The sequence below is a fragment of the Rutilus rutilus genome, assembly GCF_951802725.1.
Source record: "Rutilus rutilus genome assembly, chromosome: 13".
Lineage (NCBI taxonomy): Eukaryota > Metazoa > Chordata > Actinopteri > Cypriniformes > Leuciscidae > Rutilus > Rutilus rutilus.
The window spans coordinates 29,521,937-29,582,884 of NC_140218.1; the positions used below are offsets into that span (position 1 = coordinate 29,521,937).

The 60,948-nt window shown below is 38.2% G+C and overlaps 3 protein-coding genes and 1 long non-coding RNA gene across 6 annotated transcripts; 3 read left to right on the plus strand and 1 right to left on the minus strand.

Annotated features, from left to right (window-relative positions):
* Window positions 1-140: 140 nt before the first annotated feature.
* Window positions 141-10,931, plus strand: LOC311302883 (aquaporin-4; the record flags this gene model as incomplete). Its single annotated transcript, XM_084429008.1, has 6 exons — window positions 141-155; window positions 793-987; window positions 3,164-3,325; window positions 9,511-9,675; window positions 10,224-10,304; window positions 10,636-10,931. 6 exons carry the CDS (start codon window positions 141-143, stop codon window positions 10,849-10,851), a joined length of 834 nt encoding a protein of 277 aa, XP_084285134.1. The 3' UTR covers window positions 10,852-10,931.
* Window positions 10,932-15,194: 4,263 nt separating this feature from the next.
* mipb (major intrinsic protein of lens fiber b) lies at window positions 15,195-19,042 on the plus strand. The gene is made up of 4 exons (XM_084427132.1): window positions 15,195-16,080; window positions 16,335-16,499; window positions 16,599-16,679; window positions 17,617-19,042. Exons 1-4 carry the CDS (start codon window positions 15,721-15,723, stop codon window positions 17,800-17,802), a joined length of 792 nt encoding a protein of 263 aa, XP_084283258.1. The 5' UTR covers window positions 15,195-15,720; the 3' UTR covers window positions 17,803-19,042.
* Window positions 19,043-22,825: 3,783 nt separating this feature from the next.
* Window positions 22,826-26,246, plus strand: LOC311302481. Of its 3 annotated transcripts, none has more exons than XR_014629573.1 (4): window positions 22,826-22,975; window positions 24,001-24,074; window positions 24,395-24,497; window positions 25,321-25,621. It is a non-coding gene; the product is annotated as an uncharacterized lncRNA (long non-coding RNA). The 3 variants fall into 3 exon arrangements; XR_014629574.1 differs by lacking the exon at window positions 22,826-22,975 and adding an exon at window positions 25,924-26,246 and having other exon boundaries at window positions 23,070-24,074; window positions 25,321-25,417; XR_014629575.1 differs by lacking the exon at window positions 22,826-22,975 and having other exon boundaries at window positions 23,077-24,074; window positions 25,321-25,616.
* A 6,279-nt stretch (window positions 26,247-32,525) lies between these two features.
* Window positions 32,526-60,234, minus strand: rbm38 (RNA binding motif protein 38). Its single transcript, XM_084428391.1, has 4 exons — window positions 59,528-60,234; window positions 52,519-52,642; window positions 42,804-42,858; window positions 32,526-34,411 (listed from the first exon to the last, which is right to left on the minus strand). The coding sequence occupies exons 1-4, from the start codon at window positions 59,735-59,737 to the stop codon at window positions 34,093-34,095; spliced, it is 708 nt and encodes a 235-aa protein (XP_084284517.1). The 5' UTR covers window positions 59,738-60,234; the 3' UTR covers window positions 32,526-34,092.
* Between the last annotated feature and the right edge of the window lie 714 nt (window positions 60,235-60,948).

Sequence of the window (60,948 nt, forward strand, 5' to 3'; positions counted from 1 at the left end):
TCTCCTCCACTGGAATTAATTAGCCTCTTTCTGACAGAAGACACCCTTCCATCGCAGCCCGTGCCCTCAAACACACACACACACACACACACATCAGGACAGACTGACTGACGGACGGATTGTACAAGATCAGACTTGGAATGGCAATAAAAGAGGTAAGGACAAATAAAACACAGTCATTGATTGGTTGCTGGAGATTCAGTTCAATTTGCGTCCAATTTGATGTGGATCCAGTTTGCGTAAAAGATCAGGTTTTAGGGTGAACTTATGATGAAATGCAATCTAAAAAATGTCGGTGATATCTATTGTCTAATTATAAAATCACTACTGTAAAAAGTTGCTGCCTTAAACATCCAAGTTGATTGTACTTAAAAATTTAAGTCATTTCAACTTAAATTACATTAAATGAGTTGAATCTTGTGTTACTTTAAAAAAAGTTAAAGCAATGTAAAAACGTATGTTGTCAACTTATTGATCATATAATTTTTATACTGTGTATACATTTGAATTGATGACTTTTTTTCTTTATTCTTTTTTATTTCTTTATTTTCTGTCTTTATTCAATTGGTGTCTCATTTTATTCAGTAGTTTTCAATAGTGTATGTTTATTTAAAACAGTTTGCTGCCTCTGTGCATGGACGTGTTAATCATGTAAATTACTGTCATCTTATTTTGTAAAAAAATTATAATTTAAATTAAATTAGCTGTTTAAAAAATGATTTACTGGTTACTGATTCATCACAGGTTTAACATCAGTTATTTCCTTTATTTTCGCCGTTTGATTCACACCAGGAGCTGAGGAGCCGTCAGTTTTGGCAGGGAATTCTGGCAGAGCTTCTTGGTTCCCTGATCTTTGTATCTGCTGTGTTGGGCTCTTTAGTGCCGGGGCCGGACGGGGCCTCCCCGGGGCCCATCTACCCCGCACTGGCTGCCGGTATGGCAACTGTGGTTCTGGGATATTGCTTTGGTGAAATCAGTGGGGCTCAGGTAATTAACAGATTTATTTATTTATTTATTAACTCAACTGGAAAATCGTGGTGTTAACAATGGCAGGTCATGTCATTCCCAGAAATCACAAAACCCTATAATAATACCCTATAATAATACCATAAAGTCAGCTTGAAGCAGAAGTTTCGATAGTCTTTTCTTCCCTATTGTGACATATCTTAGTGAAATGGCTTCTGGAACAAGAACAAATGTAGGGCGGGACTTCACTGTAAAAAATGATCGTAATTTTAACGGTAAAAGACTGTAAAAATGCTACAGTGAAAAACTGTTAATTGGTTAACAGAAAGTTTCCGTACTATATACGGTAAATAACTGTGATAGATCTAACGGTACATTTAATGTAATTTTACTGTAACATACCGTTAAATTTACAGTTTTTGAAAGTGAAAAAACAACTCATTGTATAATTTACAGTGAAAAACCGTAAATTGACATTCCCACAATTCCCTGTGACACTTCACATTTGATGTATTTTTGTTGAAATAACTATGTTTGTTTCTTCATAGTTTTCTTCGTTTTTTCTAATCAGTTATGTACATTAGGGGTTTATGTTACATTTAATGTTGTTAAATTAATGTTTATTGCATTTTTAAAATTTCATGTGTTACCATGATGGTGTTTAATGTTTGTGTGAATGACACTGTGCAGCTTCTATATATATTAGTATTAACTTTCTTGTGGAAGAACTGCTTGTGTTTAGCTTTGATTGATCATGTGACTCTCATCACTGCTGTGATTGATGGTTATCAGTGTACAAAACAGATATTAATACTTGAATAGGACGGTAAATTAACATTATATCATATTACTGAAATTTACTGTTATATTTACTGGTTTATACTGTAAAATTGACATGTTGTTCAGAATAGCACGTACATTTTACAGTTTAAACCAGTAAATATAACAGAACTCCAGTGTGTTATATGCTGGTTTAAACTGTAAAATGTACATGTTATTCGGTAAAAGCAATTACTGTTTTGTTGTATATTTTACGGAATTGTTCTGGTAACCCCAGCTGCCAGTTTTTTTCCGTAAAAACTACGGGATTTTTTTTACAGTGTTGATATGGTATGATAAACATGGATATTTGTCTTACACGAACGCATCGCTTCACTTCAGCAGGCCTTTATTAACCCGCCAGAGCCACATGGATTACTTTTATCATCAATAGATGCACTTTTATGGACTTCCAAAAAAATATACCCATTCACTCCTATTATAAAGCTTGGAAGAGCCTGGACATTTTTTAATATAACTCTGATTGTATTCGTCTGAAAGAAGAACGTCATATACACCTAGGTTGGCTTCAGGGTGAGTAAATCATGGGCTAATTTTCATTTTTGGGTGAACTATCTTAGTAAGTGATATTGAAGCCCCAAATTTAGTACACATATTAATAAAACATACCTTACCTTGTACAAACAAGCAGAAAACACACAAGGTTTCACATCGAATGTTTCCTCGTTACAAAGAAAACGCTTAATGTAATACATTAAGACAGTAGGCTAACATTAAAAGACCAAACTTGGCAAGATAGGCCTACCTTGTTAATAGAAAATCGAGGTTTTGTATTTACAACTATGTCTCTATTTGTACAAAATGCTGCACATTTCAGGTAATTCTGGATTTTGCACACACAAGTTGTAAAGTATTAGTTTAAATGTAGTTACGCACATTTGGATGGATAGCTGTGCACACAATTAATAACTAGCTACAGGCCTATTCATTTGTAGTTGTTTGTGTGTGGGTTGTGAAACCGCGAACAGAAAGTCTCAAAATCCAAATGAGATTGACTCCGAAAAGACGTCAATGAATGCACACATCACCTGATCCACACATGCACATCTCCTTTGTTGCATGTGCAAATAATGATACACTAATACAAAATAAAGCATTTGTATTCACAAAAATGTCTCTATTTGTACAAATTGCTACACATTCATTTAATTCTGAATTTTGCGCACGCAATTTGAAAGGCACTTGGTTGTGGATAGTAAAACATATCTGCAACATTTATCAAGTTCATGGATAATTGCATTCATGTGTTAATCATTTTGAGACTAAATTCATCCCATAGTAGGCTTTGGTAAGAGCAAGTAAAATAATCAGTGGGATGGGTGATTTAAGTGTAATAAGAGTGTCCTGTTGTTTTTAGGTCAATCCTGCAGTGACTGTGGCGCTCTTGGCCACGCGTAAGGTGGATGTGTTCAGGGCGCTGGTGTATCTGGTGGCCCAGTGTTTGGGGGGGATCCTCGCCACGGGCCTCATGTACCTGTCGCTGCCCCTGAAGTCCACCGCACAGAACTACATCAACAAGGTGCAGAGGCTTTCACCAAATATAGGACATGTTCAGACCCACATTCTGAACCTGTTGGTCAGACTTTATTGTTAGGCTTTTATTTTTCAACCTGAAATCTCCCACTGATTTTAGGGCTTGTTAACTCTATAAAGCCTACCGTTTCATATTTGATACATGTGTTTCTAAGGCCTCTAGATGATCAACATGATCACAACTTCTTGTACACAAATTTCTATAACTTATGTTGTCTGGTTTATAGTTTGTTCTTTGTGAGAAATTAAAAGGCCTTTTAGTATAATTGTAAAAAGCCCCCTTCAGGTCGTGATACATGTATGTTTTACAGCTGTGAAATGTTATAACTGATTTTAAGTAAACATAACAATACATTTTATATTGTTATTAATATTTCAAGACGAAAACATACTGGAATGAAGCAACTTCAGTTTACTTGATTATTCAAACATCATTCTTTAGAAAACTTATGTTAACTTTTATCAAATATTGATCCATCAGGCTTTTGAGGAATGTTTATTTGTTCATCTCTCGATCATCATTGTATTGCAATATGTTTATACCTCCACAGTAAAAACTACAGAGCTTTGATCATAAAACTAAGAATTTAAATAATTATCTTAAGACATATTATTGAGAGAAAGAGTGGCAACTTATATATATGCAATTTATGTAAATATCTTCTAATCTGTTAAAAAGATCTCATTGATTTACAAGCTATCATAATTTCATCTCTCTTTTTTGTCCATATAAATATCAGCAAATGCGAATTTTGGGCCTCTGAATAATATTAAGGTGTTTTTTCCTCCTCCATATTCTCACTTACCTTAGACCTTAGTCCTGCTCATGCTGTCTTGCATATAAGGCAACGAGAGCTCTCCAATGCGCACGATCAGACGCACAGTCCTCAGCTTCCACCCAGCTGAAGCCGAGTTGCTTCAAGTCATTTTTGAACGTGGACCTCCAGTTGGTCTTGGGTTGTCCCCGTCCAAGCTTGGCATCTAGAGGTTCCCAATACATGGCGCGCCTCGTAATCTGGTGCTGGTCCATTCGCAGAACATGGCCGGCCAATCGTAGTCTCTTTTCGGCGATGATGATGCTCAGTCTGTGCATTTTACTCTGTCAGAGGACTTCCACGTTGGTGATGTGGTCTAGATAGCTAATTCCAAGGATACGTCGTAGACACCGCTGATGAAATACGTCAACCTTACGGGTGACAGCCACTGTGACCTTCCATGTCTCGCTGCCATAGGTGACAGTAGGCAGGACGATGGCAGGACCTTGGTCTTCTTTCTGCAGATCTTCAACCCAACTTTGCTCAATTCCCTGTCCAAAGAGGAGGTCATACGTCCAAGGGATTTCCTCGTCTCTGCTAGCAGTGCACTATCGTCAGCAAAATCCAGGTCGGTCAGGCGTGATTGGTCAGTCCATGGATCCCATAACCGGGTCCGTCCATCGCCTTCGCCATGACAAAATCGACCACGATCAAGAAGAGGAATGGCGATAGAATGCATCCCTGCCGGACGCTGGTCACGATATTAAAGAAGTCGGTGGTCCCAGTTTCGGTCTTGATTGCGCAACTGGAGTTCAAATAAAGGTTCTTGAAAATGGCAATGAATCGTGGCGGGACGCCATACAGGTGAAGAATACGCCACAGCGAATCCCGATGGACACTATCAAAGTCCTTCTTGAAGTTGATACATTTGATGGAAAGGGACCGCTTGAACTTGATGGACTGCTCAATGATATTACGGAGGGTGAATATCTGTTAACTGCACGACCGTCCTCCTAGATATCCAGCCTGGTTGTCACGCCGGCGTCGATCAACAGCCGCCCGCAGGCGTCGCAGCATGACACTGCAAAGGACTTTCCCAGGCACTAAGAGCAAGGTGATGCCTCTCCAGTTCCCACAGTCAGATGGATTCCCCTTCTTCGGCAGCTTAACAATGACGCCCTTTCGCCAATCATTAGGGACAGTCTCGGACTGCCAACAGCTGTTGCACGCCTCGACCAGCTTTTGGGCGATCACTGGCCCGCTGTACTTCAAAAGCTCTGGGGATATCTCGTTCAGTCTGGCAGTTTTACTCCTCTTGAGCGCTTTGATTGCCGCATTGACCTAGTGGTGGTGATATCGCCGATGTTGACCTCGAGTTCGGGCTGCCCTGGCTCACTGTCGAAATCGTAGGTGGATGTTGGTTCTGACTGGTTCAGGGTTTCTTGGTCGATCCAACAGGCATCCTGCTCTTCTTTGCTTAGAAGTAGTTTCCCGTAGGGGTGGGAATCTTTTACCATCTCACGATTCGATTCGATTCCGATTCTTGAGGCCACGATTCGATTCAAAATCGATTTTCGATTCAAAAAGATTTTCGATTCAAAACAATTCGATTTTATTCATAATGATTTGAATCAGGTTTCTGATCATGATCTACTCTCATCTGCTTTGCAATACAGAATGACAAACGGAGACATTAAAGTGTCTTTTTCACATTTATTAAGTTCAATTCTCAGGGAAGTGCCTTTTATCAAAAACATTGAAAAAATATTTTTACTTGGTACTTTTAAAGCAAAGTATTTATGATGACCCATAACAAACTTACTTCCAATACTTCCTATATTAATTGTATTAATAAAACAAATGGAAGTGATTTGGCAAGTCAACTGTAAGGTTACATTTGCCAGCATATGTCCCAACATTGCTGAGAACCAACAGGAAAATAAATGTGTGCCTGTACTAGCAGCAAACTTGTAGTACATTAATACAAACTTCAGCATATTCTGAATCTCTAGCATTTAATAATAGACTTCTAACCAACATCCTCTTGTCATTTCCAATTAGCAATATAATCCTTCAGACAAAAAAAAAAGCATTTTGCTGTAGCAAATTCACAGTTTTCGTTCAAAAATATAGAATTATGTACCAGAAGCTATCATAACGTATAATGCTTGTGGACTTATGCATATTCTGAATAATTAGTAACATACAAAGTCGCTCTTGACTTATACACAACTAAATAATAAAGAGTTATGACTTGAAATGTTTGCTGTATACCACAATCAAAAATAGCAAAGAAAGTGAATGAACATCTGCAGAGAGTAACTTACAGTCAAAATGTAACTTTTTGTGACTGGCATTGCACATATTGCATACAGATCAGATCGGTTTACACAGCATATTGATGTGAAAACTAAACAATATAGAAATTAGCTCTCATACAAAAAATACTAAATAGATCACAATGAAATTGCCAATGTTCCATACGTTAGCTTTTAACGAAGACATTCTCTGGTGCCGTTCGGATTTGGCGCTCAGCCATCATGCGTCTGTTATGTGCGCGTCTCTGTTATGTGCACGCCACAGACTGTCCGCGCACTGCACGTCCGCTTCAGAGTTCCGCCTTTTGCGTTCCTTCAATGATACGGTATTAGAATTTTTTTTTTTTTTTTTTTTTTTTTTTAGAAAATCGATTTTTGACATTTGTGAATCGATTCAGAATCGTCCACGTCCCGAATCGCGATTCATCTAAGAATCGATTTTTTTCCCCACCCCTAGTTTCCCGTGTTTATCCTTGATTGGGATGCTTGAGCTACTTCGAGCTCCAGTCAGCTCATGCACGATGCGATACAGGGTCTTGGTATCGTTCCTATCGGTGGCTTCCTGAGCTTCGATGCCTTTGTTCTCCAGCAATTTCTTCTTATCGGCTCTGCAGCTCCTCTTAACCTCTCGGTCCAATTCAGCGTATCGCCGTGCTGCGATGTTCAGCTGATCTTCCGTGCAGGCCTGCTTGTGTCACTTCTTCGCCTCCTTTCGCTCATCGATGATAGCCCATGTCCGGTCCTGAATCCACTGCTCTTTACGCCTCCCACGCCTTTGGTCGACAATTGCCTGCGCAGCCTCTGTGACCACCTGCTTGAAGCTGCCACATTGATCTTCGATATCATCCAGATCCTGCAACGGCTGGAACCGGTTCTGCGAATGGGAGTATGGGCTGCGGACGTTTCTGCGGCTTGAGCTTCAACTGGAGGGTCCCTCGCAGCAGGAAATGGTCAGATCCAACATCTGCTGCTCGGTACAAACGCACGTCTTGCAACGACGATCTCCATAGCCGGTTGATGCAGATGTAGACGATCTCATTAGAGAAGCGACCTCTAGTTGCCCTCCAGGTCTTCTTGTGAATGGCCTTGTGTTGAAAGATGGTGTTGCCGATGAAGAGGCCATTAAGGCTGCAAAATTGTCATCGGTCTCGTCGGCGGATGAAAAGGGACCAACAATCTACTCGAAGCCTCTGCGATCTCCTCCCAGCAAGGCGTTTAAATCTCCAATTAGTAGCTGAAGATCATGGCTGGGGATGGTGTTGAAAGTGTCTTGCTGCTGCTCGAAAAAGGCATCCTTCTCAACATCCGTTGCGGCTTCAGTACACTTGCACAATGGTGGTGTTAACGTGCGCCGAGTGGAATCGAGCGGTGATGATGCAGTCACTGACGGGCTTCCATCCAATCATGGCCGCAGAAGCCCGCTTGCCGAGGATAAGTCCAACGTCGTGCTCGTGTTTGTCTTCGTGACCCGAGTACATAACCACCTTGCCGTCGCTGACCATGCGGTCACTACCGGTCCAACGCATCTCGTTGATGCCCAAGACGTCCAACTTGTAGTTGTCGAACTCCCGCAATAGCTGGGCCAGTCGTCCAGACCGCAATAGGGTCCGGACGTTCCAAGTGCCTATTCGGGTGATGTTTCTGGCGGAGAAGATCGAATTCCGCATCAGACTCTGGACACCGTTTCCGGTTTGATCCGGTTTGATCGCGTCAGTCATTCTTACGTAATGTTTCTTCTCTCGTTAGCGGTTAAGGATTTTTACGGGGGACAGGTTGCTAGCCCGACGCCCCAACCCATTCAGGAAGCCAGTGCCACCGTTCGCCCAGTGCCAAGAGCCCCCCCCCCCAACAATTATTATTTTTATTTTTCCATATGTTCAATTTAAAAAATGTAACAGATTTTTCTGACTATTGTTTCATAGCCGGTTTTACAGGGTTAATGGTTAGGGTCGGGAAGGAGTTGTGTTCAAACTGTGTTTGTTGGACAAGTATGTTGTTGCAGGACCAAACCTCCTATTTTGAATAGAAATTAAACAATCTCTCAAATAACAACATGAGGAGACCTATATAGTATGTTGACATGAACTTCTAATGTCCTTTCTAAAAGGGCACTTTAACAGATTCATACTACAGGCCTCCCTTACAAAACACAAGTATACATCAAGTTAATTTGATTAAGTATACTTAAGAAAAGTTAATGTTTATTTTTAAGTATACTAATCAATGTACTAGAAGTATACTTTGTAAGCATACTGTTTCAAAACAATTAAAATTAACCCACTTTTTAGTGTATAAAAGAATACTTTTAAGTATACTTTGAGTGTAACGTAGTAAACTTTGAGTACAAAACTAGTTTACAACTACATTGTTTGTTTGTACTGCAACTATACTTCAAGTGAACATAGATATACTTATAGTTTACTAGTTAACTTGTTGCACATTTCTTTAGTATATGAAAAATATAGAAAAAAAATACAATTTGAAATAAATCAATATTTTTAAACAATGTAAGTTTATAAGACAGTATGTAAAATACACTAAAAAAGTTGCTGCCTTATTTTTAAGTCATTTCAACCTACATCACATTAAACTGACTTAAAAATGAGTTGAATCTTGTATAACATAAAAAAGTTGACAATTGCTTAACTTATTTTGATGAGTTAAAGCAATGTAAAAACATGTGTTGTCATAACTTATTGATCATATAATTTTTTACAGTGTATATGAAAAAGTATTTAATAGGCAACTCAATCAAAAGAGTAAATTCCTACAAGCCAAGTATACTTAAAATACTTAATTATACTAAGTATATCTTGATCAAAAGATATAGGCCAAATATACTTAGACATTTCTGTCAGTATAGTACACTTAGATTTAATTTTAAGTACATTTCTGAGAAGTACATAAAAAGTAAACTGAAAGTACATTATTTTTAGTTTAAAAGAAGTATACTAATAGCACACTTGAATAAACTTCTTTTTTGTAAGGGCTGTGTTTAAAGATGTTTTGCACTTACTTTCTAGTCCATAGAGAATCAACATGGCACTCAATGTTACAAAACAAAACTAAAACTTCCATCTTATTTCCTTCTCGTTCAGGTCCCAGTGGACATGAACGCAGGTCAAGCTCTCGTGATGGAGATGCTTGCCACGTTTGTCCTGGGCTTCACCGTATTTTCTGTGGAAGATCAACGCAGGAGAGAAATAAACGAACCTGGAAACTTAGCCATTGGGTTTGCTGTAACCACTGCAATCTTTATTGCTGTAAGAAATTAATACTTTTATTCAGCAAGGATGCATTAAATTGATAAAAAATCACAAATAAAATAAAAAATATCACAGTTTCACACAAAAATACTGTTTTCAAAATTGATAAAAATAATAAATGTTTCTTGAGCATCATATTAGAATGATTTCTGGAGGATCACAGGAATAAATTACATTTTATATTCCAACAGAAAACACTTATTTCAAAATGAAATCTTTTTTCACAATATTGCTGTTTTTACTGTATTTTTGATCAATTAAATGCAGCCTTGATGAGCAGAAGAGACTTCTTTCAAAACATTAGAAATTACCGACCCCAATCTTTTGAACGGTAGTGTACGTACATCCCTTATGACTTAAACATAGTGAACTACCAGTCGAACTACATGAACCTATTGAACCAACTGAATCTATTGTCCATTTGACAGCTATTATAATGATTATTTTTATGAATAATGATCCCATTGTGCTGTCCTCCCTCTGCATGTATTATTGTAAATACACATAATAATTATTATTTTTAAATGCATGTGTGTGGATTTCAGGGGAGGTTTTCTGGTGCCAGCTTGAATCCGGCTCGCTCCCTTGGTCCCGCTATAATACTTGGATATTGGGAACACCACTGGGTAAGTTAAACAGCTATTTCAAGCAGCTCTGTTGACTAGTTAGTACTAATGAATACAAACGGAAATGACACAGTTCCACAATTATCATCTAGAAAACTTTTTCCTACAAAAAAAGTTGCTTTTGGAGCAAGTAGGAAAGTGAATATAGCAATATTTGTCTCCCACATACTTCTATAGACGTGTCCAATGCTGTTGTTCACTTCTGCAGTCCAAACCCTGAAAAATCTCTCAAATTGCATTGCTAGAACACAAATAGGGAGATGAATATAGGTATAGGTTTTTACCACTTTAAAAATAAAAAGGCGATTTATCTGCTTCCTCTTGTGTTCAGGTCTACTGGATCGGGCCAATATTAGGTGCAGTCCTGGCTGGACTATCCCACGAGTTTATTTTCGCCCCCAGTGCGTCCAGACAGAAGCTGGTGGCTTGTTTGACCTGTAAGGACATTGAGATTGTGGAGACGGCCAGCGTGTCTCGATCGTCCCTGTCCACCGTCACACAGAGCGCCATGAGAAACAAGCAAAGCAACAAACTGGAGCACAGCTAAGCTCAGATTCAACTGACCAGATTCAGATTCTGTTTTTTTATATTTCGTCAAAGTCACAAACAACCAATCCCTGGGTGTTATTCGTGAAACATGACCAGAACAAATTTTGTGTCATTTCTTCATAACCATTCTTACCTAAATCGCACCACGCAAGTTATTGAGAACAGATTTAAGAATCATTTACACAGACGTTTGTCCTGCTCGTGTTTCACAAATGAGGACGATCAAGTGGAAATTTACCACATATTTCCTTAAAAACCTGTAAATATTGAATGAAAATATTTTCATAGAATATTCTATTGTGGATCAGAAGCTGTACTGCCTACTGTCTTAAGTAGTCTATGAAAAATGAAAACTGTTTGTACAAAACCCGCAGCTTGAACATTGATAGTTATAAAAGTGCCAAACATTTGCCTATGTGGCTTGAGCTTGCGATTTTGCTTCAATAATATTCAATATGGAAACACTTTATTTTTTTTGCTCCCCAACAGACATTCTACTGACTATCTTTGCAATTACATGCCAACTTATTCTACTAACCCTATCAGTCTACTACTGTCTACTAATGCTCTAATGAGAGTTAGTTGACATGCAGTTACTTATAGTTAGTAGAATGACTAAAGTGGACCATCAAAATAAAGTGTAGACTATAAATACTTTTTGTCAAAATCCACCATTAACCAAATAACGTCAGAATTTCAGTGTGAATTTAATTTTATCGCTATTATGTCAGCGTGTTTGTTGATATTGTGTCATTATATCTTTAGTGGCAATAAATATAATTGTGTTCTCAAGATTTACTTTATCATTTGGAGCATAAGTTGACTTTCAGATTTATGAATAATGGGATTCTTAAACACTTACTGTACTTGATATCAAACTGTAATTTATAAACTATTTAAACTAGAACTATAATACATTTCCTGGCATGACACAAAAAGCATTTGTTTTCTCGCATAGATTTGCTCTGCTACAAATTACTCTGATCCACATTTCATCTTGTACTTGTAGCATAATTTAATAAACGGTAATATTGTTTCTCTGTGTTCTTACAGAAAGCATGTTGAACATTTCCACATTATATACATTTACTCACACTCTCACACACACACACACACACACACACACACACAGAGGTAGTGTGTTGTGTTCCACACTTGCACTTGAGTATACATGCATACATCATACATAGCAGCTATTAATAACACACACATGCACATAAACAATGAAGAACATCCACACAGTGCCAGCCAGCATTTTGTTTTGTTCAGCATGCATGTGTATGAGTGTGTGTGTGTAAGTGAGGGAGTAAAACAGATGAGATCAGCGATCCTAATTCACCATGAGCTCTTCTAACAGAGGGATTTTCCAGGGCTTTATCCGGCTACGAAGCCCCCCCGCCCCTCCAAAACCGATCTGCTCCTCACACAATACAAACCTCTGTATAATCACTTCTGCCCTGAACAAACCAGAACCACCAGCATCATTCAACCATATCTCCATAAACTGCACTGCACTGATGTTTTCAAAGAAAATTATTTTAATAAGTTTATCTATACCATTGTGTTTATAGTTGGTGGCATCACAAAAAGTCCTAATGGATTTTATATACACAGACAAACAGATGGATGGATGAATGGATAGATAGATAGATAGATAGATAGATAGATAGATAGATAGATAGATAGATAGATAGATAGATAGATAGATAGATAGATAGATAGATAGATAGATAGATAGATAGATAGATAGATGGATGGATGGATGGATGGATGGATGGATGGATGGATGGATGGATGGATAGATAGATAGATAGAAAGATGGATGATAGATAGAACAATGGACAGACAGACAGATAGATGGATGGATAGATAGACATATAGATGGATGGAACGATTGATGGATAGATAGATAGATAGATAGATAGATAGATAGATAGATAGATAGATAGATAGATAGACAGATAGAATGATGGAGAGATAGAATGATGGATAGATAGAAAGATGGATGATAGATAGAACAATGGACAGACAGACAGACAGATGGATGGATGGATGGATGGATAGATAGAACGATGGATAGATATAAAGATATATGGATGGATAGATAGAACAATGGGCAGACAGACAGATGGATGGATGGATGGATGGATAGAAATATAGATGGATGGATAGATAGAAATGTAGATGGATGGATGGATGGATGGATAGATAGAAATATAGATGGATGGATAGATAGAAATATAGATGGATGGATGGAACGATTGGTGGATGGATGGATAGAAAGTTGGATGGATGGATAGATAGAAATATAGATGGATGGATGGAACGATCGGTGGATGGATGGATAGAAATATAGATGGATGGATGGAACGATTGGTGGATGGATGGATAGAAATATAGATGGATGGATAGAACGATCGGTGGATGGATGGATAGAAATATAGATGGATGGATGGAACGATTGGTGGATGGATGGATAGAAATATAGATGATGGATGGAACGATTGGTGGATGGATGGATAGAAATATAGATGGATGGATGGAACGATTGGTGGATGGATGGATAGAAATATAGATGGATGGATAGAACGATCGGTGGATGGATGGATAGAAATATAGATGGATGGATGGAACGATTGGTGGATGGATGGATATAAATATAGATGATGGATGGAACGATTGGTGGATGGATGGATAGAAAGTTGGATGGATGGAACGATTGATGGATGGATGGATAGAAATATAGATGGATGGATGGAACGATTGGTGGATGGATGGATAGAAATATAGATGATGGATGGAACGATTGGTGGATGGATGGATAAAAAGTTGGATGGATGGAACGATTGATGGATGGATGGATGGATAGAAAGTTAGATGGATGGATGGATAGATAGAAATATAGATGGATGGATAGAACGATTGGTGGATGGATAGATAGAAATATAGATGGATGGATAGAACGATCGGTGGATGGATGGATAGAAATATAGATGGATGGATGGAACGATTGGTGGATGGATGGATGGATAGATAGAAATATAGATGGATGGATGGAACGATTGGTGGATGGATGGATAGAAAGTTAGATGGATGGATGGATAGATAGAAATATAGATGGATGGATAGAACGATCGGTGGATGGATGGATAGAAATATAGATGGATGGATGGAACGATTGGTGGATGGATGGATAGAAATATAGATGGATGGATGGAACGATTGGTGGATGGATGGATAGAAAGTTAGATGGATGGATGATAGATAGAAATATAGATGATGGATAGAACGATCGGTGGATGGATGGATAGAAATATAGATGGATGGATGGAACGATTGGTGGATGGATGGATGGATAGAAAGTTAGATGGATGGATGGAACGATTGGTGGATGGATGGATAGATGGATGGATAGATATAAATATAGATGATGGATGGAACGATCGGTGGATGGATAGATAGAAAGATCGATGGATGGATGGATAGATAGAACAATGGACGGACAGGCAGACAGACAGATAGATGGACGGATAGATAGATAGATAGATAGATAGATAGATAGATAGATAGATAGATAGATAGATAGATAGATAGATAGATAGATAGATGGATCTACAGGTGTTCTGGGAAAACAATGTTGCTCTTTTGACGTGACCATCAAGATTAAGGTTTAAAGAGTTTTCACTCCTGATCAGCGATCACGAGACTGGAGGTCAGCGACAGATAAAGGGTGTTTTCACATGCTAGCTTCATGCTCTGAGGAACAATGTGTTTCCTGTGCTCAGGGGTTTCAGTGCACGTCTCTGAACACGGCTGGCTCATGTCTCTCCGCACAGGGCCTCTCTTGAGCCGCGCGGATGGAGGCACATTGTGCGTGTGCGGATGCGTGACATTATTACGACGATGTGCCTTGTGTGTGTGTGTGTGTTTTCTGCCTATGTGTGAGTTCAAGTCAGCACTAACTCGCCTGTTAAACCTATGGCAATAAATTAAAGTTAAACCATTAAACCATTTCCTGATGTTAGAGATCTTAGACATGTTATAAGCTTACATCCTTTTAGAAAGGAAATTTCATGATCTCAAAGTGTGCCTCACTAAAATCTTATTGGTGGATCAGCTTTGTACTTTAGAGCCCCACAGAGATACACATCCCCTTGACTTTGAGCCCGATGTTCCTGTCTTAATCTCACTCTGATTGAGTTTAATGGAGAGCGCAGTGAGTGAAGGGTGCTTGATATGGGATGCCCCCTTTAGCTTCTGCCTCCCGGGGGGGATTATGTCGTCACGCCGGGCCCCGGGGCCATTATAAATGCCCCCATGGCCCCTTTGTGGTCCGTCAGACCAGCTCTACTTGGTGTGGGCAGGATATGCTCCGTAACCTCTTCTGTGTCGCTCAACTAGAATTAGCCCTGTAGATTTAGCCTTTAGCATCGATGTTCAGGTCTCTCTGACAAAACCCTCCAAATTTTCATCACGCACACGCACACACAACCACACACACCTCATGTTTCTTTAGCAGTCTGGGTGTTGTGCAGGCGAAGAGAAACAACACCGGCGGAGGCGACCCGTGCGCGGCTACATGTGTGACCGTTTACTCGCGGCTTCCCACACAGCCTTAGCTAACGGCTAGATCTATTAGGGTGGACGTTCATCACTATTTTTGCCATCATTTCCCTTTTTCATTTATTTATTTCCGGCAGCTTCAGCTCAACTAGCTAAAAAGTCACACAGGATTTTACTTTTTGTTTACTTCTTAACAAGGACAATTCCATTTTTTTTTCTTTTTTTTTTAAGACACTTCCAAAGCCAGTTTTGCTAATTCAAAAAAAGCTTGGGTTTTCGTTGTAGTTGGATCTCTTCAGTCACGATGTGGGAGTTCCGCTCTATGATGTTCTGGCGGGCGGTGTTTGCCGAGTTTTTCGGCACCATGTTCTTCGTGTTCTTCGGGATGGGCGCAGCGCTGCGCTGGACCTCGGGGCCGTACCACGTCTTCCACACTGCCCTCTGCTTCGGTTTCGCTGCCGCCACACTCATCCAATCCATCGGACACATCAGCGGAGGACACATCAATCCGGCCGTCACCTTCGCCTACTTAGTGGGCTCTCAGATGTCCCTGTTCAGAGCTTTCTTCTACATTTGTGCCCAGTGCCTGGGGGCCATGGCAGGGTCCGCGGCCCTCTACGGAGTCACACCCAACAACATGAGAGGCACACTGGCAATGAACACGGTAAGAGGGACTCCAAGAACAAGAATTATATTGGATTTATTTTTATTTTTATTTGATTTTAGTCTTGATAGAAAAATCAGATTTTTTTATTTTTTATTTATTATATAATTTTTTATAAATGCACATTTTTATGTGAGTCTAAAAGAGCATTTTTTAAATGATACTTACTGTATATAGCACATACTAACAGGCCCTTACAGAAAGAGTTCAACCTTCATCCATATTTTTCCGTGTACCTGTTTGTGTGTGTACAGCTGCAGCCCGGGATCAGTCTGGGAATGGGAACCACGGTGGAGGTGTTTCTCACCATGCAGTTGGTGATCTGCGTCTTCGCCGTCACTGACGAGAGACGGAACGGGCGCCTGGGTTCTGCCGCTCTGTCCATTGGCTTCTCTGTTACCATGGGCCACCTGATGGGGGTGAGCAAGACTGTATTAGAATAAACTCTTTTTTCTGTTTGAGGTTTTTTTACTGTGCAGTACACTGAAAATGTCCCATGTTATTTGTGTTTGAATCAGATGTACTACACTGGCGCTGGTATGAACCCAGCCAGGTCTTTCGGTCCTGCTGTTCTCATGAGGAATTTCATCAACCACTGGGTAAGAAAAAAACCACGACCCATAAAATACTGAAACTGCCCCTTAATACAGGTCACGAAAATACTTAGAAAGATTAGTTAGAAAGACATAAATAGATAGACAGATATAGACATAGAGACAGACAGATGAACAGATAGATAGATAGATAGATAGATAAAGACAGACAGACAGACAGACAGATAGACAGAAAGATACACCAACAGAAAGACTGATAGAAAGACACAGACAGACAGATAGATATAAAGATACAGACAGAAAGATTGATAGAAAGACAGAGACAGACATACAGATGAATAGATAGACAGATAGACAGAGATAGATAGATAGAGAGAGAGACAGACAGACAGACAGACAGACAGACAGATGAAAACAGAAAGATGGATGGATAGAAAGACATACATACATTCATACATACAGACAGATAGATAGAAAGATAGACAGATAGATAGACAGACAGACAGACAGATAGAAGAATACAGACAGATAGATAGACAGATAGACAGACAGACAGACAGACAGAGACAGATAGATAGATAGAGATAGATCGATAGATAGATAGACATACAGACAGATAGATAGATAGAAGAATACAGACAGATATAGATATAGATAGATAGATAGATAGATAGATAGACATACAGACAGATAGAAGAATACTGACAGATAGATAGATAGATAGATAGATAGATAGACATACAGACAGATGGATAGATAGAAGAATACAGACAGATAGATAGATAGAATACAGACAGATAGATAGATAGACAGACAGATAGAAGAATACAGACAGATAGATAGATAGATAGACAGATAGATAGATAGATAGATAGATAGACATACAGACAGATAGAAGAATACAGATAGATAGAACTATAGAACTATAGATAGATAGACAAGATCATTTAGTGACCTCCTCCTTCCTCTTGTCTTCTGTCAGGTGTACTGGGTGGGGCCCATGATTGGTGGTGCTATGGGGGCCATCCTGTACGACTACATGCTGTTCCCCCGTATGAGGGGCCTCTCTGAGCGGCTAGCCACTCTCAAGGGCAGCCGGCCCCCCGAGGCCGAGAACCAGACGGATGGTCGCGGGGAGCCCATCGAGCTCAAGACACAAACCCTATAAACCTGCTGAAAACCTGGGGACCGAAGTCTGGCTCTACCTCACTGGACCATCTCACCGCCCCGAGCAACAGCCAACACACCTGTTAAAACGATATCGAAATAAAAACCCACTCAGAGGGTCGCATATCTACACTAACGTAGAGTCCTCTGTGTAATATTATAGGTGTGTTGCTAGTATCAGTGCAGGGCAGAGGGCGGAGCTGAGGCAGGGGTTCAGGTGGATGTGGGTGGGGCTTATGGTGTGGGAGGGGCTAGAGCAGTTTATTTAGACATGCTTTTCACTTTTCATCTGACTTCACTTTTCACAATTCATTTTCAATTTTGTTTTCTACAACACCAATAATTTTGGATGTATGCAACTTAACCAGGGTTTCACATTTTTTTCCACAAGTTTTTTTTTTTAATTTCCGTGAGAGTTCATGTGGGTGTGCAAGTGAGTGCAACTGTGTGGGTATTTTTGTGTGTGTGTGTGTGTGTGTGTGTGTGTGAGTGTGAGGCAGAACATGCACAGGTATGTAGGCTACATGTGTTTAGCTTGTGCATGACCAAGTGTTTGTGTGTCTGTCAACTGAGCATTTATTTTGGGTTTTTATCATTACAGCTCGCTCATGTCTGTACAATGCTCATGTTTTTTTTTTTTTTATTATTATTTTTACGGGACTCTATGACACCCCAAACTGTATTGTTTGCAATGATATTCCATTCCTTTTTAACTTTCACACAAACCACCCGTGGACTGAGCTTTTTTTAATGACACCAGTCCTTGCCACCAGTCTTTGCAATTACTTCAAGTTTACAGTGTCTGTTGCCTTTCATTAAATCTTGTTTGAGGATAGCATCCATGACTGGGTAAAAAAAAAAAAAAAAAGCAATATGAATCATATTTGAATGCAAATAAATACATGAAAAAGAAAAGGGTCTTTGAATATATCACATGCATTGCACACATGCAGTGGTTTGCTCATTAATTATGCATGAATGAATATTAACACTAGATGGCGCTGTACAACAGTTTCTTTATGATCTAACCCTAGCTCAAAATATTCAGCTGCGATTAGAGATTTATGATGGTGGGGTTTAATGAGACATAATGACATTTAGAAAAATGATGACTATCTTGCACTACAATTTCTTGTCCAATTAAATGGTATAGGCCTAAATGTCCCTCCCTTATGCTTGCCATCGACTAAAAGTTTATCAAGTGAAAGAAATAACATTATGTCCAAGGTTTAATATTGTAGGCTATAGTAAACAATTATTTATCAAGTGAAAGAAATTACATTATGTCCAATTTGTTTAATATTATATAGTAAACAATTATATACATGTTTAAATTAATGTTTGTGTGTATATAGCCTACTATAACCACTTAATTTTTACAGAGGCCGCGGCCATTTGAAAATATAACGTGTCTGGTTTCCGGTATTATCAGCTTCCAGTTATTTTTAGTTGTAGAAATCATGTAATGCTGTTTGATATTGCAAACTGGTATTTCTTACCATATTATTTTAATGTATTGTCGTTATAACCCCAATGATTTGTAGCGCAAAATTAATTAACCAGAAATCTCGCAAATTCACAGAAAACAGCTTAGGGCAAGCTCACACTGCTGGACTGTAAGATTACCTGAATTGCTTTGGTGCTCTTCTGCTCGCTCAACACAACAAGGTTTCTTATCATAGCAGCGGACATAGGCCTACAACACAACGCTGACGAGGTGCACAAACTAAAAGATATTTGGGGTGCTTCTCATTTCGTATTTGCGCATCCTCGTTCCCTTTACAGGTGTGTTTCCTCGCTCATGACTCCTCGTAGTGCAAACATTTACAGTCGCTGACCTGGTGTCATACTTAAAGGGATGGTTCACCCAAAAATTTTATTCTGTCATACATTTTCTCACCCTCAAGTTGTTCCAAACCTGTATGAGTATGGCGGCAAATCAATGCCAATAATCACCGAGCACACAACTGATGCTAGCGTGCGCGGTGAATGACTTCCGCGAGAGGATAACAGATCTACACGCGAAGAAACGGGAAATCGCGAGCTCATTCAAACCCTGCGCGCGCGCATGACATCATCTCAGCACGCAATACAAGCCCTCGCGCGCGCGCATGATCATTCCCCACGCGCTCGCGCTTTATCTGCTCTGGCCTGCTGCTTTTGCTCTCTCAAGCACTTTTATTTTTGGCAGTCGAGGGGCGGGACTTACTGTTTTAATAACCTCAAATGTCATTGGTTACTTTTCCCCTTTTCCAGAAGTCAGTTGCGATTGGACGCCTGTCCAATGACTCGTAATTCACTTGACTTGAGACATGAGACATCACTTCATTTGTTTTATTTATTGTGGTTTATTAATGTGTAATGTGATTTAATGCATTGTTAATATAGAATAGATTCTTACCAGATACTTTATTAACAGAAAGTCTTATTGCATTGTGTTGTTAAGAGATATTTAGGCTACAGACTAATGATGCATTTCCATGGTTATTAGCATTGCAAATTGACCAATTTTTTAATAAATTTTTAGGTAATATAAGTGGTTAATTATGTTTTCTATTAAATGCAAAAGGGGTTCTGGCTTCTCAAGTTAAGATACAGTACACAGCATGAATTAGCTTACAAATGCCTTTTCAGAATTTGCTACAAAATATAGAGGAACAAAATTAAACCCAGCAAATTATTAAACACAGCAAATTAGATATTAAAATATTATATAGTGATCTTAACCATCTAACTTTTTGTAAGCTAATAACCTAATAAGAGAAAGTATGAGGCAAGTACAGTACACAGTATAAATGATTACACCCCATCTGAACATAACATATCTTTAAAAAATAAAATAAAAAATAAAATATGTCCTAGATAAAGAAAAAATTCTGAATTTGTTGGGTTTCAGAGGGGTGTAATCATTTATGCTGTGTACTGTATCTTAACTTGAGAAGCCAGAATCCCTTTTACATTTAATAGAAAATATAATAAACCACTCAAAATTGACGTAATAGTAATACACAGGATGATAACAACAAGCTTACACAACAACTCTTGAATATTGATATAAACAAGTAATGTATTTTTCATCCAAAGCCCTTGTTATATTTGCAACTATTTAATGGACACGTTTTACATTTCTGAGGTTCTCAGAACCAATATAATTTCGGTTGGGTAAACGTAAATAGTGGTGAATGGGAGTATAGTGATAATGTAGTGGTGATATACAGCAAATACAGGTGAAACTCGAAAAGTTAGAACATTGTGAAAAAGTTCAAAATTAGAAACAAATTCAAAATTAGAATATTGTGAAAAGGTTTTCATAAGCTGTAAGCCATTATCATCAACATTATAACAAATAAAGGCTTGAAAAATCTCACTTTGCATGTAATGAGTCTATATAATATATTAGTTTCACCTTGTAAGTTGAATTACTGAAATAAATGAACTTTTGCACATGAACTTATTCTAATTTTTCGAGTTTCACCTGTATGACTTTACATTCCCATTTTTCTCCAATTTCTTTTAGGTATTTTAATGCCAATAACACAAATCACAGTGTTATAAATATAAAATGTATACAAATTTGGGTCAATTTGCAATGCTAATAACCATGGAAATGCGTCATAGGCTAAATATCTCTTAACAACACAATGCAATAAGTCTTTCTGTTAATAAAGTATCTAGTAAGAATCTATTCTATATTAACAATGCATTAAATCACATTACACATTAATAAACCACAATAAATAAAACAAATGAAGTGATGTCTCATGTCTCAAGTCAAGTGAATTAGGCTACGAGTCATTGGACAGGCGTCCAATCGCAACTGACTTCTGGAAAAGGGGAAAAGTAACCAATGACATTTGAGTTTATTAAAACAGTAAGTCCTCGACTGCCAAAAATAAAAGTGTTCGAGCGAGCAAAAGCAGCAGGCGAGAGCAGATAAAGCGCGAGCGCGTGGGGAATGATCATGCGCGCGCGCGAGGGCTTGTATTGCGTGCTGAGATGATGTCATGCGTGCGCGCAGGGTTTGAATGAGCTCGCGATTTCCCGTTTCTTCGCGTGTAGATCTGTTATCCTCTCGCGGAAGTCATTCACCGCGCGCGCTAGCATCAGTTGTGTGCTCGGTAATTATTGGCATTGATTTGCCGCCATATATGAGTTTCTTTCTTATGCTGAACACAAAGATATTTGAATAGACACATAAGAATACAGGTGTTGTGCCGAATTTCGATCCCCTGCCAAATTATTCCCCCCCTCGTTTAAGTCAGTACTAATCCTAACCCCACCCCTAATCCTAACCCCTCCCCTAATCCTAACCCCTCCCCTAATCCTAACCCCTCCCCCACAGCTAAACCTAAACCTACCAATACTAGGGGGGTAATAATTTGGCGGGGGTCGAAATTCGGGCACAACACCGGTAACCAAACAGTTGATGGACCCCATTGACTTCCATAATATTTTTTTCTCCATTCTATGTGGTTCATCAAATGTCCTTTATGCATCAAAATATCTTGTTTTGTGTTCCATTGAATAAATAAATTATTTTGTATTCTTGGACATCTCTCTGCAACAGCAAAATCCAGCCAAAAGTCGTATTGTGAGGTCGCCTTTACTTCTACGTTGCAAAATAAGGTGGATTAACTGATAGTTGATGGAGACCCGATTTCTCACAAAATCTCAATCAGCTGCTCCAGGGCTGTGTTTAACTCCACAGACATACACTTGCAAACTTCCCTAAACACTTCCCCTCGGGGGAATCTCCGCCGCCATTTTGAAGTGTGTTCAACTTCGTCTAATGTGTGCGGAAGAAGTTTATTTGGACAGACTCTCAACCCCTCGATTTTGACAGAGAGATTGAGGCTGCGTTCCAGTCCAAAAATGTCATGCACTGTAAAAAATCCAACTTGCAAATTGTTAACTCAGTTTAAAATTTTAAGTTGAGTGGGCAAATTTTTTACTGCAATGTTGAGTTTACTTATAAAAACTATTTAACTGCAAGTGCACTACTATTTTGTCCAATAAACACAAACAATTAAGTTGAGAAAACTTAATATTTTGATTTCATAGTTCGAACGTTTAACTTCCCGTCATCGCGCATGCGCAGTCTGTCTCGCTGTACGTTACTTGGGGTTTCCTCCTCCAACCACGCTATCGAAAGGACTGGATTTCATCTGATTGCGGTAAGTTTTCTTTAAGCTTTATGAATGAAAATAGGCTATAAATTGTACACATATGTTGATAAAATATAGTATTATGTTAAAAGATATATTTTGTGGTGACGATAAGTTTCTATTGTTAGAGATTATCCACGTAGCACATTGCTACTTAACGTGCTAAAGTTACCCAGACTAACGTTAGAGTGAGGAAACATGCTTGAAAAAGAAGGACAAGGACGTGCATGGTGTTTAAAAGATGTTAAAAATGTTAAGCTCAGTAAGTCGTGAATAAAGACTTAAATGCGGTGCTTGCGCTGATTGAGAGACATTCTGCCGCTTCTCTCGGACTCGGACAGAATCTGAGTGCGAATTCAGCTATCTTTCGTGGCGTATTGCGATTTAATAATGACATACACATACAATTATGTCAATAACAAAAAACAAAACAAAAAAAGTACTCAAGTAAACACAGTCGGCAATGTCTTAAGTGAACATAACCAATTTGGTGAAACCTAGATGTTTCAGTATTAGATCCATGAGCTCTTAAAGTGACCGCAGTCCGTTCAATTTAATTTCAAGTTTATTTGTCACGTATACAAATTTCAGTTACAATTTGTACATGCTTAGGTTGAGGCTCAGTCATTCTACAGTAGTGCAATATAATTAAATACAATACAATTTAGAGGAAAAATGTAATAATAGAAGCCTATGCAAAACTAATGTGTTATGTTAAAAATATGTATGTTAGCTTTGCATATCAAATAATAGAATGGGTAGTATGTGTGCGGTATGTTTTAAAGTGAATAGGATAAAAATATTGTGTATCCTTAAATATTAGGCTAAATCCTTAATGTTAATCAATTAACAAAAGACAAAATCGCTGTAAATACAGTGAAACCTATGCATTGATTCTTTTTCCATTTGATTATTCATTTTCTGTATTATTTTTGCTACATGTTAAATTAACTACTAACTGTAACTGATTTTTTTGTTGTTGTTTTGTTTAATAAAATTATGTATCTTTGTTCTGTTGTATTTGTCCTTTTTAGACTAAAGAACATCAGTACAGTGACAAGATCCTTGGATGTGCTAAAACAGTGGCCTTTATTTTTTAAAAGATCAGGTGAGTTGAACTGAATTTACTTACTGTTTCTTACTGTTCAACAATGTTTTTTTTTTTTTTTTTTAGGGTCTCTGCTGAGTATTACAGTATCACACAAACTGATCCGAAGAGCACCTTTTTCTCTTAGTTAAATGAATACACATCTAGTTGTACAGAGCAAGTGGTGGAGATGAAGATCCTCACTTAATCATCAAGTAATTATTTTGCATGTGATCATATCTCTCTGGTTAAAGGCTGAAGGGTGCCATCTCTTTTTCAAGGTAATTCCCATGCTTCACTTTGTATATAACTTGTTCCATATTTGTTTTTCTGTCTTTCAGACACAGAAACTCCAATGTGCTTCCTCAAAGAAAGTCTACAACTCTTAAAGGTCTGCCTTTGTTTATGAGGGAAAAGTCTGGAAACATCCTGAAGACTTGCCTGGTAAGAAGATCATCAGCATATACACTCACACCTGATATATTTCACCTATTTACCAGATGCTGTTAAGAGATAGGTTTTGTGTGATATACAAAACTTATCATCAACAGACAAAGTCATGGTAAAAATTACTTTATTAAATAATTGTAGTTGAAACTTTCTCAGTGATCAGTTTGACTTCATCTGATAGCACAAATTCAACAAGCTGTTATTTTACCAAAGCAAAGACAGTGGAAAATTACTGCTTCACAACACTGTCCGGAGACATTCCCTCTGATATCTAACCTGTTAAAACAATACAGTGCACAATCATAAGGTTAAACAGTAATGTAGCAATAGCAGAGTAAATAAAATTAATATAATATGAAAGAATATGAATATAGGAGATATAAACAAGAAAAGGCAGCATGAAAGTAATCCATGTGACTCTAGTGATTTAAACCAATCTTCACTGATGCAATATGACCAGTTTTGGGTGATGAACAGAATGTGTGCCTTAATACATGTACGATTTTGGGTGACCTAAAATAACTAAACTAAAACTAAAAAAAACATTAAATCAGAATGGCCGTGGATTCTGCTGTGGACGAATGCCACAGGCAATCACATCAATGCTGATATGGCATTGTTTGGAGTTGGGAAAATGTTTTCCGTTTATCAGTTTTAGCTCTATGGCTGAATTTGAACATGCTTAAAAAAACATGACCACCTTTACTTTTCAAGTGAAGTTACATGAGCATACCTTTAGGAACACTCTGTGGTCTAACATAATTCAATACAATAAAAAAATTACCCTAATTTTATGCTGATTTATTTTCTACTGCAGGACACAGAGCCAGAAGACATTCACAAGGGGAGAAGATGAGGACCTTAACTATCGTTGAAGATGATGTTGCCACTATCCACTCAAACCCAAATATAAGGTGCCTCTCTGTAGTACTATAAGAGCAGTTTGGGCCAGATAATGTGCAAGACCTTTGCCACAGTTGTTACTCTCCTCTTTGGCTTGATTTATGGCCCCAATGTTAACTATTCTAAAGCATTAAAATACACCAGTAGTAACTGGTTAAGAAAAAAATTGTTTAGTTTGTTTAGAAAAAAAAACCCGTTTATTTATCTTGACCTAAAGTGCTCCGCAAGGCTGATTTTTTTTTTTTTTTTTGCATAGTCCTTCAAAAGATTGTCCAAGTAGCTGCAATCCATATGGATAATTGTAAGGTTGAGCATTTATTTATTCCAGTTTGTACTCTAATTTTGTGCATAGTGGTTTTTTTTTTTTTAAATAAATCTTGAAGAGTGGAATAGAACTTCATCACCTTAAAATATGTGTACCTAATGCAAATAGAAAATGTGTTGTTTTGCAGAATATTTGTCAATAAATAAGTTCTGTAATGATAGCAATGTCTTTTGTATTGTGTTGTATTTACAGTATGGTTTACTCCCTGCATTTGGATTCTTAATGTGAAGGCTGTACAAGTATCTGGGTGAGATATTTGAAAAAGTTGAATCAACTTAAAAAAGTAAAAAAGTTGAATCAACTTAAAAAAGTTAAAAATTGAATCAACTTAAAAAAGTGAAGCAACCAGCTGCAAAGCTTTTTTGAGTTTACTGAACTTCAGGACCTCTGTAGTTGTGCTTACTCGTTTCTTTGAGTTGGACTGGTAGTTGGATGAACTTCGACCACTGAAGTTGAGTAAACTCAAAAATGCTTTGCAGCTGGTTGCTTCACTTTTTTAAGTTTACTCAACTTTTTATTTTTTACAGTGTGCCCTTCACTTAACTTCCCTTCGTCTTGTTCACTCGGATGTACGTCATTGCTTACGTTGCATGAGTGCCCACTACTGGCGGAACCTCAGCAATAGGCTGAATTGGAACGTGTTACGTGCTAAGCCCTTGATCACTTAGAATCCACAATGGGGTTGATTTATTATTTATTTTTTCCCCTTACGAAATTGTTTAATGCAGCATTCTATATGTATATAGGTTGTTTATTTTTTTTATTAATATATTATAGAGTTGTTTGTGGTGGGGTAAATTAAACGCAATATGTGTTGACGTCACAATCGTGTTGCATTGTGGTATATGGAGCTGTTCATAATGTACATATGAAGTGTACATATGAAGTAGACTCTTAGACTCTCTTTGACTCTTGACTCTGTCAAAATCGAGGGAGCGAGGGTCTGTCCATATAAACTTCCCTCGTCCACTTCACAAAGTGCAACACACTTCAAAATGGCGGCAGGGATTCCCCCGAGGAGAAGTGCTTAGGGAAGTTCACAAGTGCATGTCTAAAAGTGGACTGGAAAGCAGCCTGAGTCTACTCAATATACACTTTAGGCAGATCCATAGACCACAATGCAACATGCTTGTGACGTCACAGTAGATCACAACTCTGTATGATATTGGAGTTATTTAGACGTTTAATCTTAAAGTACTTGTAATATACACTTTAGGCAGATCCATAGACCACAATGCAACATGCTTGTGACGTCACAGTAGATCACAACTCTGTATGATATTGGAGTTATTTAGACGTTTAATCTTAAAGTACTTGTAGCTGCCTTAAGCTGACTGTTATAGTTTATTGTATTGTTATAAAATGTTTTAATATTTTCTCCAACTGCCCAAGCATAGGCCTACATACAGGCCTATAGAATGGTGTATAAAACAAATTCATTAGGAAAAAAACTGTAAACTATAAATCAGCTTCATTGTGGATTCCAGTGATCAAGGGCTCCATTTAACCATTGCAAAGGTCCTGCCAGAAGTGGGCACTCGTGCAACGTAAGTAATGGCGCACATCTGAGTGAACGAGACAGAGGAAAGTTATCGAGGGAAGTGTCACGTGTTGAGTGTGTTTTTGATTCATGTTTGTATTTGTGTTCTAGTGTTTTGCTGTCAGTGTGTTAATTAGTTCACTCTTCCTCCATCCCCTGCCTGTTTGTATCCATGGTTACTGATAGAGTTAGTTCTGTTTAGGTGTGTGTGTGTCTACTTAATTTACCCTCTATTGTTTGCTGTGTATTTAAGCCCTGTGTTTAGTCCTGTTCAGTTGTCTGTCGTCGTTGCTATTCAGTGGTTGTTCTGTTCACGTTTTGGTATTTCTGAGAAACCTGAGTATTTCTGTTAGTTTAATATTGTTTTCAATAAAGACTGCTGCACTTAGATCCAGTTTCATCTCTGCTGCAACCAGCCCATGACAGAACGACAGACCATTTACAGATAGATCTAACAGCAGTGAGAAAAATTCCCTCTCCAAGGATTACAGCATTGCCAATTCCAGTGGTCACAATGCTTCCAGTGAGTGATCTTCCAGAGTCCGTTCCTGAGTGTGAAATTCCCGAGTCTGTTCCAGTGAGAGAAATTCCAGATTCCGTTACAGTTTGTATCCATGGTTACTGATATAGTTAGTTCTGTTCAGGGACCGTTTCAATAAGGAGGTTCAAACATCGAACACAGTTGATTAAGCCCAATTTATACTTCTGCGTTGGTTTTCATTTATATGTCAGACTCTACGTAAGTATAATTCTTAATCACTGTAATATTATCAGGTGAAAATTGACAGAACGGTAAGTTATCGAACTAATACTCATCCCACAGTCAAAAAAAAAGAAAACAAAAAGAACAGGGCAGCAACTTAAATTAACTATAAAAATGAACAAAAAAAAAAATCAGTTAAATCTTTAAGTCAAGTCAAGTCAAGTCATCTTCATTTATATAGCGCTTTTAACAATGTAGATTGTTTCAAAGCAGCTTTACAGAGATAAACGTATAATTTAAGGTAACAGAGATTGTTTTGGCTTTATAGCGGTTCTTTAATAAAGTTATTTTCCAGCTAAAGTTAGTTTTGATTGATTCGCTTCCGTCGCAACGATCATTTGTTATTAAATTAGGGGCCGCTAAGACGACACCATTCTCTCTACACAGACTTTAAACGCAAACCTGTGATAAACGCTGATGGCGATCACATGCGCATTAAGAATTGGTTCTATAGTTATGTGCGTTTGAATATATGTGCGCAGGTTTGTAATTCCCTACAAACCAAGCCTAAACAAAGTACTGGTCTTTCTTTATAAATTTTTATACAGAATTTTATTTTATTTTGTCACTTCGGGGTAGGTACGCAAAACGAATTTTCCCGACAACGCTTTATCTGTAGAGTGGTAAAGGAATCCTCCATAGAGAGAGGCTAGTTGGCACTTCAGCACTGCGTTGTCCAGGCGAAGGTCCTTCGTCAGATCTGGATACGGCCTGGATCCGGCAGGCTGCGGGAAAACCTCGGGATAAACAAAGACACTAAAATTAGCGTAGATGCCATTCTTCTTATGATGTAACGAGTACATCAGGATTTATGGGAAGTGTTCCCGGTTCCGGCTGACCTAATCTATGCAGCCTAACATTAAATTATAGAAGTCTATAATGTATTATGTGAATGCTAGGTCAAAGAGATGTGTCTTTAAGCATAAAAGGTTAATGGCTACATGAACAAACATTTGACATATTAAATAAATATCAATCAGTGTGCAGCAGCTTCTTCCACATAGTCTAATGCTCTTTTCACATAATTAAATGTTCTCTAATCCAACCTGTTCCATTTATTAATTAGGGTAAAGAAATTAACATTTGACTTCTACTCCGCCAACAGCAAGAAGGCAGAGGCTCGCAAAATGGGGGGATGAAGAGGAGACGGCCACAATACCAATTACTGGAAGAATATTAAAATCCAACAGCAAAAATAATAACTGTTGCTTTTTTATTGTAGGAAATAAAGATGACCAAATAAATTGTGAATAATTTGTGTTTATTTGACAGCTGTGGTGGTGGTTACAGCATATATCTCTACCCGTCCATCTGGCATCCTTCCATTCCATTCAGTAATCCGCTTCATTTTCAGAAGGAGCAGTGATGGGAATATGTGTGTCATCAGTGCATCCAACCACATTGGAAATCCTAATTATTAGGTTACTTCCAGAGGTTGCAGCAAGATGTTATCAAGTGAATGTCATTTATCAGATTATCCTCATTTAAACTGATTTCTACACCACTGACCTGCAATCTGAATCTCCTCTTTGATGGCTCTCACGGGTTTGTGCCCAGGAAACAACACAAAAATTCTCGTGAAGAGCGTGAGAGCGAGGCACACTTTCCTTGCCTTACTAATGTGCTCTGCATCCCCACCCCGATGTTATACAGAAAAATGTGCAATGAATGAACGTTCTGCACTGCAAAAAAAAAAAGGCTTTTCTTACTTAGCATTTTTGTCTTGGTGTTTCCTGTCAAAATATCTTAAGATTCTTAAATCAAGATGCATTTTCTACATAAGAAAAATGACACAAGGTATTCGGTCTTTCCTGGGGGAAAAAAATAATTTAAGGGCATTTTTCTTATTTTGCTAATTATCTGCCAATGGGGTAAGATAAATACCCCAGATAAATAATCTTGTTTCCGTTTGCATTAAGATTATTTTTGTAGCATGAATGAATAAATTAAGTATTTAAACACCGTTTATGGTTTAAAAAGGGGGAGGATGAGGAGACTTAAAGAAACTCTGGGCTTATCTAAGAAAACCTGCTCCTGACCAGGCTATAGGTTCACAGAGAAAGTTACCATGGTAACTGACTCTGAGTATATGTTACCTCTCTTTCAGAAACGGCTTGACTTACCCTGCTTTCTCGGGTTTGGCATACCTCCCATTCTGAAACAGTTTCCCTCATTTCAGGGTTAACATACTCTGAGTGTTCACTTAACCTCCTTTCTGAAATGGGCCCGTTCAATTGTCTATCGCCGTTGCTATTTACTGATTCATGTTTTGGTATTTCAGAGAAACCGGACTGTTTCTGTTAGTTTGATTTTGTTTTCAATAAAGACTGCTGCACTTAGATCCAGTTTCATCTCTGCTGCAACCAGCCTGTGACAGCAGGGTAGGACATTTCTTTTCTTTTCTACTGGTTGAATCTCTCTTCACATCCTGATAGCAATCAATGATAAAAGTGGTCTAAATATTAAAGCATGTACAAATATCTTCTGTGGAAGTTTCAGAATCAAAAAGTGTTTGTTCAGTCTGAATGTTGATGTCCTACCTGCCTGTCAACATGTATTTCCACACCTGCAGACATCACACGCCATCATCGCATTGAGTAAAGCGATGCAGAGTTGAAGACACACAGGCACAGAGCGCCGCAAACAAACAGCAGCCGCCTTTTCCCTTCTGAACCAAAACAATGAGCTTATGCTGCTTTCATGCCATGTCGTAACCATAATTACGAGATGGCAACCCGTGACTTTCTCCCCGGAGCTGCCCATGTCCTCAGACTCGGATTTATGCATTTCTAGCATGAATAAGCATGTTGCTAACATGATTTAACACATTGCTAACATGATGTAGCATGTTAGCATGATTTATCACGTTGTTAGAATGATTTAACACATTGCAAACATGTTGCTAGCATGGTTTACAATGTTGTTAGCATGACACTCCTATTTTCGACTTTTTTACATAGGCCCAATTTCCAAATGTAGAACTGTCTGACAGGTACGACAAACCAAACTTTGTGGTGCATCTGCCAATACATTTTTTGTGTGTTCATCTGTGGTTTTGATCTTTCCAATATTGTGAATGCGCAGACTTGTCATGGTAATCATCAGCAACAGCTGCTAATGTGAGTATTTAAGTATTTATAAATATGTTGTAGTGAAGCATTTGTTGCATCACATGGATCTTACTGTGCACGTAAGCTGCTTCACATCAGCGCACAATGCTTTCTCCTAGTGTACTTAAAAAAAAACACTTAGTATGCTTGCACGAGCATAAAATGTCACCATACACAAATACTTTTTATATAGCAAGATCATTTTTGACTATCACTGCAGTACATATCAAAATGAATACATTTGTTTGCTTTTTGATACATTTGATGGCTGTGAATGAGCATTTACAATCTCTGTATCATATCATCGGACCGTGTGTCTTGCTGAGTAAAACTGTGTGCCACTTTCCCCTAATTCTGGAGCAGGTTTATTTAACATAAACAAGATACTGCAGCTTTATACATGAGGCATCTAATCTAATGTAATAAAAAACAAAAAAACTGCATTATTTTATATTTTGCTTGCAAAAAAACATTTAATCAGAATTCACCCTTACCGTCAATGGTAATGATGACTGGATGACCGTCAATAAACTTTCTCCACCTAATGGTGTAGTTACAGCATAGCAGAAAACAGGTCTGTTCATTTACTCACCCTGGAGTTGTTCTAGTACAGTATGCCATTCTTACTTTTTGGATGACAAAAAGAAAGAAAAGAGCGGCATTAGAACAACACTAGCTGTAAATAATCACTTCCTTTTTATTTTAGGGTGAACGGTCTCTTTAAGCTGACCAGCTAAAGCCTGAACTGTCATATGTCTAATTTGAACACTCATTTGCCTAAATACAGTGAAGGTCATAAATGTGTTCATAATCAGCCAGTATTCATTTCTCCAACTTGACATGTAGGTGGTGCACAAAAGGAAGGCCTATTGTCCAGAAAGAAAAGAAAAAGAACATTGCACAATGCACATATAAGCTTTTGGTCTGGTTGGAGGACTGTTTGTGAAGACGTTTACAGGTGCTCATTTGGATTGAGGTCTGAGGCCTCATGCATAAAACTTCCTGTAGTTTCCATAGTGATAGTTTGCCTACTCACAAAAATATATAAAGCCCAAATGCCCTCCATTCCCTTCATTTGCATAGGTTTGTTTGCATGTCCATGAACTCTTGGATTCACTCCAGCTCTTCCGTTGAAGCAGCCATAAATGGATATTAAACTGGTTATTCGTCGTAAGCACATGTACTGTGTTTCTCAATTCATTTGTATGAAGAAGAAAAAAGGAAGATCCAAAGAAGAGTTGAAAAGAGTTGAGGAACAGATATGATAATAAAAGCATATGAATGAAAATGAATCATTAATAATGCATCGTCTAAAAAGTGGAACAGTGAAGCCACCCGTACGTAACCGTCGAAATAACCACATCAATGAAGCTCAGTTTTTGTAAATGACTTTATTACTTGTTTTGCATGTTCTGGTCTTATGGCTTTCACTGTAAGGTATTTTCATATTTTGAGTTTGTTGTTGCAGGGTAGATTAATGACAACACTGTTCTTGTGAAAACAAACGGATTGTCTTGGCAATATATCGTCTTGCGCCGTCCAAAAGTCCTCTCAAACCAAGACTTTTCTCATGTTTTCCTGCATGTTCCTGCTGGCATTTTGTCCTGTAGTGTCATTTGTGGAGCGATACCAATGGCAACCACTGACGTTTGTCACAATACTCTTTCTTTTGTCTTTTCAGCAGATGTAGATATTGACCAAAACACAGTCTAAAAAGCATCACGTATAAGACGGGATTAGAATATGATTAATACTCAATGTTTTAATGTCTATTTCCTCATGATTATTCGCAGGCGAGCTACGGCGCATCTTGCCATCCATGTTACTGAATGCTGGATTAATGTTAACAATCTAAGTGGAGCTACGCTGAATCTTGAAAGATTGAAAGAGGAGCTACAGGAAGAGACCTTTTGACAGAGGCGATAGACGGCGATAAGCAGGTTTACAAATCCTATGCAGTGCTACATTACTAGAAAAGTTATCTATTCTTGGAAAAAGTCTGGTTAAAAAATTCACATGTTTTTGCTCAGGGAGAGGGAAGCACATTTGTGTCATAAGAACAGCTCTATAAAAGAAAAATGGATACGTCTCTAAGGCTTTGTGCTTAATAGATCTTCCTGCATACAACGCACAACATACAACCTTAAAAAAACCTGTCATTCGTTTACGCAGTATACCGAATATATACACACTACCATTCAGAAGTTTGGATTAAGTATGTTTCTTGTTTTTAAAGAAATTAATACTTTTATTCAGCAAGGATGCATTCGATTGACCAAAAGTGATAGTAAAAACATTTATAATGTCAGAAAAGTTCAAATTAATGCTGTTCTTTTGAAATTTCTATTCATCAAAGTATCACATTTCCACACAAATATCAAGCACAACTGTTTACAACATTGATAATAGTAATAAATGTTTCTTGAGCATCAGATCCTCATAATATAATGATTTCTGAAGGATCATTTGACTCTAAAGACTGGAGTAATGATGCTGAAAATTCAGCTTTGATCACAGGAATAAATGACATTTTACAATATATTAAAATTGTTGACAATACACTTAATAATGCAAAAATGTATATAAATGCAGCCTTGGTGAGCGTAAGAGACTTCTTTCAAAAACATCAAAAAAAAAAAAAAAAGCCTTCTGCTCCCAAACTTTTGAACGGTAGTGTGTGTATAACCTGTTGTTTCCTATCATTCCCTGAATCCATCTGAATCGCAATCTAATATTGGTTCTGCAACAATCTTCTACCAATAATGACATAATAATAATTAATCGTAAGAAAAAAAGTCCATAAACTGAAGGATAATGAAAAGCAGAAAAACTTGAAGCCCTTTGTATGCGACCCCAGTCACAGGCTGATGATGTCACAGTTCCCTGTCCCATAATGATGATGTTCTAGTGCAATTTCAGCATTACCCGGTCGGTCCTTGTGGCCTGTCCTAAAGGCGGTCGGTGTGGAGCTGATGAGGAGGGATCTGGATGAAGGCTGCGGTCGGGGCGCCTCCGACGGACAGCGGGGTGGAGGAGGCGGAGGACGGCCCGGGGGTGCCCGGCGGGTACATGTAGCTCAGGAAGCCTGGCGAGGGGGCGTACGGATACTGCTCGAAGGCTGAGGAGGCGTACTGGCTGTAGGCAGCGCTGAAGTCAAGGTAAGGAGTCGTGGTGGAGGAGGAGGAGGAGGAGGAGGAGGTGACCTGTGCCGGCAGAACCAGACTGGGTTGCAGGAAGGCCTGAGGGTAAACATATGGCTGGCTGAGTCTGCAAACAGAAACACAGAGAGAGTGTTAACTATTTAACTAGGGCTGCGTGACTTATCGAAATCGCAAAAGCTGTGATATGCGCTGTGTGTTTCAGAGTGTGTTCATTTACACCCGAGCGGCTCATGATCCGCCAAGTTTGCAGTGTCTCAGAGTGGCTCGACTCACAGTAAATGCTGCTCATCACGAACTCCATCTGCATCTGCTCCGACTCTTGGCGATTTACTATATATAGTATATAGTTACTCAATGACAAATAAAATATGGACTTCCATATAGTAAACTTTTACAGAAAGGTAAAATCTTACAAAAAAACCAACTTTTTTTGTTGTTTTATCCTTTAGTTAGCACTTTTAAAACATTTTTATTTTTATGTGCGTGGTGCTTGCCCATGAGTAAGTTGTTTTTAACTCTTTCCCCAGTCCGTGTTTTCACTGTTATACGGTAAGGGGCGCTAGTACACATCTTCTGAAAGAGTACAGAATCTCCAAACAGCATATGAGTTCAAAACTGCCAAACTTTACTGAATGAAACGTCGACCCAAGACGAGCTACAGGACTGTGAAGCTTTGGGGGTGTTGATGGACTCGATCTACTCCATCTGTGTTTTGATCATCGTTCTGAATCCCTTCAACAAAAACGTGATTTTCTCAGCTTTTTTTGTCAAAATGTTGAAATCTTTTGTAACATTATAATTGTATTTACCATCACGTTTGATCGATTTAATTTCTTTAAAAATATATTACTGTCCCCAAACTTTTGAACAGTAGTGTAATGTAGCTGTAACTTGAATAATCATGGTGTATTCTGAGAGCAGATACTCCGTTGTGCCAACTGACCTGCTCACTGACCTCATAAATGTTTCTTATAGGTTTCTGCCTGGTGATATCATAACCAAACATCAAAGAAAACTGAAGAACTACAGACAGAGAGAGAGAGAGAGAGAGAGAGAGAGAGAGAGAGAGAGAGAGAGAGAGAGAGACCAGAGGCTGATACCCACAGCCCAAGCAATGCTAACACCATACCCATGAAACACCCTCAGAAACAAAGAGGAACCCAGAGGGGTCGCAGAGACAGCTCGAAATATAGAAAACACAAAACCGGCAACATCATCATACACACTCACACATCTGCAGCAGCATACACTTCCTTTCGTACACACGCATATTACACACATCTGCAGTGTCATTCGTTGCCGTCCTGGGCTGAAGGATGATTTATAGGGACTGACAGTGGCTTTGTGGAGTAGGCAAATCAACTGAGTCTGCCGTCCTTACTGACCCTATTCATCCTAGCAAATGCTAATTCAGACAGGGAAATAGAGGGATTGAGAGAGACAAGGAAGAGGAGAGAGAGAAACAGAGAGAGAGAGACAAGGCAAAATAAAGAAGACCGAAGTTGACAAGGGTGTGAGGACTGACGAAGTAGGGCAAACCCATTGCTGCAAATTAGCTGAAAATGAGTGTGTCTTTAGCTCTTCCAAAAACTATTGTGCTGCTAGCATAGACAGCTGCCTAATCTTTATTTGACCTTATTAGGTCTTGGAGCCTTTATAAATGAGCTGATTAAAAGAGGTGTGAAATGTACTCAATCTATTTTTTAAATGTTCCATTTTTTTATCTTATTGTGAAAGATTCAACCATGCATGTTCATTTTTTTATGTTCTTTTTTTGACCTTGTAATTTTCATTTAAAATATAATAACTACATGTTCTGTTGAAATGACAGACTTCACTGGTGACGTATGCCAGACTTCTCCAATCACTCATCCTGCTTAAAAGATTAGTTCACCTCAAAATGACAATTTCCTGATAATGTACTCACCCCAATGCCATCCAAGATGTCCATGTCTTTCTTTCTTCAGTGGAAAAGAAATTAAGTTTTTTGAGGAAAACGTTTCAGGATTTTTCTCCACACAATGGACTTCAATGGCAACCAGAATGTTGAAGTTCAAATTAATGCCGTTTCAAAGGGCTCTGAAGTGCTTCAAAGGGCTCTGCACGATCCCAGCTGAGGAACAGGGTCTTATCTGGTGAAACGATCGGCCATTTTCTAAAAAATAAATAAAAATGTATATACTTTTTACCGACAAATGTTCGTCTTGTGCTGGTCTGCGACGCGCCACGAATTGCGTCATCACGTTGGAAAGGTCACGAGTCACGTCATCTTTCTAAGTTATTTGTCTGTGTACTCCGGTTCAAAAAGGTAGGGAAGGGCGAAAAATGCCATCTCAATTTCTCTTCCAAATTCAAAATCGTCCGACATCTTTGTTTTAATTTATTATTATTTTCTTCTTTTTTTTTCGTGACCTTTCCAACGTGATGACGTAATACGTGGTGCGTCGCAGACCAGCACAAGACGAACAATTGTGGTTAAAAAGTATATATATATTTTTATTTTTTTAGAAAATGACAGATCGTTTCGCCAGATAAGACCCTGTTCCTCAGCTGGGATCGTGCAGAGCCCTTTGAAGCACTTCAGAGCCCTTTGAAACTGCATTCATTTGAACTTCAACATTCTGTTTGCCATTGAAGTCCATTGTGTGGAGAAAAATCCTGAGATGTTTTCCTAAAAAAAAAACGTTTTATTTTTCCTCATAAAACTTTAATCCTTTAAAGGCCCTGATATACTCACTTTTTGTTCTTCGGCAGTCTCGCAGTTTTGTGTGTGACGCATTACAAGTAACTCAAGCTACGTAATCAGATTACTTTTTTCCAAGTAACTTGTAAAGTAATATATTTACAACAAAATATCTTATTTACTTTTTCAAATAAGCAACGCAAGTTACTGTGCTTTCCCATGTATTGACTGACAGATCTCCTGTCCTCATGTTGAGAGAAATCAGGAGTAAGTGAATCCACTGTGTGCGCTATATGTAAACATGATGCTATTGTAGTATGTAAAAAATGCTATTCAGTATTCCTCAAAATCAATAAAAACAGTGAAATGTAAACTCAGAATATTATACAAACCTGTAATAATTAAATGTTAAATTACACAAATATACTTTATGTACTTAATCTCACTTTATTAACCAATGTTATGGTTGATCCGAGCAAACGTCACATTTGTGTTTCGCTTTCTTTGTTTTTATTGCTTAAGTAAGAGTGTTGAACTTTCTTCATCTGTGATCAAACTTTGTATAGGAACGATCAGTTTGTTTCCCGAATTTGCTTGAAGTGTACTATGACCTTAAAGGGTTAGTTCACCCAAAAAAGAAAACTCTGTCATTAATTTCTCACACTCATGTCGTTCCAAACCCGTAAGACATTCGCTCATCTTCTGAACACAAATGAAGATATTTTTGATGAAATCTGAGAGTTTTCTGTCCCTCCATTGACAGCTACGCAACTACCACTTTCCCAGAAAGGTAGTAAAGACATCATTAAAGTAATCCACGTGACTCCAGTGGTTTAACCTCAAGTTTAGGAAGCGAAGCAAGTGCTAGCTTTATTTACTAAAAAATTATCTCCAACGCGAGTTCACGAGAGCACCACGCCACATACATGTGTCGACACGAGAGCAGACCTTGTTGCGTGAACACGAGTTGGAGATTAACATTTTGTAAATAAAGTGGTAAAAAAAGTTTGAACCACTGGAGTCACGTGGATTACTTTAACGATGTCTTTACTACCTTTCTGGGGCTTGAAAGTGTTAGTTGTTAAGGCTGTCAATGGAGGGACAGAAAACTCTCAGATTTCATCAAAAAGATCTTCATTTGTTTTCAGAAGATGAACGAAGGTCTTATGGGTTTGGAACGACATGAGGGTGAGAAATTAAATTTTTGGGTGAACTAACCCTTTAAACCTGCTCAGTCTTCAAATCGACCACAAGCTCATGTTCAGATCTGCCTCCATCCAATCAAACAATGAAACAAGACCCCATTCTACATTATTTTGCGTATTTGAAAACGCTGTGATAAGGCTAATTCAGTACATTTTAGTAGGTTTGAGTATTTATCTGTAATTTATTTTGGTGGTTCTGTTGATATGGGGATGCAGGAAGCCTTTTTAAAAAGGCCTGTGCATGAAAGCGACAAAGAACAGAAGCACAAAGAGAAATGAAAAGAAGCAACATGGAAGGGAGAGCAAATTATGACGACAGAGAGGAAGGACGAATGATCTTGTTTGCCCAGAGCAGAATATCACTTTTAGCAGCCGCAGCTGTTGGGTGGGGGCAAGACAAGGAGAGACAGAGAGACACAGGGGCTTTTAAAGGTCATGTCTTACCAGGCAAACACAGAAACAAAACTGTGGAATCACTAAATTACTGACAAATTAGTGAAGGGGGCAATTTGGGCGAGAGCCACCCGTGTCCCGTCACTCTTACTAATGTAGCGCTGCTAAAATGAGTGCTTGTGTGACATTTCTGGCATTAATATACATAATTTGCTAAATAAATAGTATTTATTCTATCTAGAAAATGGATTAACATATATTTTTTGGGAAAGAAATGAATACTTTTATTCATCAGGGAGGCATTAAATTGATTAAAAGTGTCAGAAAAGACATTTATAATGTAACAAAAGATTTATATTTCAAATAAATGCTGTTCTTTTAAACACTATTCATCATAGAATCCAGAAAATATATGTTGGTTTCTACATAAAAATATTAAACAGCACAACTGAACATTGATAATAGTAATAATAATACATGTTTCTTGAGCATTAAATCATCATTTTAGAATGATTTCTGAAGGATCATGTGACACTGAAGACTGGAGTAATGATGCTGAAAATTCAGCTTTGATCACAGAATACTATATTAAAATACTACTATATAAAACAGCTATTTTAAATTGTGATAATATTTCACAGTATTATTATTATTATTACTATATTTAATCAAATAAATGCAGCCTTGGTGAGCCTAGACTTCTTTCACAAACATTTTAAAAACATCTTACAGACCACAAACTTTTGAATGGTTGTCTATGATTAAGTGGAAAGTGAATGTCGCCAAAAAAAATGATAAAGGTCAAATGTCAGTGAATGCATCATGCTCTGTCCCAATTCGGCTACTTTTACTACACCCTAAAAGTGTGAACTCTTTTGTGAAGAAAGAGTTTTGAGTGTGTTTCACAAGAGTAGACAAGCTTTGGGACAAACTACTTCGTCATAAAATTGCATTTTTAAAGCAACACCAAAGCACTTTTCCTCTTCGGTCGCCCTACAGGTTGGAAGCGGAATTGTCCATTACCGCTGTCGTAAATAATTTAGCCTACCGCAGCCTACCGTCACACACACGCTCGCTGTTTATCCATTACCGGCTTTGGAAATAACGTTGTCCACAGACAAGGTAGAGTATGTTGCATGATTTTATGAAAGTATGATGTATTGCGACATCAGAAACCAGAAATCAGATAGGCTCCACCTATCGGCTATAGTAACACTTGCCGTAAAGCAAGTCAAATTTGCAGTTTCTCATGTCTCATTCGAACTACAGATCCGCTACCCGATCTGGCAAACTTGCATAGTGCGGTTATAGCGGACAGAGGGCCGCAAAGCGAATGCAGAAGTGCCGTTCACCCTGTTACGAGTTGATGAACCACTGAAACGATTTTGGAAACATTATTTTAAAGTACAAAAGAATCTTTGGTGTTCCTTTAACAGACGCTCTGTCGTTATGCGTATCCTGTCACTGGCCTGTCAATCACATTTAACATTTTCCCCATTTCATTTCACTTAATTTCCTACCATATTGGGAGAGAAAAGAAGTAGCACGTTGATCTGACAGGTTAAATGTCGATTATTAGTCACTCAAAACCCTTTAACCTCTCTACTTAACCATCGACCTCGCACATCCGCCATGTTTGTAGTTTTTTTAAACACGTTTTACTCATGTTTGTAGTTCTGAACCGAATCCAATGGGTTGTGGGCAATATTATCCATTAGACTGTGCACGGATCCACAAATCGATACATATCGGAATAGTAGACAATCCGGGGACCTCGCATACTCTTTTCAACATACTATGTTTTTGGAAAATACTTATTTTAATCTCACATACTATTTAGGATGGATAATATGGACATGGGACGCAGGGTAAGACTTGGAGCACATGACAAGCCAAAAGTGTAAGAGAGACGTGTGTGTATGTGTATCTCAGATGCTCAAGTAGTTTGATCCTCATTGTGCTAGTTCAGCAGAGCTCCCTAAACCTGCAGACCTCCCACAATGCTGTGTGTTTGCCAAAACCCAACCCCCAACCACAGGGGGTTTGTTAGCAGCACCCTCCACTTCCGTAATCCCCATCTCTAGCACCCTGCCAAAGCCTGCAACCTCAGGACAACCCCAACACCAACACCCTATTCCCCAGACCAAAACTCCCTCTAATGCCAGCCAACAGATGGCGAGAGTGCCAACCCAGCCATGTACAACTCACTAACCAAGCTAACTGAGTAGTGATGATAACCCAGAGCACGTCTCAAACCTGACAATGGATGCTTTGTTCAGAGCGAATACTCATCAAACATCATCAGACAATCTCCTTAGTTACCTTAAAGATATAAAATTCATCATTTACCCGTTTTTTTGTTGTATTTTTCCATTCATTTCTCCCATAGAAATGAATGGGACAAATGGGATTAAAAAAAAAGTTTTCCTTTAAGCGTTATAAGCCATGGAACAACTTGACGGTAAGTAAATGATGACACTGTATTTTCATTTTTTGAGCGAACTGTCCCTTTAACTCACAATGCAAACAGACCCACAAGACACCTGTTCAAACCAAAGGCTAACCCTTAGACGGTGAGTTTAAAGAGAGACCCCCACAGATATGGACAAGACCCTCGACTTTAGCATAAAAAGACAAATAGGCTACACTATGTACACACACTGTTTAAATACGGCACACACTCCTCTTCTGAGTGCTAAATCCAGCTCTACACACAGAGGTTGGTTATTTACAAGAGGTACAACTTCATTCACATCTGAAAAATGTAGGTAGTGATTGAATTGGATTTGCATTTAATTTTACGACTGATACAAGAAAAGATTGACTGTGTTTACACAACAATAGTCCATGTGTTTTTTTGACACAGTGACCAAATACTTCTTACACTGCAACAATAAGAAACATACACTATCGTTCAAAAGTGTGTGGTCGGTACGATTTTTTAAATGTTGTTGAAAGAAGTCTCTTATGCTCACCGAGGCTGCATTTATTTGATCAAAAAAAGGTAAAAATATTGTGAATTATTTCAATTTAAAATAACACCTGTGATTTATTCCTGTGATCAAAGCTGAATTTTCAGCAACATTACTCCAGTCTTCAGCGTCACATGATCCTTCAGAAATCATTATTGTTGAAACTGTTGTTGTTACTGTTGAAAACAGTTGTGCTGCTTCATATTTTTGATGAAACAGCGATACTTTTTTTCAGGATTTTATACTTTAATGAATAAAAAGAACAGCATTTATCTGAAATACAAATCTTTTGTAACATTATAAACATCTGTACTGTCACTTTTGATCAGTTCAATGTGTCCTTGCTGAATAAAAATATTAATTTCTTTAAATCCTACTGACCCCAAACATTACACGATATAGATCATTATTATCATTACTAGTGTTATTGTTATTATTTGTATGCCAATGTCAAACTCCAAAAAGCACAAAAAAGTAAAACACATAAAAGTAAAAAAAGTGTCACTAGGAGTAGGTCATTTTTGTGTAGAAAAAAACACTAAATCTCGCAGGTTTGGAATGACATGAGTAAATAATGACCTTATTTTTTAAATGTACTTAAAGGTAAAAATATGATTCAGATGTTTGTGAGAAGTGTGGGTGGGATAGGGAACAAGAAAGAAGTGTATAGCTAGAGAGAAAGACAAAGAAAGAGAGAGAGATGAAGGTTTGTTTTGCATAACACCTGGCTGGTTAGCAGACTTGAGGCAGGTGGTGACCTAACTGACAGACAAACAGGTCAAACAGGATAGGGAAGAGAGACCGAGAGCTGAGAGAGCAAAAGAAAGAGAAACACTGACAGAAAGAAACCAAGAGGGAAACACAGAAACGGGAACAGCTTAAAAAGTGAGAAACCCAGACAGTGTCACTGACAGTGTGAGAGAGAATTTGGAAGAGAGGGAGAGAGAGAGAGATGAAAATAAACCGCAGAGAGAAAAGCAGCCGGCACTGTAAACACATGACAAATGGTGCACTGACGTTCACAGCTCATGTCCTGAGATCTGAGGTTTACAGGGAGTCAGACGAGCTGAAACGGGATATATGAGCAGAAGAAGCCAGATTAGGAGTAACTGACAGTTTTGGGCTAAATCAAACTGCGGTTTTGACAGGACTATTTCTGAGGGGTCAGGCTAGGATTTCATGTTATTTATGCAGAAACGGTCCTCCCTCAAGCCTGACATTAGCAGAGTGAGAAGAAATGCTTACCCATACTGCCTCTGGATCAGGGCTGGATGAACCTGCTGTACTCCAGAAGAGTATCCTGTGAAAACAACAGAAAAACAACATTCAACGGCCAGTGTCTTGACAATTCATCAAAAAATCATGACAAGTTCAATGTCACTCCAAACCGTAGGACTTTCTTTATTTAGAGGAACTAGTCTAGTGAAAAAAAGTTGTTTCGGACCCCATTTACTTACAAAATATCAGCTTTTTCAGTACAACGATGGTTTATAGTCAGTCAAGATCCATCTTTCCTTAAACTGCAGATTTTTAATCAAATATGCCATTTTAATCAGAATTAGTGGGTTTTTGGGTCCTTGTTGGACGGAAAATAAGTGAAGATTCTTCAAAATCCCCTTTTTGTGTTTCACTGATAAACAGCACACAAGGTTTGGAAAGGTGAGTAAATAATTCACTTTTTTTTGGGATAACTATTCCTTTAAGGCCCTGACACACCAAGCCGACAGACGGCCAGAGTCGGGCAGCTGTTGAGTGTCGGCCGGCCCAGTTTGTCATCGTCGAGGGTATTTTTGGGCCGACGTCGGTGAGAGAGAAAACTCTGATTGGCTGTTCAGTTTAGCGAACGAGTCAGTGCACGAGAATAAAAGCGAAAGTGATGAAAGCGAGTAAAGAAGTCAAGACGGCACAGATCGAAGGCTGTTATAATTTTACATCATCTGGACCACAAAACCAGTCACATGGGTCAATTTTTTTAAATTGAGATTTATACATCATCTGAAAGCTGAATAAATAAGCTGTCCATTGATTGGTTTGTTAGGAAAGGACAATATTTGGCGGAGATACAACTATTGAAAATCTGGAATCTGAGGGCGCAAAAAAAATCGAAACATTGAGAAAATCCCCTTTAAAGTTGTCCATTTGTGTTCACGATTGTGCTGCATTCACTCACAAAAATAAATGTTTTGGATATTTACGGTAGGAAATTTACAAAATATCTTCATGGAACATGATCTTGACTTAATAATATCCTAATGATTTTTGGCATAAAAGAAAAATCGATAATTTTGATCCATAGAATGTATTGTTGGCTATTGCCACAAATATACTGGTTTTGTGATCCAGGGTCACATATCATCTGAGCATTTCAATATTCAGCATAACAACATGAGCCGTCTGGAATGAAGAAAATCAGCATGACTGATATTCAAAATGGCGCTTTCTTAAAGGGGCATTCCACCCATTTGAACATTGTTTTTTATTTAAAGTGGGTCATATATGTAGTCGAAATGTAAAATAAATTTTGAATTTGGTGCCTTCGTGACCGAGGAAAGACAAAAAATAACTTCAGGACGCATTTGTATGAAAGACAACAACTCCCACAATGCACCACATTGCACAGCTCCGCAAGCCACTCCCACTAATCCAGAAAGCGCATATCTGCCTATAAGAGAAATCACTCTTCCGTCTACAAGGCTAGCTACCACCAGAGCTTGAAATTCATTTCACATTTACACAAAATGTCTAGTTAGTTGGCGAACTCATTACTCCTCGTTTGTATTTCTTTCGAAAAGGTGAATTATTGCATGATACCTGGATGTACAGTCAGAACATATGCGGTGCGAAACTAGGATAGTTCTCAACACAAACGTCCGTGTCCTCGTCTGATTCAGAGATTTCGTCCAGGAGAAATTGTCATCGTTGAAATTCTTTGCCGCAGACGGACTCTATCTCTGTGTTCGTAGTTGCATCTTACAGTCTATGAGTTGCATAGTGAGATCACCAGTCAAAATCACCAGTCAATCACCAGTCACACCAGTCCGCCCTAACTCGAGCCAGTCCGGGCTCCTCGTCCGCGGCAGGCAGGCAGGTCTTCTGCCTCGGCTGCTCTTCGCTATAATGCGGCTTGTAAAGGTAGCCACAAACACCTGATTCAAGCATCAGACTTCCAAAATCCTCTTCTTCTACATCATATTGAGCACTCTCCTCCGCTATTGTCATAACTAGACATTCTCTGTCATAACTTTACATCTGTCTCCACAGCACCTGTTAGCTTAGCTTCAAACAAGATGGAGGATATTGCTTTCAGTTTCAGAGAGTAAAGTCCCACCCACTGATCTGTAATAGGTCTGTACCGTGAGCGGGTCCCACCCCCTGGGAAAGATGAGGAACTAGTGCTTGTAGTCTCAACAGAAATCCCCCCCTTTTACACTTCCTCCTACAATGACGCAAAATGACGATTTTTGCGTCATTGTAGGAGGAAGTGTAAAAGGTAAATAACGGATTTCTCCCGTCTCAGGGGAAAATGAGAGAGCGTTGCACGACCATTCAATAGTATGACTGGGTTTCTAACAATGCAAAGCTTAATGCAAATGGGTGGAGTGTCCCTTTAACGGTTTGTAAATCTGCAGTCCTAGTTTTGGTGTGTTACGGCCTTTACAGGAATGTTGCAGATTTGAAACTAAGCTCTTTCATGGCATACTGTCGATTATAGAAAATACTTTCACCTTCAGTTTGTAAAAATGAACAAACATGGTTTGTAGAGTAAAGCACTTATAATGGAGGTTTATGGGACAGGACATTGCAAGGCATGTTAAAATACACACTTAAAAAAATAAAAATAAAAAATAAACATAGCCATAAGACCTAATCATTGTTTGTGTTAACATGAAGTTAATAATATTGAAGTTAATCTCAAAATATGTCATGACCACATAAAAACCCAAGGACACCAGAAAGGGGTTGTTACGAAAAACATAACCAGAGATTCATCTTCCCACCACTAAAAATAAGATTTATTGGCCACAGAGAAATGCAAAGTTGGAGGTTAAACATACAGATAGACATGCTGAGTTAAAGCTGAAATTAGTTTTACTGTTTGGCCGATAAGTGTCAGAAACAGGACTTTTATTTTGACAGCGCCAGAGCACAGACATTCAAGAGCTCACTTTCTGCATCTTTATTAGTTGACTTTCTTTAATACTTATGCCTTTTAAGACTTTTTTTTAATATTTATTCCTTTTTTAATTTATTTATAAGTCATTAAATATTATGTCATTAAATAAATTTCAGTGCAGCATGTGTTACTGTAAACTACATGATATCATATCAGCCATGGGCCACCCTGCTCTCTAAGATATCAGCATTGGCCATAAAAAACAACAACATTGTTTTTTGACCATTAATAAATACTATAACAAAAATACAAGCTGCATATTTCTGCTTTAAACCCCTCTGAAATGTCTTGCCCCATAGACTCGCATTGTAAGTCCATTACTGTACACGTGCTTTTTTTGTTTAAGTCACTGTGTCGATAGAGCTTCACATCTTGAACCCGCAACACTAAAGACATCTTGGCAGTGAATTAAGGTTAATGTTTGTTAAATAGAAGAAATTGAATGGAATTAATTCACTATCCTCTCTGGACATTTGTCCTTTAGAGTCATTCATTGTCCAATTTTTTACTTGCCATGTATTTGACATTCATGATGCATGTTTATAATTCTGCGTCCTCCACAAACACACACTCCTTAGGCTTTAATTGGCACTCATTCTCTCCATTCACCCAATATGCACTTTTGTTTTTTTTTCTTTCTGTTTTTCCTCTCTTCCTGTCTGCACGCTCTCATGAAGTCGCTCATGTGAAAAACTCCAGGCTGTCTGTTCTCCAGCGTAACAGTGTATCTGCCCGGACACAGATCAGAAACATCTCTCGCCTGGATGCCCATTCCACACACACACACACACACACACACACACACACACACACACACACACACACACACACACACACACACACATACACACGGCTCAACAGCCTCTTCACACAGCACTGCAGCACTTGCATAAACATACTTTAGCATTTACACAAACCTTATGGTGAACATAATTCAACTTGTGTTTCTCTATGTCTATCAAAAAAGCTCTATGTCCATTGAACATGTTATTAAAAAATACATTAAAATTGCAATCCACAGAGAACATGGCTTGGATATACCTTTCTTATGATGATTACTCTTTCCCCATCAGCGTAGGGCTGGGCGATATGGGCAAAAAAAATTATCACGATCATTTTTTTATATCAGTCGATATCGATAATAATCACGATAAATGTCAAATCTTTATTTCTTTCAAGTTTAAAGGCAGATTTTCGCTCCTAAGTGAAAGTTGTAGAAACCAGAGCGTTAATTGTGGTTTTAAACTACTCTTTATTGTCAGAACATGACAAACACTTGCCAAACAAGTGAACATTTCACAAATCTGTGGTAGAACATTCAAACATTTGTCATTTTTTGTAAAATGTAATATTCTGACTATTTGAGTTTTATTCAAATTAACCATTGGTCATCCAGTATCATGCATTTAGATCATGATAACCACAGATAAAACCAGGCATAGCCTATAGCATCTCACTATCATGGCAAAATGTAACTTTATGGTTTCTATGGTATTTGTATAAAAAACTGTAGCCTAAATACATGATTAAATACTGTAATAATATTCCATTAGTCCTTTAATACATTGTCTACATTAATAATATAATACAATTCAATATGTATATCCCACATGTCATGGTGCAGTTAATATTACTAGGCTAACGTTACAGTAAATCCATGGTAAATGATGGGAATTTGTAGACGCAAAAGCCTTCTGGCTGTATCGTTGCGCACAGTGACTACGTTTACATGCAGCCAATAACCCGTTCAAAACCGGGATATTAGCAATAACCCGGTCGCGCACAGCCATGTAAACACCGGCAAAAACCTGAATATGCTCATATCCCGGTTTTTAAAAACCCGAATATGATCCCTGGGGTACCCCTTTTCTAACCCGAATATTTGGTCATGTAAACGCGTATCGGCATATCCCCATCAAAAGGAACATTGATTTGTGTTCTGCGCATGTTCTATTCGCAAGGAATTCTTGAAAATCTTTTGAGTAGAGACGGCGCATACAAAAACCCGCGTGCAGTATACCGGAAGTAAACAAGAAGTAGAGGTAAACATGGCGAGACGCAGCACAGCAACACACTTTTGGAGCGAGGATGAGGCGATCGCTATCTGCCCCGAACTATTCATTATCCGCGTGCTGCTGCTGTTTTTGTTGTCTTTGGATACAGGAAAAAGAATCGGAAATGACGCATATTGCGTCTTAAGGTTGTCCGTACGTCCAGACGCTAACCGTGCGTCGCCGTTTACATCGGGATATTGCCAATTGATTACAAATTCCATGTATACAGGAGTAACTCTCTCTGCTCACGCATGTAAACGGGTTATTCCGAATGTTTCAGAAACCCAAATAGTGACCTTAACCCAACCATAACCCGAATATTTGCTTGTAAAACGTAGTCGTAGTCAGTGACTACGTTTACATGCAGCCAATAACCCATTCAAAACCGGAATATTAGCAATAACCCGGTCGCGCACGGCCATGTAAACACCGGCAAAAACCCGGATATGCTCATATCCCGGTTTTTAAAAACCCGGATATGATCCCTGGGGTACCCCTTTTCTAACCCGAATATTTGCTCATGTAAACGCGTATCGGCATATCCTCATCAAAAGGAACATTGATTTGTGTTCTGCGCATGTTCTATTCGCAAGGAATCTTGGTCTTTTGAGTAGAGACGGCGCATACAGAAACCCGCGTGCAGTATACCGGAAGTAAACAAGAAGTAGAGGTAAACATGGCGAGACCAGAGCCCATCTACGGAGAGCCTGCCCACTCCCTATTAAGCCCTATTGTACCGAATTTTGGTTGTAGTACCACCAGAGTTCCACTGGGGGCGATCGCCATGAGTGCAAGATGAATGGGAGTCAATGGGGCTAGACAGCTAAATTTGTCTCTTTCACCCGATTGCCGTTGAGAAATCTCAGATCTGATTGTAGATTTTCCAAGTTCAACATGGGTTTTAGGTCGAAAGTTGAATGAACGAGTACTTATGTCGTTTTGATTTCTTACAGGTTGAGTTGTTGTTGCCCATAACACGCTAGCATTCTGCTAATGACGTCAGCATTCTGAAGTCGTGAAAGACTTTTTAAAGCAAATAAGTGACTCTAAAAAATCTAACACCCAGCAATGTGTAATTTCTTTGCATCTCCTTTTGAATACAACATTCAAATTACTAGACAAAAAATTATATCCTGAGAAAAGTGGATTTTGAGGGGTATACCGCCATTGACCTCCATTCATTCTGCACTCGTCCTGTGAGCGCCCTCATATGGAATCAGAGTGGAACTGCAACCAGTTCAGAAGCCGGAAGTGTAGTGAGAGTGAAACTTCTCGCCATATTAGACATTCTCTGGCGAGACGCAGCACAGCACCACACTTTTGGAGCAAGGAGGAAAGCGCAAACAAAGGCGATCGCTATCTGCCCCGAACTATTCATTATTCGCGTGCTGCTGCCTTTGGATACAGGAAGAAGAATCAGAAATGACGCATATTGCGTCTTAAGGTTGTCCGTGCGTCGCCGTTTACATCGGGATATTGCCAATTGATTACAAATTCCATGTATACAGGAGTAACTCTCTCTGCTCACGCATGTAAACGGGTTATTCCGCATGTTTCAGAAACCCAAATAGTGACCTTAACCCAACCATAATCCTAATTTTAACAGCTTGTAAACGTAGTCTGTTTCTCCTATTTGTCAGCTCTGTTTCATCTGTCTTTAAACTGGTTTAAATCACTGAGACGTGTGTTATTCGCTGAATTCAAGCGCTTCTCACTGGATCTCGTGACGAGAGCGATCAGAGTAAACGCATCGGCTCTAGTGAGCGCTGCCGTTTGGACTTTGAGCCGAGCGGATAAATTGTCCGTGTGGCGCGCTGTTCAAATGAGTTTCGTTCCGCTTTTGGCGCATAAGCATTATCGAACATTTTTCGAACTCTTGATATCGTTTTATCGAGAAAAAATATATTGCGATAATTATCGTTATCGTTTTATCGCCCAGCCCTACATCAGAGTTTTTTTTTTTGTTTTTTTTTAGCCAGCACCCACATTTTTTATCATCTTCACAAAACTTTCATGGCACCGATAATATTTGTTTTGTATGAATATCTGAACATACAATATATCAAAAGAAAGAACAGAGCCTCTGCTTAAAAAACACATTTCATTAGGCAATGTTAGGCAGTTTTGATTTAAATGCTGTTTATTGTCTGATGATCGCATTAGCTTACGTGCGTAAGCCAGTGGTTCTCAATTCCAGTCCTCGTGACCCACTGCTCTGCACATTTTGTATGTCTCTCTTATCTGACACACTCAGTTCAGTTCATGGAGTCTCTCCTAATGAGCTGATGATCTGGTTCAGGTGTGTTAAAGGAACACTCCACCGTTTTTTGAAATAGGGCTTATTCACCTTCTTTCCTACATTTAGATAGGTGGGCAAATGCATTTTTGTCTCAGTGCATGCATTGTTTTAGTTTGACAGGGTCGGCGCTAGCTTAGCTTAGAATAATGAATGGAATCCTTTGTTGCCAGCTAGCATGTCCTGAGTAAAAGTGATATAAAAAAAAAAAAAAAACCCACCTAATTACTTCTTGTGGCCTGCGTATTCACAACAAGTACAAATAGTGATGCAGATTAACACTAGGCGATTTCCTAGGCAGATATTGACTTATATATTAAGGACAATATTAGGGGGAAGCACAGGCGAAGCACTGCTACTTGGGCGTGATATCTCTGCGCCCAAGTAGCAGTGCTTCGCCTGTGCTTCCCCCTAATATAGTCCCAAGTCAATATCTGCATAGGAAATCGCCTAGTGTTAATCTGCATTTTTTTTTTATATATATCACTTTTACTCAGGACATGCTAGCTGGCAACAAAGGATTCCATTCATTATGCTAAGCTAAGCTAGCGCCGACCCTGTCAAACTAAAACAATGCATGCACTGAGACAAAAATGCATTTGCCCACCTATCTAAATGTAGGAAAGAAGGTGAATAAGCCCTATTTAAAAAAACGGTGGAGTGTTCCTTTAAATAAGGGAGACATACAAAATGTGCAGAGCAGTGGGTCCCGAGGACTGGAATTGAGAACCACTGGCATAAGCAATGCCTCTATATCGCTTGTTTCTGCTTCTTCTTCACTTGCTTTTGGATCCGGAGATTCTCTCAGAAGATGTGTCATAGCGCCCCCTACCGTACAACAGTGAAAACATGGATTGCCGAAAAATTCTATCAATGGCCGGGGAAAGTTTAGGAATTGAATTTTTGCGGAGCTTAAAGTCAGAATTGTCTAGGTGGTGTAAAAGGCTTTGGCACCAGTAGCTTGGCATAAGCTGTGAAAATAATTGGTAAAGCACTTTTTTTTTTTTTTTATAATTTTTATAATATAAAATAAAAAAAATCGGTAAAAACAAAGTATACTCAACATTAGAGTTGAATAAAACGTAAACAATTAAAAAGGGTTTCCTTTAAAGGTGCTGTATGTAACTTTTTCACTCTACTAAAGCATAAAAATACCATAATATGTTTGCATATATTCTCTGAAAACGATTCTACAGCCAGTCATTTTACTTTGAAATGTGCGTTTCCTGGCTGGAATGTTTGTTTTTGTTTTAGTTCGTTTCCAATTTGCCAATTTTCATTGTCCATAGCGCTTGTTCCTGTTGCGTGTGCTCAAACTGGCCACCCGTGTGAGCGTCCAGTCTGAGGAGCAGGCGGCGGGAGAAAATACCGCAGTACCTATTTCGACCACTAGTTGTCATTCTTACAGACTGCACCTTTAAATAGAAGCAAAGCTGAAATAAAATTAAATATAAAATTTTAATTAAAGAACGTAACCAAAATTTGAATAAGTATTATCATTGACCTTTATACAAAAAAGTGCATGAACAATGTTTCCCAGAATAACATATTATTCTGAAAAGAAAAGGACAAAACGGTAGAGCGAGAGACCGAGCGATACAGGACTGCCGTTTCAGACATGTTGGGATGAGAACAAGAGCAGAGGCCCAAATATCCTCTGTTCCTGTGTGAATACAGTGTGTTAGGACAGGTGTGCTTTAAGTTCTCTTGACAATACCCTTCCTCTTTTCAGACATATTAGCCAGAGAAATGCAAAGTTGGAGGTTAAACGTGCAGATAGACATGCTGAGTTAAACATATCACTTTCTGCCAACACGTTCCCACACATGCATAGATGCAAATGTAGGATGGCAGTAAATTCTCGACAGGCTTAACCCGTCAAACAAACTGTTAAAATAAGTGCAAGTTTGAGTTTGTGTGAATCTGCTTGTGTGTGTGTGTGTGTGTGTGTAGTATGTTTGTGCAGAGTAAAAACACCATCATGATTCTGAGGGCATGTTATGATGAAAACATACATCAGAGTCAACAGGAAAAAGCTGCAACAATTTCTCTACCGTATAAGGGAAGAAGAACTTCAAACAACTTTAGAATTCATTTCTTAAAGGGGTAGTGTATAATTTCTTATACAGCAGAACAGAATAAATATCTTTCAAAACAGTGAAATGTTCATTTAAATATCCCGACCAGCCCAACATGGCAACACCGTCTCAGCCAATGGTGTGAGTTTGGGGCAGACTTATCTGTTTGACAGACCAATGGCAGAGAGGGGGAGGGTTCGGAAAACCAGTTTGAAAACAGGCATTATTTTTGCATTATTGTGATGAATTAATAACACCACTCACCTTTAAAAGTGACAGAACAATTATAGTTAACTAGAGTATTTAAAAGATAAGTACCGTAATTTGAAGCAGTTTAAGGCTTATGTCTGGCATTTACCTGTCAGTGGGCTGCGTGGTTTGGCCCCGATGTACGCCAGGTTGACATTAGCTTTGCGGCCATCAATAATAGGGTTGGGATCTTTACAAGCTCTCTCGGCTGCACTTTTATCTATCATCGTGACCTGAAAAAGAAAAGAGAAATTTAAAATACAGACACAAGTTTTATTAGGGGTGTAACGATACCCTCATGTCACGATTCGATACATATCACGATACTGAACTCACGATGTGATATTATTGCGATACTCCAAGACACATGGTAAAATGAAACAAAAAATGGACTGTTGATTAAAATGCTAAATTTGGTATTACATTGTGGGTGTAAATGAATAGGCTTGGACTTGGGGCTGGTAACCCAATGCACAGGACAGTGATGAGACCAGAATATTCATGATTCTGAAGCTGAAAATATAGAATTATTTTAGACTAATATGTTTGCACTCTTTCACTGACTAGATATATTTAAAATGTAAGCCACTAGTAACATCAGATATTTGGCATTATCAGGACCCACAAATATTCCCCCACTACATTATATTCAACATTATATATAGTAGATTAATGTAGTACTGACACTAAAACTCTGAAAACTTTTCTCACACAGTAATTTTTATTTTGGGTGAACTATACACAATATATATTGTCACTATCCACGATACATATTGTTGGATTTTTGTATTGCGATATATTGTTACATCCCTAAAGTTTACGACTGAGTGCAATTTATTGGGCGTGCTATCTGATTTGATATTTAAAGGAGTCATATCATACATTTTTCCTCTTTTTTTTTTTGTCATTAACTTTCTTTTTTCCTAATATTTAATCATTCTTTGACCGTTTTCTGAGCCTTAGAATTACTCAATCCATTTTTGGTCACTGTGCCTTTAAGAAACTATGGAAGCTTGTTTCCGCCACAAAATAAAACATTTTAAAAGATAATTGCGACTTTTTATCTCACAATTGCGAGTTTACATCTCGCAATTCTGACTTTATTTCTCAGAATTGCGAGATATAAAGTCAGAATTGCGTGAAATAAAGTTGCAATTGCGTCTTATAAAGTCAGAATTGCGAGATATAAAGTCAGAATTGCGTGAAATAAAGTCAGAATTGCGTGTTATAAAGTCAAAATTTAGACTTTTTTTTTTTTACCTCAGAATAGTTTATATCTCACAATTCTGACTTTATAACACGCAATTGCGACTTTATTTCTCAGAATTGCTACTTTATAACACGCAATTGCGACTTTATTTCTCAGAATTGCTACTTTATATCTCGTAATTGCGACATTATTTCTCAGAATTGCGACTTTATATCACGCAATTGCAACTTTATATCTCGCAATTGCGACTTTATTTCCCAGAATTGCGACTTTATAACATGCAATTCTGACTTTATATCTCGCAATTGCGACTTTATTTCTCAGAATTGCGAGATATAAAGTCGCAATTGCGTCTTATAAAGTCAGAATTGCGAGATATAAAGTCAGAATTGCGTGAAATAAAGTCAGAATTGCAGTTTAATCTCCATAAATCTGTTTTTGAACTAGATAGGAAATGTTGAGGTCTTGAATGTTTTAAAAGATTGAACTCTTTTATTTCAAAAGATCAAGGCCGATTTGAGTCCTCTTTCGAGTGTTCTTGCACTTGAATGGACAAAAAACACTCAAAATTATGTCGAAATGACTGTTTTTGGCAAGTTTTTTTACTTTGATGTCTGCGCAGCGCACCTGAGGAGATCATCGGATGGGTGTCTCTTAAAGGGACAGCAGCCTAATAAACCTGCTGCAGTCCATGCCATTAATGTTCATCAAAGAACAAAAGAAAAATAGAAAATCACTCACTGCTCTTCACTGAATAACTTTTGCAGCTTTAATAATGATTAATATATATTTCATATATACAGTGAAGATGCAGTGTTATTTTACATTTGATTACTTTAGTCAATTTCTGTAGTATTTCTTACATGAATATGGTCAGACATTCCTGAAAATCTTAAAGAAATGTTTATTTAATTTGTATCTTTCTTCTAGTGTATTTATTTGCGCTTTATTTATTTCACTGGTATGTAAAATGTTGGCTTCATTAACAACCTTATTTATTAAAATACGTAAAGAAAAGATACTTATTTAAAAGTTACATGGGTTAAAAACAATCAAAACAAAAACTAGCCTATATTTTTAGAATTTACCAACTTTATGTTCTTTCTACATTAATTTGGAGATTCAATGTGTGTATTATGTGTTACAATATAAAAATACATAGCAAATTTTAATGTTAGGTGTGGTTAATATAGGCTAATTAATTACAGAAAAATGTGATTAATTATTTAATAATTTTTAATCAATTGACAGCATTTTAATATATATTTGAAGTGGATCAAAAGTATATATATATACATATATATATATATATATATACATATATATATATATATATATATATATATATATATATATATATATACACATATACAGTGCAATGCATAAGTGAATACACCCATGCTAAAGTTGACTAAAAAGAGGAATAAAAAATCATATTTTGGAAATTGAACTTAATGCCTTAATTTAAACAATTAGGAAAAATCCAACCTTTAAGGACACCAATTTTCTTTGTGAATGAATAATGTATCGTAAATAAATAAATGTTCTTCCTTAAAATATATGGTGCATAAGTGAGTACACCCCTATGTTAAATTCCCATAGAGGCAGGCAGATTTTTATTTTTAAGTATTTAAAAAAAAAAATGTTTAGGATACTATGCATCCTGATAAAGTTCCCTTGGCCTTTGGAATTAAAATAGCCCCACATCATCACATAGCCTTCACCATACCTAGAGATTGGCATGGGGTACTTTCCATAAGATCATCTCTCAATGCAAATCAAACTAGCTTTTAGGCTAACTGAAATAAAATCATGCCAATCTCTAGGTATGGTGAATGCTATGTGATGATGTGGGGCTATTTTAATTCCAAAGGCCAAGGGAACTTTATCAGGATGCGCATAGTATCCTAAAAAAAAACTTTAAAAAAAAAAAAACTTTAAAAAAAAAATCTGGCTGCCTCTATGGGAAATTTAACATAGGGGTGTACTCACTTATGCACCATGTATTTTAAGGAAGAACATTTATTTATTTACGATACATTATTCATTCACAAAGAAAATTGGTGTCCTTAAAGGTTGGATTTTTCCTAATTTTTTTAATTAAGGCATTAAGTTCAATTTCCAAAATATGATTTTTTATTCCTCTTTTTAGTCAACTTTAGCATGGGTGTATTCACTTATGCATAGCACTGTATATACACACACACACACACACACACACACACACACATACATATAGCCTAATTGTTTTTCGAAATGAAAAAAAGAAATGTAATTATTTTGCATATATAATTTTTATTTTCCATTGTCTCACTATATATGTGATTTCTTCCTAAATTTATAAACCCACTTATAAACCCTCATAAATTCAGCCCAAATAAGCCTTAATAACATCTTATGTCATCCTTAAACTTATCCTTAAGCTATAAGTATTATGATAAAGGAATACTTATTGTAACAGTGAAACAAGCATTGTCTGTTAAGCTGCTTTGTGTTGTGAAAAGAGCTATACAAATAAACTTTAACTGAATTAAAAGAAAGAATAACCTCTTTGAAATGATTTCATAGAACAATATGCAAAATAAATGTACCAATATTGAGTCCAATGCAGTTCATCTTATCAGCCGATCAAAAATACTGTTTATTCTTCTACTGTCTATTGCGGTCTATTTTTTTTTTATAGGCTCTTAAAAACCACATTTAACTCTTTGCTGAATTCATCTTAAAAGTACAAGCATGTTATTAATACCAAGTCAGTTTGCCTAAGTAGAAAATGTCTATGGGTGTTTTAGTGAGGCGGTTGAGCAGCCTCAACTGCTGACTTGTTTTCACAGCTCGGGTCTCTGTGACAAATGCTCTTCCAGCAGGCTGCAATATTAGGTTTGAGCTGCCACACACACACACACACACACACACACACACACACACACACACACACACACACACGCACGCCCCACCCTGTGGAGACCCAGTGGCAGCTGTGTTCCCCAGGGCTGGTGGAACTAGAAATACAGCCAGAGCAGTAGCGGAGCGGTTAGGAAGAGAATTCGTGGGATCTGGTTTCTGTCAGGTAAACACCAGAGTGTACGCTTCATTTCTGTAGTGCCCTTGTGTGGAGAGCGTCTCAGACTGAACACTAACAAAACAAGCACACACACACTCATAGCTGCCACCATGTTATTATCTCAGAAGTCACAAAACGCGGCTAGCAAATGAGGCGACAAGCCTCAGTGAGCGTGTTGGGAAAACATTAGGGTTGTGTTGTAATCTTCTGGGAACTCTTCTGGTAACCCTCCCTCGTTTTTTTTCTTATTCCAGAATACAGCTTTTAAGACGAGGCCTCCCACACAGGGAGTGTATCAGCCAGCATATTAAAGACTATCATTCACGACAAAGCCACCAGATATTTGTCGCTCTCACTCTCATATAGTCTCTTTATTTCCTTCCCTTTCTCACACCCTTGGTTTATCTAATGTGCATGTTTACACCTTCGCAGATGACGTGCCAAAAAGAAAAAAGAAAAAAAAAGCATGAAGTGAAACTGTGCGGCCTTATCTGTGCTTTCCAACTGCTTTTGAAGGCAAACCACGATACAGTTCTGTGCCAGTGAACACAGACGCTAATAGAGAAACAGAGAAAGAGATCTATATGAGCGAAACTCACGAAACCCGTGCAGATCATATTTCACCCCCCAAAAACAAAAGAAAAAATTTAAGAAATTACATTTTACTTTTATTAAATGTAGAAGACAGGTCCAAAAAGGTTTTTGCATTATGTATATATATATATAAAAAAAATTGTAAAGAAAAATAACTTGTTCTAATCACTTTAATGCTGATGTAAATGTATTAAAAAAGTTGATGTGTAATGTGATTTGATTACGTACCAAGGTGTTCTTTTAAGATATTCCATATCAAACCATGTACTGCATTACTTTATTATATAACATTGCATGGTATGTTATACATCATGATATTATATTACACCCAATAACATCAATTTATCATGTTACTGCCATAATACATTTTTAAAGGTCCATTGAAGTCCTTTTAAATGCGTAGCGTTATTCAATGTGTTGATGTAATTTCCACTGAAACAGGAAGACAGGGCGGGGCATATCGAACAGCTCCTCCCCTTTTTAAAAATAGCCAATAGTGTTTCGTTTAAATATCACAGCTCGGGCAGAGCCGTTGAGGTCGGTAAAGCCGCAGTTTCCACCTAATCTCTAACCGATCCGCTCTGTGCTTATCGTGTCTCTGGACCGGAGCTGCGGCGGTTTGCGTGGTGAAACCAGACTTCATTCGCCCCAATGGACTTCATTCGCCCCAAATCGTTTCCCCTATACTATATGCCATTCACTTTAGTAAATGTGTGAACAAGTGACACATTTCAGCCCAGCTTCAGCGTCTATTTATAATGTAGGGGGCGGAGCTTTAGATTCTCGAAAGCATTTGACTGGACAGTAAATCTGATGAGAAGCTGAAGTGCAGAGTGATGTCATCAAAATCATTGACCCATATTGGAGGAAGTGAGACTGTAAGTTTTGGATGCTTATATTTTCTAAATGCGAATTTTGTGACTGTTTTGGAGCACACTAGACTAACATATTCACACTAAAAGCCAAAAACCTTAAATTTTGGTTTCATGGGGACTTTAAGGCTTGCACATATGCAAAGAGATACAGTGACAGAAAATAATGCAATGACAGGGAAAGCCACTCATTTGATGTTATAAATGCAGTCAGATGTGCTTGGCTGAACAAACGGTCATTAGGGCCGTTCCTCTGGGCCCCTCATAATAACCTCCATATTAAGTGAGCAGAGGTTGGCTTTGCAGCATATCACAGCAGATAAACCCTTGGACCGGACTATGCTTTCCACTTACCAAGCTTAAAAGAAGTATTTGAAAGGGGCCACTTGACAGAAATCTGAGACCCTGCTCTCAAACTTCATCCAGGAGGCTAAGAAGATAATTGATGACATGCTTTTTTAGAAATAATCCACTTATGGTCCCACATGTGACTCTCAACATCACACCCACACACACTTGTGGAGCAACGCAATGTAAGAACATATTGTGCCCCCGAAAAGCTCTCAATATCTAAGGATTACATTTAAGATCCTTCAGCACCAAATCGGACTAGGTGGAAAAACATTTAGGCCTATTAAAAAGGGCTCATTCTAAGCCTACAAATCATCATTTGTTACTAGGATATGCTTCACGGCAATTTAAAGCCATGTTGGAGCTCAAACACGCAGTTCATTGAGCTGCTGATGGAGTTTTAACTGTAGGTCTGCGCTGGCTTTTGTTTCCTCAGAACTGTAACAAAAGACATGCGCCAAAGGCACGCGACGGTTGCATTGTCACCTAGAGACCGCACGAGCGACACGTTATAGTGAAGTTAATACAGTTCGGTGAATCGGTTCTTTTGGACAGTTCGTTTCAAAGAGCCGGTTAAAAGAACGCATTCAGCGATTCTTTAATGTTATAACATGGTCCGTTATTTATTTATTTTTTTAATGAAATTTTGCAATTGAAAACAACTCTATTTTGTAGTGTGTTTATAAAAAGCTCACTTCTTGGTTGTCTACGTTGAACAATCCGACTCTAAAGAACAATTGATTCAAGAATCGGTCCACAACAACCGCTCAAGCACAACTGCGGTCCACAACAGCTCAAAGTCGCGTTTATTCCTATCAAATGTGTTTTATAAATTTCCACGACAATACATAACACGGCCAATATAGTGCACATAGCCTAGTTAAACGTTGCGCAGAGTAAAATTTGAACGGACTGAGTAAAACCCAACAAAGACAAAGTGTTGTTCTTCGCGTTAATTTGACAAGCTGTTGAGAGTTAGCTATAGACTATACAGCAACAACCACTGATATAAAATATTTGTACTTACAAAGCCATATCCTCTGGATTTCCCCGTTTGTCGGTCCGTTATTACCACGGCTTCATCGATGTCGCCGAAAGTCTCGAAGTATTTGCGGAGCGACGCGTCCGTGGTGTGATACGGCAGACCGCCGACGAAGATCTTGGTGAAAGTCGTGTCTTTCTGAATACTGGGATACATCGTTTCCAACGTCCCATTCACGAACTGATGTAAAAGCATCGGGGCGCGAAATTCAGTGCAGTGTAGATACGAAACGCGCGGGTTATAAATAAATATAAATAAACATAAATAACGAACGCTTCTTCTGCTACTCTAACAATGTTCGCGAAGGCAGCGAGGTAGATAGTCCTTTGGCTTGGAAAAAACAACTGTGGCTCCCGTTGCTCTCCGTCATGTGCCAAACTACTTCACTAGTCCATGAGCGGAGAAACAATGAGGGCTGGCGGGCGGCAGGTGACTGACGGACTGACGCTCGCTCGCTCGTTCGCGCCGCTCATCTACAACACACACTCACACACACCTTCCTGCCTCCACATCCAATGCGATGCTAGTCAAGCACCCCTCCTATTCCTGACGCTCACAGACCCTTCCTCTGCCTCACCTTGTTTCCAAACTGCACCTGCCTTTGTTCTGAGCCTCTGCAGAAACTGTGGCTTTGAGTCTTCCGTGTGGTTTTGATGACTGACTGCTGTATTCTCTATACTTGAGTTTGCAATGAATATTAGGGGTTTTGTTGTTTTTTTACAACCTGGTGCATTAGTATTTCTTAATGCAATTGCCAACACAACATATTTATCCATTGAGATACCCATGTAATGACCACTGAAAGTCAATATGTATTGTTTCCGAGCATTAGGTCTCCATTTATATGTGTTTGAAATGGTTGATGTTATCATCTGGGTACATGAATGGCAGTGCATGGGGTCCAAAAGTCTGAGACCAGAAAATCTGCAATTGAAAATCTAATTCCTGAATCTTAAATCTTTAAATGAAAATAATTATTTAGTATTCTGATAAAAAGAAAAAACGAGGAAAAATTATAACAAAATTGTATGTCAGATTCAGATTAGAAGTATATTTTCATGCAAATGATTCACTTAATTAATTAATCATTTAAAAATAATGTTTTGTTGTTGTAGATGCACAATAATTAAAATAATATTTAAATATATAGAAAATTTACTAAAAACAACAAAAGCAAAAATTATTAAAGCATCATTTATTAAAAAGGCTGTCTGCTCTCAAAAAACATTTAGGCCTAAATTTACGGTTTATGCATTTGGATTGCATACAAAATTGCAATCTATTTGAAAAACATCATAAACAAACTAATAAACGTAATGTGATGCATATTTATCAGTAAAATAGGTAAGATTTCTGCACTCAACAAAAGTAATGGCATAGTTTAATATTAACTATTTGTGTCAATT

Coding starts and splice junctions, on each gene's coding strand:
- mipb (XM_084427132.1), top strand. CDS start 15,721: ATGTGGGAGTTCCGCTCTATGATGTTCTGGCGGGCGGTGTTTGCCGAG. Junction 16,081..16,334: donor GCACACTGGCAATGAACACG/GTAAGAGGGACT, acceptor GTGTGTGTACAG/CTGCAGCCCGGGATCAGTCT. Junction 16,680..17,616: donor GGAATTTCATCAACCACTGG/GTAAGAAAAAAA, acceptor GTCTTCTGTCAG/GTGTACTGGGTGGGGCCCAT.
- rbm38 (XM_084428391.1), bottom strand. CDS start 59,737: ATGCTTTTACATCAGTTCGTGAATGGGACGTTGGAAACGATGTATCCC. Junction 52,643..59,527: donor AATCCAGAGGATATGGCTTT/GTAAGTACAAAT, acceptor TTTCTTTTTCAG/GTCACGATGATAGATAAAAG. Junction 42,859..52,518: donor ACCACGCAGCCCACTGACAG/GTAAATGCCAGA, acceptor TTGTTTTCACAG/GATACTCTTCTGGAGTACAG.